Raw genomic sequence first — 71,086 nt, forward strand, 5'->3', positions numbered from 1 at the left:
GCCATTTCTGCCACGCGTGGGATGACAGCAGTAACAACAGCCACATCACAGCACCTACAAAGCCAAAGCATGGATGTGACTCTCCAGCCGCAGACATCTGAGCAGGAAAATAAATATCCTGGTCTCTTCACCCCTCATTCCCGTGGTGCCCGGTGCAGCGCAAGAGTGGGCATGATTCATTCTACAGTCTCTGGGCAACCCAAGGGAAAACCATCTGCTAATTTCAGTTCCTGATGTCAGAATGTATAATTACCCTGACAGAGCAAAACGTTATTTTGGGTTAAGGCATGATCAGACCTTCCTTCTCCCACTACCTGTTTCCGTATGGTGATAACCTAAGTTGAAGGGCTGGGGGAAGGTATATGTTTAGTTGTTTTGTGGTGGCTATACAGTGTAGGCAGGGAATTAATTGCTGTGTAATACATAAAATATTGCCAGTGCTTTCTCCAATTAATTTACATTCAAGATAAACACAGAGAAGATAATGATTTGGAGATTACAGTAACCTGCTTCCCTGCCGCTGCACACATGTGCAATACTCCTCCGCAGAAGATGAAGCATGTTTCAAATGAGCGTGCTGATGGCCACCATGGCTGTGGCTAGGAATCGCAGGAATACCTGGGATCTTTAAGGTGTGTTGTGTTAGAGTGGATAGCCTGCTGCTAAACTGACAGTGGATATCTAATTATAGAAGCTTTAGGAACTGGAATACTTTGGTTTATTGTCATTGCATTTGAAAAAGTATTGGCAAGAAGACCTCAGAGGTGGAGTTATATCATGTTGTTGCTATGTTTTCCCTTGGGTAGAGTGTCTAGAATGGAATGACTAATTTTGTTTGATCTAGTATATGTACATGTTAAGTAGCAGAAGGTGCTGCAGTTAAAGTGAAAAGATTAATCTAGCCTTTTCAAGCAAAATCAACTTCTCTTAGTGCTGTGTTGGCAAGCCTGGGTTCTGTAGGCTCCCAGGCACAAACATAGCAGCCCTGCTGCAGTTGTAGAGGTGGGAAAAGATCTCCAAGTGCCTCTAGGTCCCTGATTAAGAATCACCATTGTTAAATAAGCTTTCTCTGTTCTCCTTCTACAGAATGACTGGTGGTTTCTTTACTCCATGGGAAAACAGGAAGACAGAGAGAAGATTCAGCATGTAAGAAATAAATGATATATTATTCCCTTACCCCTTTTTTCTGCTGTTTTTGCCTGGTCTTCCCCAACTTTATTTTTTTAATGGTCCAGCTGGCAAAGTCCTTAATCTTCAGCCATGTGAATGACTGGAGAGCAGTCATTTGCAGGCTCTGAGCATTTTGGTCCTGCATATGTTCTTTCTTTTTCCTCCTGCTGCTCAGAAAGCTTTGCCCAGCTGTGCACCTCATTATGCCCTTGTGGCTAGGCTATTTTAAGAAAACTTCTTCTAAAGGAATAACAAAATCAGCAAGCTTTAACTATTGTAACTGTGGTATTGGGGAAGTAAAGGTTAAGTGCTAGCACAGGTATAGCTAAGCACTCCGCAGATAACTGGCTTGTGATTTCTTTAAAGACCACCATTTTCCTAGATCCAGGTGGGGCACTTAGGTTTTGTGTCAGCCATTTGCACACAGAGCTACAGCCATTCCACTAGGAAAGCCAATCAAGATCTGAAGAGGGAAGAGGGTTTTTAAGCATGATTTGAAGAAAGAAGTCTAAAATGTCCCAGGAGGAGGTAGGGAAATCATTCCGGCAAGCTGGGCTGGACAAGCTGTGACAGCTGAAAGTTTCTTTTGGTCTTACCTTGCTAATTCTGGTTATGACAGGGCTTTAATTTTTATTTCCTATTCAGCTTCCATGTTTAGTGTTTAGTATTTGTGGAAACCAGGGTGAGCAGAAAAGCTAGCAATCACACAAGTAATAAAGCACAAAATTAAGAAAATAGGAAGAGCTAAGTAGATGAAACGGACTACTTCAGTCACAGACTAAGCCCCCCACCCCAGCCCTCTGGCTCTGAAGATCTGAAGGTACCTGATACCTCCATGGTGGCACCTGGCATGCTGCTGAGCTGGGATCTGAGTATGAAGCTGCCCTGTTACCAGGCATTACATGTGACTGGCACAGGCTCTACCTTGGGCTGACCAAGCAACGCACAACCTTCTTCCTGCTTCTGCCAAAAGCAAGCCCTGGTCGGGTGAACAGTCAGGGTGAGGGGTGGGTGATGATGGTGTTTGCCTGCAGCACAGCTTACTGCCTTCCTGCCGCGCCTCCCTTCCGTCTTAGATGCTGCTGTGTGTTTCGTGAATACGTAGTTCTTTATTGATAAGTACAGAATGCAGCAGATGGGCCATTAGTTCATATAACCACTGGATGAAAAGTGAAAACTAGATCTGCTATGTTAATCAAGTGCTGCTTACCATGCGCACCGACACGGCTGCTCGTCTTGTTTCAAAACACAAAGGTACTTGCTGAGAATGAGGCCTCGTCCCCCAAATCTGCATTCCATTTTTAGATGGCCGCATTGCACATTGAGTGAGTGGCTTTTTACTGTCACAAATGAAATAGAGACAGTAGAGCACGTTGTGGGGTTCTGGATGCAATTACAAGGGGGAAGAAATTGCTTTTAATCTAAACAGTCGTTCTCATGTCGTAAGATAGAGGGAGTCCTCCTTTTTTCAGCACAAAGCAAAGGTAAGGAGAGAGTGACTTTTTTCAACCAGGAAGGGAAAGAGATGCGGCACAGGATCAGACTAGGCTGGCTTGCAAGGCCTCCAAAGGTCACCATGCTTTTAACATGGAGACCGCTGTTGGTGGCATTTGAAGACAAGCATAATAAAGTGTCTTCAGAAAAAGTGGTAACATGGGTCTGGATAATTATTTAAGATGGTCTTATAAAGTAGCAAAGAAAGTTGGTTGGCAGGTTAAAAAAACAATTACAAATTGATGGAATTATAAATGAACCTAGCATGGTAGGGACAAAGTTTTGCGATGCTTTTTATAGTGGAAAAACATGCTGCTCTGGTTTTCTTAGATATCTTTGGGATTGTCAATAAAACTGTAGTAAAGATTTTCTGACATAATTTAGTTAAGACTTTCTGAAAGCTTTGACATTGTGTCCTGGTCACGGTGTACCGTGAGCTGCAGCAGCCTTGCAGTGCAGAAGCACAGCCCTGGGGTGACAGGTTTCTCTCTCTTCTCTGGAGGAGTGGAGCCCCCCCCACCCCCCGGGCTGGCTCTCCATGCAAGAGCCTCTCCGCAGCCAGCTGCAGGCACAAGGAAAGCGGGCCCTTGCCAACATCATCTGACTGCAGGGCAACAAACCAGCTGCCAACACATTGCCTAATTTTGCCTGGAAAGTCAGCCTGCCACTGCGGGAGGCTGTGAGGCACAGAGATGGCACTAAGGGGTGAGTGGGTTGCAAGTGGCAGGATTGGGACTGGTAAGCGTGAGTGCATCACCAACCCCATCTTCCTGCCCATGTGTCCTGGATGAGGACCATGGGATGAACTGTTCAGCACTTAGAAACACTTTTTCTTGGGACAAGGTGGCCAGTATCCAAGTGACTCATATGCATCCTCCTCCTTATTTAAACTGGAGTCTTCTCCTTCAAGCTTTGCCCATTCCATGAAGCCTAACCGCCGTGTTTCTGGAGAGGGGAAAGCCATTTCCCTGCCCATATCTCTCTTCTATGTTGCCATCTCCACTCCTTCCCAAGTAACTACCTCATCTACCTTGGAATATTCCCCCTCATCTTAACTTTGCTTGGGAGAAAAATTTGTCAGCCCACTCAAAGCCAGGACTGAAGCATTTCGCAGTATGGATTTTCCTTGCAGTTTCTGAGGAACCACTGGCACTCGCTATTTTTGGCACCATCTCTTCCTTATGTTCACCTTCTGCTGCTGTCCCTCCTGCACCTGGCTCCCTTGGACTGAGCTTGGACACCTGCTGGACAATGTCAAGCAGGCATATCTGAGATGCACAGGATGGTTCGTTGAGAGAAAGAAAGAACTGGAAACTATCTCAGAGTAAATTGTCAGCTTTTCAACCTGGCCAAAACCATAACTCTATTGAAACTGATATTTTCTGAAGTGTTTTAATGATACGAGAATGGGAATAATGCTAAGGTGGAAAAATCTGACACCTTTTGGCTAGTCAGGGTTAGGGAATTTGAAAAATTTAAACTAAAGCACAGCTGTAAAAACAAACAGGACCAATTTATCCTGTGAGGCATATGGCTGCATTGCAATTGCTTGTTAATGTAATCACTAATTCAGTCCTCTGAGCCATAGATCAAAATAACAATATTAGTTTATTTTAATTGTAAAGGGCCAACGTCAAAACTGTGCAAGTGGAAAGAAGCCATTTTTCCTCTGTTGACTGTTTTTCTGGCATCTCTTTTATCACATGGAGCTGGCTGACTTGTACTTCTGCTAAAATAACCCTATAGACTATAGGAGGATAGCAGAACATCTGGGACATATGTTTGCCTGAAACTGAGTTCTTTCAGGTTTTTAACCCTCCTCCTCTCTCTTCTATCCCACCTCAGCATGTCCTAGGCAGCCAGAGCCAGAAACAGCAATCTAGAAAGAGCTGCCCAAAAGCACTTAGGCTTGAGCCCAGAGAAGACCAAACCTGAGACAGTGGGAGAGGTCTCTGCTAGGGAAGCTTGAAAGAAAGGAATGTAAAGAGTTTAAAATAAATAAATAAATAAGAGAGTTACGTTTAAATACATATCACGACAAGGGGAAACAAAAACAACAAAGCAAGCAGCCCAGCATACGTTCTGTAGGAGGTAAGTCCTTCACACTTGTGTTTGCCCTGTCAGAAAGCGACTCTAATTGGATCTGGATCTACCCAGTTCCAGGTGTCTTCTGCCTCGGGTCCCCTGAACTATTCATTTGTTTTGCTGGTGTGCCTCGGCTTGGCAAGGTGTCTTGATTGCCAAGTGAATGTGGATTCAGCTAGCTCTGACCAGCTCTGGCATTTGAAAAAATCCTTTTTCTTCCGCTTGAATTTCTCTGCCAGCTGCCTTCGAGTCAGGGTTTCCCAGCCAGCAGCTCTTGTTATTATCTGTTTTCACTTGCCTTGATGTTAACCAGATTGGACTGCTTTTATCTCTATTAACCCTACATCACCGTGGAGCCCCAGTGTTACACACCCTGCGTGACTTGGCCACCAGGTCAGAGCAGAAATACATAAATAGAGAATAAATTCACCTTATTGAGGAAACAGTGAGGTCTAAAAAGCTGGCCAAAAATAACACGAGTGCTGATGATCTCAGGGAAGAAAATAGCTAAAAGGCCAGATGAAGGTACTAAAAATCAAAGCTTAAAATAATTGACAGCTCATCAGACTAAATCTGAACTCTGCTAAAATTCTCCACCAGATGAAAACTCTTGTTATGAAAATAGTGCTGAACAGCTGAGAGCAGGACAAGCTGGCCTGATTTTCTCTGGTCTCAGAAGCTAAACTGCTGCTAAGAAGTGCTTTTGTTTGTAACCTTAGATACATTTTACAGTCATTTAGACCAGAGAGTCTGATTAAAAATGCATCTGCAAATACAGAGGGGAGATTCTCAGTCTTTAAAGAGCCATAAAGCTGTTTTGAACAAGCACCTAAGGATCATTTCCCATCTCCTCCAGTTCCTAGAAACCATGGGAATGAAGCAAACTGGGAAGAAGACAAGCCAGTATTTTTTTTTTAATTCCATTCTTGATGAAGTTCAATATAGTTTCAGAAGTAACAGGTTACTCAGTGCTAGTTAACCCAGATCTGGTCACTCGTCCGGTCAGCGTTCAACCAAGGCTTCAGGATATTGGTGCCCTTTCAGTTACAGGAGAAAAAAACAAGTTTCCCGCGGATTTTGGAGTGAGGACGGGGTTCAGTTCGGCCCCTGCCCCCGCCTGCGGGGCGGCGGCGGCGGGATGGCTCCGTGCGCTCCCCCCCGGCCGCCGCTGCAGCCGCCTGGAGCTGCCCGCTCCCCCCAGCGGCTCGGGCACACGCAACAGAACTGACTTTTCCTCCCAACACTTTATATCGTTAGAACGCATCATTGGAACGTGTCGCTGTTTTGTTTACCTCACGCACCACACTTCGTTCACCCGCACCAGGAGAAGCGGCCATCGATGGCTTTGCTAGCCTGAGCGCGCCGTGCAGCGTCGGCTGCGCCCTGCAGACACGGCCCGATGCCCCAGGCAACCCCCGCGCGGGGCTTCGCTCGGGCCGCGCAGGCCGCCGTGCCCCCCAGTACCGGGCCGAGCCCCTGTCCAGGCAGCGGCCAGCGGGGCGCGGCGGCCCGCAGGCACCTGAGCGCGGCGGCTGCGCGGGGGGCGAGCGGGCGGGGCCGGCCCGGCCCGGCCCTCACATGCGCGGCGCCGCGGGAGCCATTGGCCGCCGCCGGGCCGCGGGGCCGGCCCTCGCCGGCAGCCGGTGCTGTCCGTGCGCCGAGCCATGCGGGTGCGCGCCGCATACGGAGAGCGCGCTGCAGGGCGCTGCTAGGAGCCGAGCCCGCCCGGCCCGGCCCGGCCTCCCCCTCCCCTCCGAGCCCGCCGCCGCCCGCATGGCAGCGCCGCGGGAGTGACCGCCCCGGAGAAGGTCTGCGTCCCCGCGGCACGGCACGGCCCGGCCCGGCGTGGCGCGGCCGGGCGGCTTTCGGGGTCCCTCAGCCCGCGGGGCCGTCCCTGAGGTGAGCCGCGCGCGGGGCCGCGGGGAGGGGGCGGCATCGACACCGGCCCCGGCCCCCCCGCCTCTCCCCGCGCTCTCCCCGCGCCCTCCGTGGCCCTCGCCTACTGGTTTTTTTTTCCGCCTTCAAACCGGCCTGGGTCGGTTCGCGCCCTGGCTGCCGGCGCCGGTGTGCCCGGGGCGCCTCCGAGCCTGGGCGCCGCCGCCGGGACCCCCCGCCGCGCTTTCGCCTCGGGGCGCGCACCCCGCGGGCCGTGCCGCCGTGCCCCGTGCCGGGCCGGGCCGGGCTGGGAGCACGGCGTGCCGGTGGGAACGCGGCGGAGAAAAGCGAGCTCCGTCCCGGGGCCGGCGGTGCGAGCTCCGAGCGGGGGGCGCCAGCCGGGTGCCCTTTGTGTGGGGCCAACCGTTCCGGGGGCTGCAACGCGCGGGTTCGAGAGGCCTAAACCTGTCAATAGAACCCATCCCGGGGGCAACGCCAGCCCCTGCCGGAGGATCGCCCCTAGCATCCCGAGGCACGTATCCTCCCAGCTCCCCAGTACGTGGCCATATCGACTCCTGCTCCTTGAGGATCCCCGAGCCTGGCACGGCAGCTCCTCTGTCTTTCAACCTCCATTCCCCCCCGCCCCATCCCCGTTACAAGTGCCGCCACTGCTGTTAAACAAACACCAATTCAGGCACAGAAAGCTTGTGACTTGCCCAGCATCCTTCAGGGAAGCTGGTCTGCGGTCGGGGGGATGCAGGCTGTGGGTTTCCAGCACGCCAGCAGCCCGTGGCAGTTTCTTCTCTGGATGCTCCCAGTGTGTAAGAGCCATGAGGTAGGTTACTCAGACTTGAAAATGGAGGACGGTAGTGGTAACCACCCTGTTGTTTGGTGGAATAAGTCTCAGCAGTACTTCCTGTAATGGTGGTGCTGAAAGTGATGTTTTACTTGGTTTAGCTGCTGGTGCAGAGAGCAAAACATCTCCGGTACTAGCTTTGGGGTACCTGCTACTCATAAGCATTGTCAGTTACAGCTTTTTTTTCTAATAGCCTAGAGAAGTGTTTTGATTTTTTTTCAGCATTATGTCTGTCAGGCATGGTAGGGAAGAATCATCTTTTCTCCTCTAAAACTGAAGGTGGAGAATGGCTATGCCCTCTTGTTTGGAAGAGCGGGCTTTAGGATGTGAGAAATTTGCAGGAACAGCACTGAGATTTTGATCCCGCAGCTCTGAGCCATTAAAAAAGCACTCTCATCCCAGATGGGGTGGCTAAATTCCTTTCTCTGTGCCTTTTTTTAAATTTTTTTTCCCCCTTTCTTCCTCGTCAGTTTTCCTGGTGGCAGAGGAAACCCCTTTTCTTCAAACTTAGGGTAAGGATTGGTGGTATAGAAGGTTAGTGTTACGTTATTTGCTCTTGATTGCCATCTTAAATTAATTCACCAAGGCTTGCTCAGAGGTCAGGATCCTACTCATTCTTTGTGATTTACAAATCCCCTATAAACCTTTTATTGTTAGCTGAAACTGATTTATAAGGTCCTGACCTAGGAATATGCTACTCTGGCTATGTTTTTTTGTGCTGTACACCATTTTCTTCCGTGTTTCTGAGCAAGCATTGCCTTTATAATAAACTCATTTGGTGCTTTGCCTGTATCTTGCTCGACGTGGAAAACACTAGTCTGTTATGTCTGCTGTATCTGTTTTGCACATAATAAGCAGGGAATATTTAAATATAGATACTGTTATTTGCAGTCAAGATGACTTTGATAAAGATCCAAAGTTTACAAGGGCTATGTGAGGTAACACGGGGAAGGGAGCAGCATTAAGCAGTAATTTATTTTGTAAGATCCAGGTGTGCGCAATAGACATCTGCTCCAGTCCTGACACCTTTGAGGGGACAGTAGTCTGTCCAGTGTGTTCAGACCTGGAGGAGGCATTGTAAAGCAGCAGCACCAACAACGGGGAAAGTCTGCGTGCAGCCGTCACGGGAAGGTAATTATTAATAGGAACAAACCAGTACAATAATGATGCAAGAGAGTGAAAGCACTTAGGTGCTTGCTGTGGAAAGATTAACTAGTGTATGTTGTGCTAACACATAACTGCACATGTAAAATACAGTTCTTGTATTCTGGTTCTATAGCCCAGTATTCCTGTTGCCTCAGACAAGCCCCTTTCTCTTCTGTAGCCGTAGGTAGGTGGTGGTATGGAGATGTCACAACTGTATGTTGTGTGTGGACAGCTTTCTTGATTGCGTGTGCCTGGAGAGTGAGAAAAAAGCTAATGTTGTGGGTGATATGGCTGCAATAGGTCCTGCCAGTGACAGGAGGATTATAAAATAAAGGCTAGTGAAGAAAAGGTTATGTATGTCCCTGTGGTCAAAAGCACTTGTGACCATGTGTGTTGTGGCTTGGTGCAGTTTTATAAGAAGTAACTGTACTGAAATTTCCTGCCTTGAAGTTAGTTCTTCTAATTTCTCCAAGTCTTCCTGTTCCTTTTGTGTATTGAGGTCCCATTCAAAATCTGTTGAAGCCAGTCAGTGGGAGTAAGTGGATTTTGAACTGGGGGTCCTGTACCACTGGCTGAGTTTCTTTTCCTCCTTGTGTTCTCGATGTCACTGGCCACTGTGTCTGTTCCTCCTTTTGCTGCATACCAGTGGGTTGGCTTGGGACATCTGGCGGGCAGAGCACTGACTCAGCCCTCAGCCCAGGGTCTCCTTTGCTTTCTTCTCCACCTCTAAGAGCCAGAGGGGAGTTTTGATGCTGTGATCACTGAGGATGAATTAGTCGTGAGGCTTAAAGCATTTAATCGGTGTGGGGCAGCTTTACTGAGAAGTAGCTTGAGTCACAAATGGTGTCATGGGGGAATGCAGTGAACTAGCTTGTCAACTAGATGTAAACAAAAGGGAGTTCCAGAGTTAGTATTTTACCAAATAATGAACTCTGAAGGTTTTTCATTTCTTTTCAAAAAACCAATCCGTATCTTCCAGTTAATTCATAATTGTTGTAGATCCGTAAATATTTATAAAACACAACTAGGAGTATTTGTTATACCCAAATGTTAATATATAAAGTGGAACGAACCAAACGTGCTATTTCAGTTTCTGCTGTTTAAATGTCCCCATTTCTTGCTTAGCACTGAAACAAGACTACACAATTCTCCTTTTGTTTTTTTTTCTCTTTTCTTTCTGTTTTATTTATTCATTTATTGTCTCTTGTGGTGGGAAGATTATATCGTAGAAAAAAAAGCTATTGATGTATTAAGGAAAATGGCAATAATTTTCCCCAGAAACCTTACATTTAGATAAAGGCTTGTTTGTGCTTTTGCATAACTGACATTTTAAACATCTTTTTATAACAAGCAGTGAAAAGTCTGTGGACTTCACCATGCAAAGACTTGTGCACATGACTAATTTTCCACACATGTATAGGCTCATGAGGACAACGCATGCATGCATGAGGCTCTCTGGGGTCATGGTAAAAGTGCTTGAACTTGAAAGTTTATTCTTGGCTGTGATACTGAGGTTCTGTGGGCCTACGCTTGTAAGTATTTGCCAGACAAGGGCTGAAATACAGAGAAGGATGTTTGTCAAATGCAGTTTTCTAGCAGGTACCAGCGTTATATTTGTAAAACTGATTGTAATTAGTGTTTCAAAGCTACTCTGTACCTCTCGCCTTGAGAACACTTTGAGCTATGTGTTTTCAAAGTCTGACTTGCTTGTGTTGGGGATGGGTTTGGCTCAAGATCTTTTGGTCTAAGCAAATTGAGTGCAATTTTCTTTTAACCATATAACAAAGAATAGGTATTGATTGCTTGCCAAACAATTTTTCCCCTCAGAGATTCCAAAAAAAATTTAGGGAAGAACAAAGCCAGTATTTCTAGTGTTTGACTTCTTGAGAATCATCTTGAGTTTTGGCATGTTAAAAGGGAAAGTGCGTCACAAGTCAAGTTGGCATTTTCTAATACCATCAGTAATACTAATTTCCACATCATTAATTTTAACTGACACCGCTTCAGCCTTTCTCTTGCCACAAATTTCTTTTTAATTAAAAGAATTGAAGCTCTTTTCACTTATTTCTATATCCTGCTCAGCTTTATTCTTCCAGTTTTGCCAGAACTGGTTCCTGTCTCCCTTCAGGAAATGAGATAGGAAGAGAAGCTCAAAGAAATACCTTCCCTTTTCTTCTTCCTCTTCTGCGAGTATAAATCAGGATATGAAAACACAGTTGTTTGTGTAGTCTCAAAACTGTTGCTACCTGTAATTTTTCTTCTTTCCACTTGAGCTTTTTCCTCAGAAGTGATTTATTCTAAGACTGAAGTAGTTGTGATATTCCAGACTTCAGAAACAATCATGATGTAACATACAGCTACTCTTAGGGGAGGAGGAAAGTTATTTGTTGCTCATTTTTTTTTTTTTCTTTCAGAGACCCTTTTCTTGGTGAAGGTAACTCTGATGAAGCAGCAGTAAAACCAACCAGGTTGAAAGCATGTGGCAGCCAGCAGTGGGTGAGGGTAGCCATTACCTTATTCACAGTGGTCCTGCATTTTGTATTATGTATGCAAAAAATATATATATATATAAATAGAAAAAGAAATGGTCTGATTTTTGTGATCTGCCTTGCTCCTTGTTAGTGTTAAAAAAAGAATCTTCTCTGTATGTGGTCTTTTAATTAAAAGTTAGGCATCTCAGGTGTTCTGTCTTATGAAGCTCTCCTTTGAAGACTAGGAAAATGCCATCAATGGAAGATTTCTCAGACCCAAGGGGTAGGCATGACTGCTGCTGTTGCTACCTTTTCCTATCAAACATCTCTTCAAACTGTTTGCTGTGCATTTAAATGTGAAAAAATGGCACTATTCCAAAAACTGGAGTTTTAAAATCCCTTTCTATTCACTTGCTCAGGATTTTTCTGTCTTGAGTCACATCTCCTGATGCTTTCCCCTGTATATTGAGACCATAGGTGGGGCCACCTAAATACAGGTGTCTATTGCAGGATGTCTTATCTGCGGTACTTGCATGGAGCTGGTAAATGGAATCATAGAATCATATTGGTTGGAAAAGGCCTTTAAGATCATAAAGTCCAACCATAAATGGTGAGACCTACAACAAATGTCCTGAAGCATCTGCTGGAGACCAGCGATGCTCCAGATGGACCCCTTCCCTAGATCCATTATGTAAAGATATACACACAGAAAGGAAAAAATCAGACACAAAGGCTCTTTATAGCCCTTGCAGTGAAGCAGCGAGGCAGGCTGCTACCCGCCCCCATGCAACCTAATGGCTGCAGAGCCACAGCCAAGATACAGGGTGGTGGTTTCCCGCTACCCCCCCACTCCCTCCTTGGACTTCATTCTTTACAAGTCAGCACTGGGATAAGTTTCTCTAAAAAAGGTGTTCTTGATCGCCCTTGGGTTCTACAGAAGCCAAGGCTGCTGCACCTCTAGTGTTTTTAAGTGTGGCCAATGCCACAGATACCAACATGCCCGCTAAAAGCAGCGTTGGTTTTTTTTTGGGTGGACTTTGTTTGAAGCACTTTTCTTGCTGCAGTGATCTTCCAACTTGGGATTATAGTTTTAAGGAGAAAACAAGTGCATAGGATGTGTGTATGAATATGATGTCTGAATAGCTATCTGTTCTTCAGCCATTGTTAGGTGCTTTCAGCTGGTGTGAGAACTTGTATAAAGAACACCCACGCCTGGAATAACCCTAGTGCAGGCGTGCTGAAGCTGTGTGTGCTAGAGATGGAGGCAGTTCTGTAATTTTGCAGTACCTTAAGGTCAAAAGAAAAGCTGGTAAACGCAGGGAGATCTTTCATCTAGCTTGATACGTGCACACGCAAAGTTGATTTTGTTTTATTTTGTGAGCAAAAACTATAGTTTATCAGTCTTAAATGCAGTGATTAAAAAACCCCAAGCTTATCCAACACTAATTTGCTAATCATTGAAAATAACCTTTCGGTTGAAAAACTGCTTCTGCGAATATTAATATTTTAGACAGAAGTATTATGTAATAGACATTTTGTCGCCTTTGCAGTCCTGCACAGAGGAACACATTGTTAAGCTGATGTCATTTGGATTGTTCAATATAAATTTGTCCACTAAACCAATGCGAATGTCAGTGAATGATTAAAAAAAAAAAAGAGTCCATCTTGCATATTTGTACATAGTGGTTTGTGTACAGATTGTGGAAAGGGAGGATAGGAATTATTTTGGTCTGATAGTCTCTGTATTAAAATTTGAGTGAGAAGTGTGCAAGGTAGTGAACTAGCTTGCTTTGTTTTCAAGCACTGCTATGGTCACAAATGCTTTCCACATGCATTAGCAATTGCCTTCATCAAAGATGCATGGAGGAACCAGACTTCACGCTTAATCTGACTGGTGTTTAAAAATACAAACTGAGAAGTCTATATACAGGGTTCCTCTCAATGGCTGCCATCCAGAAACTTTAATGTACTTGCTTTCTGTCTAATTAAATTAAGAAATAAAGCCTAAACTACCTAGCTTAGAGGAGGAACTGACAAAAGAGGAATGAAACTTTTTATGCACTTGAGTTTTTTAAAGTAACATTTGCTGGTTTATAACCCATACTAAATTTCTTCACTGTTTTACCTCCTTAGCATTGTTAGCAGGCAGAAGGGGAAGACTGCTTGATAGTTTGGGTCCTCTCCTTTTCTGTCCTTCTGACAACAAATCTGTTGACTCTTGAAATGAGGAAGTGGAGGAATGCAGATACACAAATGCTCGTTGGTGCAGCAGGAATTGTGACCTTGGTCAGTGCTAGTGCCCCCATGGAACGTGGGTAGGAAAGTGTCTAACAGGAGAACGATGGGAGAAGAGTGGTTCTTGGAAAAAAAGGGTGGACCAAGAATGAGACAGAATTGTACTAATAATAAATCAGGAAAATAAAAAATGCAGTGGTTTGGACAAGACTCTTATTTCCAGTGGTTAAAATTTGTGGTTACGCTTTGTTTATTTTTAGTGTAATTTGATTTAGGATGTACCTAGATTGAAAGGTGAATTTAAGAGTGTCCTTGTTAGCATCAATCAGTCTAATCAAAACAGATTTTAAAGAAAGAAACTGCTGGGGCCAGAGTTACAGGAGAACAAAAGTAGTAAAGCAGGTAGGAAAGCCAGAAAATAAAAACGAGAGGCATGCGAAAATATAAAAGAAAATAGTAACGCTGTGGCAAAGAAAAAGAGTTAACAAAACCATTGAGATAAGTGTGAATGTGTATAAAATAAAATCTTAAAACTCGAAGTTGTATGTGCTCTGAATGTGGAAAGTGTATGAAACCTGTTAGTTTGATGGAGGGAGTCTCACCTCCAGAAACAAGACTTTCATGCTCACAGCGGAATGGCAAGGTTCTCCCAGTTTGCAATCAGCTTGAAAGCATGTTGCAGAGTAATACAGAGCCCTGCGTGGACATGCGTATTCATTACAGTAAATTTAATGAGCACCTATAAACTTACTTGTTGCGTTGGTGCAGGCCTGGTTTTGGTTGAATAGTTTTGCACCTGTCTGATTTCTGTTGTAAAATCGTGGTCTGTCCACGTGCACAGTGGCCCAGAGCACCCGGTCACAACCAGTGTGCAGCTGGTCAGTGTGAGGGGCACGCGATGCTCCTCCTCTGCTGTTCCTTTTGTGAATGAAGAGAGGATGGCAGCCCTCCATGCTCTGATTGCTTCTGATTTGTCACTTCATCTTCAGTGTCTGGTCATTTACCCGCTTGCTGCCTGAACTGGTAAGATCTTGGACCTGGCTTGCTGTTTGCTAAAGAGCGTAATACCAGAGCTACCACCAGCAGCCCCCTCTTGTTGCCTGCAGATCAGACAGTGGATTACCTGTAGCGCTGGGGGATTTTGCCTGCTTGCCCAGCAAGGTTTGATTCGTTAATGTCTTGGTTATATTCCTGCCTTCTGCAACAGAAGACAGAAAGCAGGGAGAAGATTGCATGCAGCCCCTGGCTCATGGAGAGGGCAAGAGGAGGTGGCCACGAAGAGAAAGAAAGAATCATAGGGGGCTCCTGAAATAAAAGGGGTGTTGAGTGACATGTGGAAAGCTGCGGCGAGGCCCCAGTATGGACAATGAACTCTGCAGGGAGCAGCAGTGGGATCCTGTAGGCGCCCATAGTGTAGGAGCAATGCCTAAGGTGCTTTCCAAAGGGAGTGTGGTTTCAAGACCAGCTGGAGCAAATCTGAGCTTGCACTACTGTTGAAAGTGGAGGTCCTGCCCACCTGCCTCTACCTTGGTCAGGCAGGATGCTTCCCCCAGGCACACACCAGGGGAGAGAGTTGGAGTGTTTAGCAGCAGGGTGGCTATAAAGCAGCTTAAGCAGGTTGCAAAACCTCACTCAGAGATAGCAACAAAATCTGGTATTTATCTGGTTAGGTTACATGCTGCTTTGGACAATACTTTTACAGTAGGTTTCTGTGCTGGTTTTGGTGTTGTGTTTTTCTTTTGATGGCATGACTTTTTTGCTGTGTGGTGGTTTGTTGTTTTTCTTATGCAGCAGCAAGGGAGGAAGATGGCACTTCAAAGTGATTGTCAAATGTCTGCTCTTGGCTGGGTACTTGGAGATACGTTTAGAACCCAAATTACTCAGTTGTGCTGAAATTAAACCTCTAATGACTGGAACTGCTTCACTTATTTTATTAGCTGAAGGTTTTTCCCCCAGGTTCTCTACTTCCCCAAAATACTGTCATTTCCCTCCTCTTTCTTTACAGAATTCATAATAATTTGCTCTATAAGTGCATCATCTGATTTTTTCACTCTGTTAGGAACATTTGTTTCTGTTAAATGCAACCTCTGTTAAGTGCAACAGAAGTGGTGTTTTCCTTAGTGGAAAAGATGTTTGATCAAGTGACTGTACAAATGAAGGCTGCCACATGTAGGTCTACAGTATATAGGACGTGGCATTTGGAGGTTGCACGTGTTATGCCTGAAGTGCCAAGTGCCTGGCTGTGATTCAGGTAAAATTGGCACTGGGTGATGCCAATACCCTGGTGTAAGTCTTTCCCTATGCTGAAAGGACCTGGAAGAAAAAAGAGAGGATTAAAGGGAATGAGTGCCAGAGGGGAACTAGGTTATAAAAGAAGTGGTACATGTGCTCCTGTCTAACCTTCATACCCACTGTTCCACATACTGACTCTGTAACAATGGGTGCATATTCTTGTATCAGAGCAGATGTTTCTGTAAGTAAGACATTTCTTTGTTTTAATAAATTGATGTTGTCACTTCAAAATGGGAGAGGGAGTTGAAGGAGGAAGCATAAAGTGAGAATTCTTCAAATGAGATTTGGAATAACATCCAGGAGGATTTCTGTGGCAAGAACTGTGGGGAAGATTCCTTCACTGGTCTTGGCTCTGCCCAAGCATGTACTTATGCGCTGATATGATTTATATGAGAATTTCTGCCTTAGGTAGTTGTTAGGTTTGTTGTTTTTTTTTTTTGTTTTGGTTTTCTTTTTTAACCAAAGTCTCATGAGTGTGCTTTGTCATTTGTTTCCTTCCACCTCTCCTCCAGGTATGATCCAACTCATGCTCAGTCTGTTCTGGTAAGGGGAGGGTGGTGGTGATGGATGTCAGCAGTCTTTCAGATTGCGATACAACTCGTTGAAGACAAGCTGTCCTGTTCTTCCATGCCTTCCCAAGTGTGGTGGTGGTGCTTTTCCTTAAGCACTGATGCATTTTCAAAAAATGCAGCCCTCCTACTTTGGAGATGGGTGCTGCCTTTGCCTTCTGTTTTCAAAAACTGTTCGTTGCCTTTGGCGTGGCTGCTGAGAAGGGGTTGGGGGGCATGGCAAGCTTTGCTTAGGCCGTTCTTATGTGGGTCTCTGACCTTGTGAAAAAAGGTTACAGAAACAGTCAAGGTGAATGGCCCTGTGGCTATGAGAGCACATTCAGTCAGAGCTCAAAGTATGATCCAAAGGTCTGTTCTGAAACCTGCTTGCAATAGACCTTTGTAAAGTATCTAGTCAGAGATATTTTTTTTTCCCTCTGCGTGTTTAAAAACCAACAGTCTCTGAAAACTCCAGTTCTGGTGATGTATGCTGCAAAAAGGGATTTAGTTCTCCCAAGACCACTTGACCACCCTGACCCCTTTGAAGGAGGAAATTATTTAAGATGCATATTTTATCTGTGTATTTGGCAGTGTCTTCCCCATCTCCTTTATCCTGGATCTTTACTGCTAAGAAGAAACCTGGAACAGCAGGTTCCTGCTGACCTTTAAAATGCTCTCAGTGGAAAGCATGACACAGGGCTTGTTCCTGTGGGTTTCTGAGTGCCAGTGGGTGCCAACCCTGAAAAGGCTTTGGAAAATAAGTTAAGAGGGAAGTATGTGCTGGTGGTGGGGTGCTGGTGCTTGCTTGATTTTTTTTTTATTATTATTTTTTTTTCTGCAGTGGTTTGGGAGCAGCTCAGGTGAGTGAGTGCACCGTGCTTGGTGCTGTGCACAGACCCTTTGGCAGAGCAGCTCACTGCTGCAGCCACTGCTGGTGTGGAGGCAAGGGGCTGGGGGCCGATGGCTGAAGCAGGGGATGCAGCTCGTTGTCCCTACCTTTGAGCCCTGGCTGTGGAGTGTCCCCCACACTGAAGGGCAGCCCCGGTTCCTGGTGAGGTGCTGCTGCCAGCCGGGCTGGGGCTTGCCAGCCTTGTAGCGAGTGCCCTGCTGTGCTGGCGTTTGCAGCCTGGCAGCAGTGTGCGGTGGCTGGCGGTGCTAGGAAGGGCTTGGGCACACAGCAGCGGTGCTTGGGGCGCAGCCAGGGCAGGAGAGGCATGAAAAGGGCAGCAAGGCAATGGTGGCCAGCCTGCTGCGCACGGAGAGTCATGCAGAGTTGTGCCTGTTGCTAGGGGACTTGTTTCAGTTAGGAAACAGCATCAGTCTACGTAGCAACTTTCTTGGTGTTTGTTGATTGGAGGCAATTACTGTAAAATGCTTGATTTATAACGAGGCATACTTAATAAGCAGCAAACTAAAATAAATACTCATGAACTACCTGCTGGAGTCTGGCTGTTCATTTTGCTGAGCTGTTGCTTTCCATCTGCAGGCTCTGCTCTGCCCTGGAGCCTCTGCGTCACTTAAGTTGAAGGTAGCGGTGCTGGGATCTTGGCTGGTGGAACTGTTGAGCTAAAGGAGGAGGGAGGAGAGTCCTGGTTCTTCTCCGTTTTGTTCATGCCAGCAATAGAGGTGTTTTTTTCCGGGCAGCTCATTGATTCAGAGTGGGCTGCTTGCCTGGCATACTGCTGTAATGCAGCAGTTCGAGTGTGATCAAAGCGGTTGCATGGAGCATACACGGTGTGCAGCTACCACATCATTGGGGTCTTGTCTGGCTTTTGTGGTGGTGTAGAGAAGTGGCAGTGTAGAAATAGCAGTGCTATTGGTTAAGTTTGGATGAGCCGATGTATTTAAGAATATATGTGGGAAATAGCAAATGGCTAGTTTGAGGGATCTCCACCCTTCAAGAATAGGACAACTCAGAGTATTTCTGAAATTACAAATCTAAGGGTACACTCGGTGCCTTCCCCAGAGATAAGGTGTTGGTGGCAAAAGAATGACTAATGCTCTGCTTCCGTGTTGCAGACTGCCGTTTCTCTTGACGCCCCACTAGCATCAACACTATTTTTGGCCACTTTGATTCACAGAAGTTTGTTTTTATGCAGGAAGAGTCCGTGGTGCTTGTCAAAATGAGAAAGTGACTGTCAGCGCCTGGCTTGGTATTCCTGTCACTGGAGCCTCCTGGAACCAGCGCTCAGCCCAGGTGAAGCCAGAGGAGGAAGGAGGAAAAGCACAGCCTGATCAGGTACTGAGCCAGGAATGGGAAAAGCTGTCTGATGCTGAGTTGAAGTTGTGGATGATCCTTAGTTATAAAAATAGAGTTCCGTTCCTTAAAAAATTTTGTTAAACATGCGTGATACGGTGGTGGCCCAGTAATGACAACCATGTAACCTGTGGACCTGGCATGGGTGTGTGTTATATCACAGAGTGGCTGGGGTTGGAAAGGACCTCTGGAGATAATATAGTCCACCCCCCCGCTAAAGCTGGTTCACCTGGAGCAGGTTGCACAAGCTTGAGTTCTGTAACAGATCTGAGGTAAACATAAACAAATACAACTTTAAGTTTTCAGAGGTATATTGATTTACACATCTAATGTGCAGCACAGCTCAGTATGTGTTTGCCAATACCTGTAGCCAGGCTCCATGTGAGTTGGAAAGAATGGACCAGGAATACTCTTAACACATTTGAAGGCTGAAGAGCAGTTTGGTGTCTGGAGGTTAAACTCTTCCGTCAGCCTCATTCTTTGTTCTAACAGGCAGATATAAGCACCCGCTTTCGAGGAGCCCAATGTTCTGTGGCAACCATAGAGCACAGAAAGGTAGCAGTCTGATGGGTTTTAAGACATAACCAACTATCAGCTTGCTAGTTGTGGTTTTATTTCCTTGGATTCCCATAACTGTTCCCGGAAACTGGTATTTGTTCTTGCGTTCAAGTCTTTCAGGTTGTCATACTTAAGAAGACTTACTTAGGTTCATATTTTTGTATGAAGACAGCCAGAGTAGTTCAAGGCTTTGGTTTATTGTATTCAATTTATTTTTTTCTTACCTAACTGTACTTCGCAGTTTTTGTGGAGCTTCTGCTCTGAGGACCATGTTTTGAAACAACTTTGCTTTTTTTTTTATGCACCTTCAGAGATTCCTTAAGAACAGGGCTGCTACATATGTATGCTCATATAATGCTGGGATGGTAGTGGCCCGCAATTCACTTCTAGAGGGAAGAGTTTTTTGAAGAGGCATGATGTTTTTCACCTTGAGTGATGCTTTTTCTCCAGAAATAGCAGAATCTGTCCCTTAGACTGTCTGAATTAATTTGTCACATTTTTATGTTATTTATTCACCCAGGTGGGAACAGTGGGGGTTTGTTTAGATGAACTGTTAAGAAAATTATTCTTAATGTTCTAGGGGTAATTTCCAGCTCTGTCTGATTTTATCTTCTCTTGTGTGGTGGAAAAATGGAAGTATTTTTCTAGCATGCATTGGGAATCCTTCACTTCTTTGTCTTGGGAAATAAGGATCAGCATTTATTTGATTCAACAACCAGCTTCCTGCTTCCCAAGGAAGAGATAGTGGCTCATTTGCCTGCAAACATCCCTCCTGTGGAGAGTCTTTGTTGGGGAGTTAGAGGAAAGCTAACAGCTACTAGTGAGATAGCTGCATAGCAGGATGAAGGGGGATTATTGAAGCATTACTAGGAAATTCATGGCTGTGTGCAAGACCTTACGTACTCCCCAGACAAGCTGACCTAAATTCTGCAGCCAGGCCTTACTGGTTTCTGCATTGATGTGATGTGGCAGGCTAGATAACCTGCAGCAGATCTGATTTAAAAAAAGAAAAACAAAGGAAAAAAAGGAAAAGAAGAGGTCAGAGAAGATTTATATTTGAGTAGAAACACGGACAGGGCAGTCTGTATTAACTGTACTGAATCTATCTTAAATTTTTTTGTTGTTTTCTAAGCCACACTTCTCTATTCTTGAGTACTTTCCATGTAGTCAGGATGAGTCTGCATTATAAGGATGCTCATTAGGAAGAGTGGAGAGGTTGTTTACTCCTAGATGGGGAAATACCTGGATGGTTTTGTTCATTAAGAGGCTTTTACAGATGGTTTGGGGTTGAGATAGGTTTTAGCAAATGGTGATACGTATCTTATCAATAGTGAAGCAGTTAACCCAACTGACACTTAGTCACCTCTTGAGGGGAAATAGGATTAGCATCTACTTGACATAAATGGAACGGCTTGCGCTTATGCTTTCAGGCAGTCTGTTTCTCAAGATTGTGCATGACACACAAAACATGACACAAAAATCCAAACAGAAAATGAAATGCAACGTCTATCAAAATAAATTGGTCGGTCTGACCTGTGTGCAGGATTTTACTGCTGTTACTTCTTGTAGCAGGATTGTGACTTTGCAGTTTAGTTTCTGCTGGCACAGACCTGGTGTGATGGCAGTTACTGCTTCCTCCCTTTTTCTGTAGACGTAAGCTAGACTGATGCAACCTCTCCTTTGCCTTCACCCCTCCTGCGTGCATGCTGTCGTTACCCGGTCTCGCCACTTCCTCCTGAGGTGCCCCTACAGCTACGAGAGGAATTTTTCTGCTGGTGCTGCTTAAACTGGGTCCTATGAAAGGAGCGGTTTGTGCAGGCAGAAGAATTTTGCAGCCACTGGAAGGGCTTCTGCAGTAAGGTTTTTGCTGGCATGAGAGTAATCTTGGCTGATACAGCTAAATCAGCAAAATGTTGAAGTGTGGCTAGGGGCTTTTCTGTGCAAGTGTTCTGGTCTGGTTACTGTGATGGAGTGCATATGTGTGTGTATATATATAAAATATATTTGTGTCTGGAAACCTCTTTCGTGGGAGCATAAGCTTTCAGGTCTTTTGAATTTTCTTTGAGGGATTTCTGCAGCTGCAGAATCCTGTAGCACCAGGGGAAATAGCGATATCCTCAAACATAGCTGGTTTGTTTTGGATCACATTTCACTGATGTGCTTTAGATTTGTTTTAAGAACAACTTGTCTATATAAGCTGTTTGTTTACTCTATGCACATAATAAGCAGCAATGCCGACCTTCTTCTAGAAGTAATGAAGGGACCCAAGGAAGGTGGATTTGCTTGATTATTTTCTTTTAATTTCTTGTGCCCTGCTTTATCGGCATTTCAGCATGTAGTTCCTCTGTGTGGTGTAAGGCAGCGTTCATTCTCCAGAGGTAGGTGAGTCTGACAGATTCACTTGCTATGCATCAGCTCCCTCTGTGAGTTAATTACAAAAATGTATCAATACCAGACTTAATGTTGGGAGGTAACCTGTCGGCTTGTTCTGATCTGTTAATGGAGTGAGTGCCACGTGTAGCTTGTGCCAACGGTCCTTTGTATTTTATGTGTTTGAGCTGTGTGAGCTTGTGGCAGAGGTGGAGGATGAGGCCAGGAGTAGCTCACTTAAGAAAATAAAATCGTCTTTTAACAAAATCAATTTTTGACCAATGGCTACCAAAGGGCAGACAAAAGATGGATGTCCTGAAGTGCTGTGTGTTTCCAAGCATCCTTCAGCCTCTGGGGGACGGGGTGCCCTTCCCAGACGTGTTGCAAACGGCAGGCTTTCCTGGACGTTCGCCTACAGATTGACTTCTAACCCAACACCGAGGTACACCCCCCGCAGGTCTGGGTGCGCACGTAGTGAGTTATGTCGGTGTTGGTGCGGCCGTGGTTGGCACAGTGTTGGCAGCAAGGGCTGGCAGGGAGGGCAGCACTGCCCTGCGCTGGTCCAGCTCCCCAGCCCACCTGACAGACCTGCCGTGTGCCATAGGGAGCAGTGGGACCCTGCAGGGACTGGGACCAGTGGGGGAAGCACCACAGGCCAGCCCTGTTGCTGCCCCGCTGGGACTGGGTACAGCGAGGGGATTGGAGAGCAAGGGCTGTTTCCCCTGTGGGTGTGTTTCTGTGCCAGAAACAGCAGTTAGAAGTTTATTAATTGGCAAATTAACTTTATTTAAATTCCCCACGAAACTGATAAACTGTTTTTTGCTTGCAACAATGTTATTGCCAAAGCTGCCTCAAGGAAAAAGTAAATTTTTCCTTAGGTTTTAGGTAAATACATAAATAATATATACATATATAAAGTAGGTAGATACAGATGTCATTTTGATGACTTCTTTGCAATGAAAAGGATGTCTGCGTACCTCACCCCAACATTACAGCTTCCACGTCAGGTTGTCTTTTCTTCCTGTCCTCCCAGCAGAATTTTCACTGTTAATGTTAGACGCAGAAACTGGAAAACAGCCCTACTTCAGTGGTTTTTCCACTGTTTTTGCTCCCGCCCTTCTTTGCCTAGTGGGAGGCTTGCCCGTTACCGATAGCAGAGGGCAGTGCCCCTGGGCAGACGTCTGCGAGCAGAGCTGTGGGCAGCCAGCGTCTCCTGCCAGCTTGAGCCTGGCCACGGGCACCGATACCGGCTGCCGCGGGTGGGAGGGGGGAGCTGGCATTCCTCAGTGATCGGCAGGGAATTTACCATAGCAGAGAAAAATCTAAGCAGGGTCAAAATGCAGCAGTGCTCTCTTGGAACCTTTAGCGGAGTAATGTCATGTTGTGGATTTTCATATGTATTTCATTCTGTTTCCTACTGGATGTGTACCAGATTCAGTAGGCTGCAGTAATGTTAGCTGTGTGTTTTGACACAGCGTGATGCTGTTTTGAAATGTTTACCTGCTTTCAGTTCTCGTGTTTTGGATAGATGGGAAGAGATTCTCAACATGTGGTTGCTCCCCCAAGCTTCATCCCTTATCTTTGGGAGGTGATGCTCTCTCAAATAAGGGAGCACCATCACAGTGTGCTTGTTCTCTTAGAGGCTGGCTGTGAATACTGGAGCACCAAATCAGCATAGTGAGGTTCAGCATCGAAGGGTAAGGTATGCCCATCCTTGTCTGCACCTGATTTCATTTCACAGGGAGGTGAAACACTTCCAACAACGGAGAAACCACAGAAGGGCTTGGGTTGGGATGGGGGAAAGTTGGCCTTTCCAAAACCTGGGGGTTCTTACGTAGATGGGCCTAACATGTTGTCTAGTAACGTTGATATTGAAAAGGACACGCCATAAGAAGTCTGTGACATTGTTGCCTGGCACCTCAGACAGTGAAGATGGGAGGAGAAAGGAAGATTTGTGAGGGGAAAAATGAGCAAACAGCTCTTTACCTAATTATTTTAGTGCTGTTGTGGTTTAGCTTTAGTGCTGTTACTCTGTCCACAGCTTTTTATGGGCCTCTTTTAGAAAAATTTTAAATTTAAATAAATAATACATTTCTCTAGTTTTATTTATTCTTTCAAGTGCTATTGCTTGCTTGCAATTATAACATTCTACTGCCTCCGGTGACTGGATATATGAAATCCTGGCCTTTGTTGGGGAGCAATAAACTCCCAAACTTTGCACTCATCTGACTTGGCATTTCATGAAATAGCTCTTGCTCACTTTATTATTGGAAACTGTGGAAAAGTTTTCTATGCATAATTGGAATTGATTTGATCAATAAGGCATTAGCCTCTTTCCTATTCCTTCAACTCTTACGTTCTGCATGAGTTGGGCAAAAAAAATGTGTTTTTTCTGCTCATAAACTGAAGCTGCTGCCTTTTGAAGTAAAATGTTTTTTTCCAGGCAGTCTGCAAAACAAGTTCAAGTAATTACGTAAGGAACTTAGTGATAACATTACCGACGTTTGAAACATTGGGGGTGGGGTGGGGTGGGGAATCGGTGAAAATAAATTCTGTACAAAAGGAAAACCCCAGACAGCCCCTGTCCCCCCTCCCATGTGTTGTTTTGAAGTCCTGCAGTAGTTAAGAATGCTGCACAGGGTTTTGTTTTAAATCTCCTCTGCAGAGGAACTATGGTGGTTTTGGGCTTTTGAGGCAAAGCTCAACCATCCCACCCCACCCAAAAACGCAACAACTGCACCAGAGCTGCGGTCTGGGGTCTGGCCGTAGCTTGCAACTGGATCTGGCGGTCCCGCACACCTTGCCTTTTTGTCACGTCCTGCCACCTGGTGACTTGCTGCCTCCCATGACGCCGGGCTGGGATCTTGGTAATGCTGCTGGAGGCTGGGGGCAGTGGACATTCCTGTGGCTTGGGGGAAATGAGGAGGGCTGTGGAAATAGTGGTGTTGAATGGGATTTTCTTTAGATGCAAGAAGCAATGGGCTGTGATAGAGCTAGAACGTCCCATGTCAACTTACCACCTTTTGTTTGATGAGTAATGGCTGTTTTTTCCCCAAGTCTGTGTACTTCCTAGTTCTGGACAACACCTGACTGGTGGTAACTTGCAGTCGAGATCCACAGCAATGCCAGTATTTCCTTTCCAGGTGAGGGAACAGGATGGGAAGCAGCAGGGAAGCTCTGCAGGCTGTGGATGAGTGTTTGGGAAGGCAGAGGTGGGTGGTGGTGGAGCAGGGAGGTATCAAAATACACAGCATGGAGCAAAAAAGCATGGGTAACGTTATGGGAGTGTATCGGTTCATTTCTCCTTTGGATTGTGCCGTCCTGGTATGTGTATTTAGACTGGGACAATCTGGGATAACAGGCTTGGTAAAATAATCAGGTTGCCAAGAACTCCATCACCTTGTTAAGCATAATTTCAGATTTTTGATGTGTTTGTCCATCTTCAATGCAGCTAATTTAAGATACGTGTTTAAGATAAGGGGGTTTTAGCACTTTGTCTGTAGCTTCTCTCCTTACAGCTCACGTAAATTCTTCTGTTTGTTTTGGTTTTGCACCCCTGCTCTGTCTTAATTGGGGTTCAGTCTGAGGGCAACAACTGAGAAACTCCTTCTTTCACTAGAAGGGTATGTCTAGGTTGTAGGGGATGGGAAAATGAGAATTGGAGCTCTCATCTATAAACATTTATCAAAGCTTATTTCAACAGCCATTTTTGTCTTTGTTATAGTAGCTGGAGCTATGCCAACCAAAAAAGCCCCAAACCTGCTTTGCTTTGACATTTAGCTAGATCCTTATATATAATATCCTAATGAGGGGTAGAGTTACTTTCTGTTTTCTTTGTGTGTTGGATAGCACTTACATACATCATCGGTAGAACTTGGGTGGTTTTTTTGCAGTGTCATTGAGTTTCTTTTGCTTGCGTGGGTTACTCACATAGCTGTGTTAGTGGGAAGACAGATGCTTGAAATAGAAAAATATGATGAGGCAAGGGCTGTCAAGTATTATGCATATATTCTGTACCTTACATACTGAAGCCCTGACCTACTTGAGGCCTCTAGGTGCTTCTGCAGTGTTTAGCAATGATAAACTGCAACGTCTGGCAGAGGGATTCAGTGTGCAAGAATGACACCTAAAGAAACAACCTTTAATCCTATCCCTGAAATGAGCCAGTTTCAAGGTTTCTTATTTTGGGAGGGGTTGGATGGGGTGCTTTCATTCATGTGTATGCTGGTATGATGTTCAGTGGCCAGCACCTTGTGTTAATAATTGTTGGAAAAGTAATATTGTTAGAGCTGACTTATTTGACCTATTTTTCCTTGCATGTGTGCTGCAGTAATTCTTTGTGTGTGCATATATATCTATATATAAAAATATTCCCCCCCCCCCCCCCCCCCGAGATATTCAACATACCAGGAAAAGCCCCAGTCACCAATAATATCTGAAAACAGCAAAGTAAGTCAGAAGACCAGAAAGCCCCCAGATTGTCCCTTAAGAGCAACAAAATGAGCTATATTGTGGTCAAGGAGAGAGCTGTTTGCAGCCAAGGGCACTTGCTAAGGGGGAGATGGGATATGAAAACCCAAAAGCTATCTTTTTTTTTCTGAATGAGGACAAATGTAGTTGTGTTCTCCAAATAAATACTCGAAGTAGCTATGTTACTTAGTGTTCCTTATAATATTAAATGGCTGTGTTTCACAGCTTGTCACAAAAGGCCTTGGGGCTTATTTTTGGCTTTCTGGATAGTCTGATCACAGATGATAGAACTAGGCAGGCTAAAGGGTCATGGCATTTTAGAAAGATTTTCTTAAAAATAACTTGCTGACCTTTTAGAGTTGGAGGTATCCCCAAGATAAGCTGTTTCTGATTGATCTGAGGCCAGAGATATGTTTCTTGCTTATTAAATACACCAAGCATGGATAGATTTGTATAGTCTTGAAAGGCTGTGTGGATCAGCAGTGGTTGAAAATGTTTTCTGAAGTTTGAATGGGTTAAACAGTGTTCCTGGTGTTTCCTCACACCTTTCTTGTAATGTCATCTACCATGTTAAAGGTATATGTAGGGGATGGACATGTTTTCGTTCTGTATGTCCGTAGGGTGCATAAGGAATGCGCACCTTGTTTTCAGAGCAGCCACAGACTAGTCCTCAGGAGCTGAGTCACTGCTATTTTGTAAGCCGGGTTTGCCTTCCTTTCACGCTGTTCTGCATTTTTCTGTTCCCTAGTCCATGATAATGTAGATTTTTTTAAGTAAGTGTGCTGGTGTCAGGAAGCCTGCTTCCTAGAGTAGTTAGTGTCTTATCCCCATGTGCGTGGTGTGTACTTGGCCTGATTTGATACTAGCAAATGTAATTTTTGAGTGTTCCGTTTCTTTCTAGTTGGGTCTTCATCAAATTATGAGACAAAGGCACTTTCCTTGCAGCTGTCTTAACATGATCGTTAATAAACAATTATTATTAAATGTGGGGAATATTGTATTTAGTCTGTTGTTATTATACTGTCTTACTTGTATGGTCTTGTTTTCAATTTTCCCTACACAATGTTTGAGACTTCCCTGAGCCTCAGATTAATTGACATGTTCTACTTGCATTTTAACCAAGCTTCACTATAGGGATGCCGTGGTAGGGTGGGACTGGGAGAAATGGGCTGCTGGAAGGAATCAGAGGGAGAGTCATGGCTCTATAACTTGACAAGTTACAATGTGTAGTATGTATAATGCCTTGAATTATGACGCTGGATTCCACTATTTACTTTGAAAATCACTTAAACTTACTCTTATACCTTAGTAATACTTTATTTATGGGAGGTAAGGTATTTTCCTATGATTGATATAACTTTTTATTACTTCATTTTAGTTGGATCATTTTTTTTTTCCATTGGGAGCTTATAGGAGGAGGTAAGGTGCCAGAAATTTTCAGCAGTGTCATCTTTTTTATTTTTTAACAAAAAGCTTTTCTGAAAATAACTGCGTATCAATGTGTCTATCAAACTCTTCCAAGAGGCCTGCTACCTGTAATTTTTTTACAGCTTTGCTAGGTTAAAGTTTGAAGGTCTGATTGTTTTAATTGATGCTTTTGCAAAACTTCCGTAGCTGGAAAACAGACAAGTCACGTGCGTTTCATGTTACTTCTGCATGGTTAAAATCAAGGGCAGCAGTGTGGGCTACCACTAGAAGTATTCCCAGGAAAACCATATGGGAGAGACTAGGGGAGAGAGAACCCAGCAGAGGCTTTTTTTCCTGTTTCTACTGTAGCTCCAAGGCTGAACATAATAAAAGGGAAAAATGGAAACCATCCTCATGGAAAAAGGGTGGTGTGGTATCACTATTCCTGATAGTGGCCAGGAGTGCTGTGGAGAGGGGAGAAACAATAGGAAGCTTTTGGTTTCCTGGGTGGAGTTTCACATGTGACATTGACAATTGGGAGCCTGATACGAAGGCAAAGGCGTCGGGGCTGGTAGAAGCAGCACCTTCCCTGGGAACTGCTGGACTTCAGTCTGGGTGTTCCTACAGGAAACTCCACCCTCTCCTTCTATCTCTGTCTGGTACGTTTTCTAAGCTTTGATGTCCTCGTCTCATTAACTGCTGGCAAAAAGTTGCATGTGTGGGAGATATGCAAATGTGTTGTAATGTTCTGATACAATTTTAGCGCAGGAAAAGAGCAAGCTCTGTACATGCATATCACCAACTGAGCTCCGGTCTTGCAGCTTAGTTTATTTAATAGAGCTGTTACCTCTGAAAAGGGGTTTACATGGATGTGAGGTATAGGAGCAAGTTCTTAATTTTGTAAGCTTAAAAAGCAACTCCTATCAAGCCATGCTTCCATAAAACTAAATTCCTTTATAGGCGGTAGAAACTGTCTGTATGAGTGTAAGGAATTGGATTGTTTAATGGCATGTTTATTGAGGATTTCTGATGATGTGAATTCTCTCATTGCTTGCAGTGCATACCGTCATTGGAAGAATACTGGCTTTGCTATGAATAACTGAGGTGGACTTCATCTTCTCTTGTTTCTCTCAATGTAAAAATTACAAATACTGTTTTGCTTTATGGGTCGGGGGTTTTTTTGTGATTTTTCTTTTCAGGTTCAATGAGAACATGATCTTTTTGTGGGAGACAGGAATGAACGTACTAAAATCCTTTCTCATATGTAGGGTTAAGTATTGCACTCAGGAGGGTAATGTTCCAGTGGAATTGTAGTCTTTTCATAACAATTTAGACTTTGGTAAAGAAAGTGGATGAGTCATTGCAGGGGTTTGATAGCTGGAAAGATTGATTAATAATTAATTTAAAGCCAAGAATCCCCTTTCCTCTGTGTCCCAGCTTTCAGCCATTCAAAAGATCATCAGATTCCCATATGTAGTTTAGCATTTGAGTACTATGGACATGTTTGTTTTGATGTCTTTCCCTGAACTGCAAATGTTGGGTTTTCTTTTCTTACTTACACGTTATTTATAGAGAGATAAATGTCATACTTGGTTTGAGTGTTTTGATGAGGTTACAGCACTTGGAAAGAGCCAAATGTTCCCATTATTTTGGTGTGAGTGTTAGGGTTAATTATACTTGCTTCATAACAGTTTTGAGTTCCACTGGTATACTAGGTGCCTCATGGGCAAAGGTATTTTTTCAGTGTTTGTATGCTCTTGCGTACAGGTTCGTTTGCTTTACCTCAATAGGTTTTTGTCAGTCAAGGCATTACATTTCTACAGATTTGTGTTTGAGCTGGGTGTCTTAACGGGAAGCCCTAGATCCATGGTGCCTTTTTGCCTTTATGCTGGGATAATAGTAAAAGTGGAGAATGCTCCAGAATGAATGCAATGTGACCCTGAAGGGATGACTCTAAATTGGCCTTTTGAATTCAGTTAAATTAGCATAAATAATCTCTGTTTGAGGAGTTTTCCAAGTGCAGTAGGCCAAAGTCAAGGGGTCAATCAAAACCCATTCGTGAAGGGCATGGAAACTTCAGCAAGTTTTTGAAATCCTGGAAGATGTAAATTGATACCCTCTGAGTGCTCCTGTCTGGGGCAGATCTTTGATACAAGGTACATCTTTTGGCTCTGATCCTAGAAAAGGCAATAAATTGGGTTTTGTCATTTTATTAATTAAAACCACGCTATGTGCAGTCCTGAGCATTTTTGGTACTGAATCTTGAGTGTTTCGTGCATGGTGCATGTACATTGAGGTCTTTGTTGCTGGCAGCGTGCAAAAAGCCACTCTCCAACCTTTTGTTAATTTTTGTTCATTTTTAAGCATGAAAGGTGAATGAAAATGTGTAGTAATTTTACCTGGAGCTGTTGCTGTCATTCATAATTTAAAGCTGAAATGCTTCACATTTTCAGTTCATTGGGCTCCTTGATCAGTAAATCCTGAGCTGTGGCTCAGCGATAGTCTTCTGATCAGGCTCCTCTGAAAGGGCAGTGGCTGTCAGACACTTGGCACTGAGATGTAGCTGCAACCTTCTGTTGTTGGTGTTTGTGACATTGTATTTTGTCAGATATGTGGGGTGCAGCAGCTGAACCTTGTACTTTTCAAGGCCGGAGTCTGTGAAGAGTTGTCTGTGTTTTCCAGCTTGCAGATAGCGATACACTTTGGCCTACTTTAACCGTGAACTTTAATTTGCCTTAGTCAGAATTTAAGATTCAGTTGCACTGCTGGATAAATTCTTTGTAACATTTATCCTGCGGCGCAGAGGTACCTTGAGTAGTGTTTTTTGAGTGGAAAAAGAGTGTGCAGGACTGCTTTGTGAGGATAACATTGGAGTTAGACTCCAGTTAGTTTTGTAAAAAGAGGTGGTTTGACCTGTGTAATAAAACAGCCATTTGCCTTGGTACAAAATACGGAAGGGGAAGGCTGTTTGGTTTTTTTCTTTCTCTCTCTTAATTTGTGTTAAAAGGATTGAAAGTGAGAAATGTGGGGATGATGAAGAAACTGTAGCTACACGGAAGGATATGTGATTTTATTTATAAAACTAGACCTCCTTGAATGCTTGTTTTACGTCAGTAAAACCTCCTTGGGTAAATGTTGTGCAGGATTGAGTGAGTGTTCACCTGCTGGGTCATAGAGAGTAAGATGGGAAAGCAGTTTGCTCTGGAGTGGTGCTGTGAAGAAGTGGATAATTTCATGGCTTCAAGTAGATAAAACTTGCTTGGTGGCAGTATGGGCAAGTTGAATTTGACAAGAAGTGGGAAGGGAGAAGGATATGTGTGACTAGGGCAATACTTCACATCGTGGAAGGAAGAAGCAGGATCTGGAATTCATAGTCTGACATTTCTGGATGTGTGAAGTAAGCCAAAGGAAGCTAGTGGGTGTTGGGACATGACTTATTTGCTCCAGTTTGTAGAGTAGGTGTGGACAGAAGGACAGTGAGAAATCATTGGGCTCTTTTAACCTAAGAGGCAAAAATTTGTGCATCAGGCACTGGTCAGAAGGGTATGTGGCAAGGTACTCTGACCTGCCCTACGTCCTAGGGTTTGAGCCTGGCGGTGCAGCTGTGTGCAGTTCACTGCTCCAGAGCCGCTTCGCTCTGGATTCCTGCCATTGGAGATGTCTTAACACGGAGAAAGCCCTAAACAGAAGTACTTGCAGTTACATTTGCTTTTCCTGTGGGATCACTGCAGCACCCCTGGACGGATGAGATAGGGGTCAGAGATGACCTGTGTTTCCTCCTCAGAGACTTGCCTGCAGAGATGTGTGGGCAGAGTGGTGGTGCTGTAAGGGGGTTCCAGGGCAGGGCGGGTGGGTCTGGCTGTTGAAACTTGCCCCCAGGAGCAGGGCTCACCAGGGCAGCTTGCCTCCTATGCTTGGTCCAGAGCCTGTAAAGCAAGAGTTAACGTACACAAAATACGTGGCTAGGCAATGCATCTGCATTAAACATTGTTAACTTTTGTAACAGTGTATCTCCTGCTAATTACCTCACTTCTGAAGAGTTGAGATGTGAGAGAGATTTTTTATTTTTTTTTTCCTAAGCTGAACTTGAAATAGTCCCTGTAGGGTTTTCAGGCTTGGCCACAAGAACATTACTTGTCATGTGGTGTCACATCAGCTGAGAAATCCTCAGACAGTAAGCCTGCATGGATTTTCTGATACTTGCCTTTGTCCTAGCCTTGCTAGCAATTCTTCTATCATTCAGGCTGGCTTCTCTTGTATGTTTGGGTTATGGGGGGGGTGGTAACAAAGCCTGTGAAACATGACTATTTAATGAAAAATAATACTCTGCAATATTCTTTCAGCTTTCCTAATGGGATCATTTTTTCACATGTACATTTGCATTAATAGCAGTTGGCTTCTAGTTAAGAAATACAGTGCCCTGTGAAAATAATGGGTTATTAGGATTGTATGGATTCCTGTGGTGCTCTTAGTGCTGTAGCTTTCACTAGCTAGCTGTGACTTTGCTTGTGTGCACAGCAGAGTTGTTTACATGTTGGGAATATGCTAGAGGCAAGGAGAAAGGAACAGCTTTAATGTGATGCAGCTTAGATGCTCAGTGGGGGAGGCCTTGGAATTGTTCATAACAGGATCAAATGTCGATCAATGTTTCAGGAAGAATAAAGTTACTGTTTATAAGAAAACTGAAAAATAGTATATTACATGCTTTCCAGCCATCTTAAAGCCGTCTCTTTTTGATCCTGCCTAGGAAAATGTCCCTCTCCTGTGGTTCGTTTGAGCCCTGTAGGGTATCAGTGGTGCCTGGTAGAAGTGTCTATCCAGACCACTCCTGTTTGGCTCTAGCTGCTTCTCTGGGCAGCCTTCGGTAAGGAAACAAGCTGCCAGCAGCTTTCTGCTCTTCCATGAAATGCCTGGCGTTCGTGATGTTGAAGGTGCTGCTGGAACGTTGTGGCTACTATTAGATTTGTTTTAAAGGCAGATCTGGTATTTACTGACTCCACAGAGTAAGAAGGGAGTTATTCTGCGTCAAGTCATGAACGTGAGAAAATGGCTTCTCCCTTATTGCAAGGTATAAAAGCTGGAAGGAGAGGACAAAGACGGAGGAAACGGCTAGAGGACTGGAAGAAGAAAACAGCTGAAAACCTCCTCCTCTCCTCCAGAGCTATTTTTTGTCAGTGACAGAGAACTGTGGGATGAGCAAAGCTGATCTGTATCTGCAGCAGGCAGTGGCTCTGATCTGAAAGTGTATCCCCAGGAAAAAACAATGAGAGCCTAGCTGCGGGGGAGGGAGCATCTGAAGTCGAGGCACCTCTGCTGGATCTGAACCTGCAGGCTGCTTTGCGGTGTATTCAGGTGATGCTTGAAATCGTAGAACAAGGGATTGTCACTTTTTGTGTTAGGTTGTGCCCCGTGTGTTTGCTGTCGGGGTGGCAGGCTGGGGTTTGGGAAAGAACAGCTGGGGGATACAGCTTGCAGAGAAGGGGTAGGGATGGGGGGGGGGGGAGGGAGGGAATGGAGCGGAGTCTTGGAAAACTGTGTCATAAGAGGCTTTTCAAACTAAGGCTAGGTGCTTGTTGGAAATGCTTTTCTAAAACAAACCTGGCAAATACCTAGTCATGAATTTATTTACAAGAATTCCAGCTTCTCTGATTGTGTGGTTTCTTGCATTCTTCTTAGAATGGTTTGGTGTTGAACCAGCATCCTGATGTGTTGTGTTGTCTGGGCCTGTCTCCCAAGGGAGATATTTTGGACAGTTACTCCCAAGTAAATCCTGTGTGTGGTTCTGGAGTTAAGGGCTTGTCTTCACATGCCATTGAGAAATAAATAATACTTGAGTCAGCTGAAGGTGTGAATTTAAAGTTAATTGCTTCAACTGCCCTACGTCTCTGAGACTTAATAATTGAAAGTCACTCAGATTCTGGAAAAGAGCATCTGAAGAGAGTCTCAAACAGTTTAATCAATCAATTTTTTAATTTGTATGGTTTTTATCTCGAAGTAATCCAAAGTGCCTTCTGCAGACAAAGCCTCAAAGTAGATTATGTTATATAGGAAGGCTGTTCTTAAGGATTTGGGAGGGTTTACGTGGTTGCAGATGTATTACTAGTCAGAATAGCACTTGTATTTTAAAGGCATTCTGTACTTTCATCTGCATTTAATAATCAAGCAACTTCTTCAGACTCTGCTAACCTTAACCAGAAATTATGAGAGGAATGTGAATTGACTTCAGTCTCTGCAATAGACCTTTGAAACACTGTTACAGCATCTCAAATTTGTCATTAACTGTGTCATGACTGAGATTTTCAGGAGAAACTTGTAGTTCATGTATTTAATCTTTCATAGGGAATGGAATGCACTTCTTAGGTGGGTAAAGCTGCTGATGTCTTGTGAGGTTTTTTTAAGCTGATGGGGAAGAGGAGGAAGTAAGTTAGAGGAGTGAGTCCTCCTAGTAAATCTTGGACTTCCAAGCCAAACCGAGATTCTTCCCATCCCATACAAAGCTTTTTAAAATATGTGTATGAAGTAGAGCACTGGCAAAATCTGAGTAGTAGAAAAAGGCTGAATGTTTCAGTATCTGAGGCTTTTTGCAACCTGGATAGCTGTGTTTACCTCAAGTGTGAGAGGAGAGGATAGAGGAATCCAGCACAGGGAGCGTATGCTTCAGACTGAACTGTCTGCAGACTGGTCGTTTTGAATATCTGCTGCCTAATTTAGGGGGAATTTGTTGCAGAAGGTATGGGTAGGGCTCTCTGGTTTGCTTTTTAATGTACTGCTACAGACTCTTCCCCCCTCCTTCATTTTCCCTCCCATTTTGCTGTTTTAATAAGAGGAATGACTGAGCCACTGTATGTGTTTTTCCTTGGTCATTTTTGGTTGTACCAATACCCTGCAAGAACCCAACCCAGGTTATTTCCTTTTCAGCTATTGAATTTAGATTCTTGTTAAACATCATACAGAATTTTTACTCTAACTAAATGCATGCAAGTATATGCTTCAGGAACTGTGTAGGACTCCTGATAATGTAGAAAAGTCCATCATGTGTGTTGAACTGCAGAATTACATCTGCATACTGCTACTGCCACCTTCTAGGATACCTAACAGATCCCTGTGTATGAACAGTTAGCATATTTATTTAAAGTTGTGAAACTGGAAGGTTCTGAATGTTTTTCCTGCTATCGTGGCAATTACAAAACCAAATGTTGTGGGTTTTTGCTGAATACGTTTAAGTTTTATTGCCCTGTGAAACGCTTGGTCCTAGAGGCTATGGACTGATTCCATACTTAAGTTTAATCAACTGCATGTGCAAATCCAGGTACAGCATAGATGCTTTTACCTTAGGTAGACAAGGAATGTTGTCACTGCACTCAGAGTGTGTGTGCTTTGCGCTGCCTTTCTTCTCTGCTGAGGCTGCAGAGGAGCACTGCAGTTTCTGTGGTAGTGACATACTGGGATAGGACTGAAGTCAGTTCGTTTTTGCCTTGTTCATCAAACGAGCAGCAGATGGCTGGTCATATGCAGAAGCTATTAACCTGGGTGAGAGTCAGGCTGATGAGGAGGAGCCTGAATATGTTTGTTATCCAGTCTGATTGACTCACCAGGTTGGTGGCTTGGTAAATGCCTTACCTTTACAGTCTAGGAATACGAGGAATTAATATAGATATTTTTAAAAAAATATTATTTGGAGATGTCCAAAATAGCTAATCAGCAAACTTACAGGTTTGTTTGCCTTTATTCACTCAGCTCTGTTGCTTCTAAGGTGCTTAATGTCCTGTTGGCATCATGGGAAGGTGTTAAGTGCCTTGGAAATTCAGCCCCTTGCAAGTCAGCTCATGTTTCAGCTCTTCAGCCCAGATAGCTACTGTGGACTTCTGTATCACACAACTGGCCGTTGGTGTTTGCCATGGGACCATGAGTGTGACCCAGTTGCAAACAGGATGTGCAAATAGAGAGCAGCCCCAAAGAAATTATATTTAATGCTTCAGAAGAGTGTATTTGTCATCATGGGGAACTTGACGTTATGTAGGAAGAAAAATATGAGTGGAAAGCAGAGATCTCTAGAAGAAGATACTAAATAGCTGAAAAGCTATAATTTTGGTTTAAAAAAATAAGTGAACCGCTACACTAACAGCTCTCTGACTTCAGGACACATTTAGAAATTTCAAAGTGAAATACAGTAATTAAGGGGATAATGACTACAAGAGAATTAGCGCACATTAGGAACTAGGAAGTAAGTTAGAGAATTAACTTTGCATATTTTCTACAGCTGAATTATGTTAGGAAACAAATAATTCCAGTTACTAGATGGAGATAATAAATTAACTCATGCAAGAAAAGTAGAAATATTTGTTAATACTGTTCTGTATTGGGGAAGGTGCAGAATGTGATACCATCAATACCATTCCAACACAGAATTACATCCATCTTAATGAATAAAGATTTATTACCTTCTAGGGACAGACGTATGTAAATCAGCAGTGCTACGACTACGTTGTTCAAAAGAGCTTGCTGAAAAGTCTGCAGGCCTGCGGACAGTTTTTAATAAATGTTGGTATTGAGGGTCTTAACTGTGCCAAAGTAAAAAACAGAACGGTGGGTGACTGACTTAACCATATTCCAGCTAGATTGACATTAATCCTCATAAAAATATTGGAAAAGTTAATGGAATACTCAATTGATAAAACATCAGGCAGACTAATAGTAGTCTGCATCACTTCAAGGGAAATGTCTGATCATATGTGGTGACATGCTAGAAACTTAAGATTTACTTGAGAGAGAGACCTGTATGAGATGTAGTAAAGCCATGTCTTCAAAAAGCATCTGATACAGGGGCAGGGAGACAGTCCAACCCTTGTGGTCCCCTACTACTTCCTAACTCCTTCCATGTGCTACCTATAGTTCCCTTTCTTGGCAGCAGCAAAGGCAGTCAGTTAGGACTTCGACATACCCCTTTGGGACTCCTGTCCTGACACGTTTAGGGCTATGTGGTATTGCAAAAGTAAACGAATTAAGAACTGACTAACTGATGTTTAAAAGTTAGTCATGGGTGGTGAATCATTATCAAATGGGAATGCTTCTAGAAATCTGTTTTAATGATTGAGGTGAGGCCAGATTCCATTGAACCTTTTCATCAAGTACTTGGAGACAAGGACAGGATCTGTACGGATACAGTTTGCAGGCTGGATCATGCTAGGCAATGTGGTAAACGGGGACAAGGCAGCTTGTAGGGAGTAATCTGGGGATCCTGGTGAGTTGTATCAATCAAAAATGCATTTTAGTGTAGCCTGATGCAAGATCATGGGGCATGCAGATGTACTTCAAAGTAGTGACAGAATAGGAGCTTGGGGGGGAAGACTACTTGAGGGTACAGTGAGCAAACAACTGGACATTACTGTCTTCTTGCAGGGCAGCAAAGCTGTGGAAGTTTGAGTGTACAAATAGGGCTGGTGGGCAAAAGGAGGTGAATTGTGTGTGGTTCTGGGGTACTGAGCAGCATGTTGAAAACGCGAGTTCAGAGAACAGTCAGAGGAGATATTTGGAGGCTGGGTGGTGTTCAGGTACCACAAGGAGAGCCCGAAAAGCTCATTCTGTTGCTGGACATGTTGCTTCTTGGTAGATAAATGGGGTGACTTGATAATTGGTGGGAAGCATCTTCTGATGGAGAGCGTACTGCAGGCTAAAAGACAGCAAAACCAGGTGTAACACAGAACTCATGACTGGGAGCTGAAGTCAGGCAATGGGAAATTAGACATGCGTTTGTAACGGTGAGAGAGCACAAGCACTGGAACAAATACATGACAAAGGAAAGTAGTGGATTCCACCCAAAATGTTCCCAGGGCTGAAAGCATTTCTGGAAGTGTTATGTTAGGCAAGCAAAGATTTGGCTTAATTACATGTAGTCCACTGGGCTAAAAACAAGAATAATTGAGTCTGGTGGTCTGTGGTGTCCCTCTGGCTGCAGTACTTCATACATGGGACTATACAAACCTGCAAAATGAAATGTTCCTCATATGCTGAATAATTGAGCACCAGCTGGTGCCTCTGATGGGAAGTACATATATATATATATAGTGTGTATATGTATATATATACATACATGTGAGTCATATACATGGATGGTGCTTCTTGGCCTGAGATATGTAGTTCCTCTGTTAATATATTTCAAGAGCAACAGAAGAAGTTGGAGTCCGCACATGATTGCTGAGAGCTTCCTAACCATGCATACAGTTCCTCACAGACAACTTGGGTGCATTTCCACTCAGCTTATACTAGGAAGTAATTCCTCACTGCAGGGTGGATTAGCTTGGGAATAGCGCTGTCTGACTCTGCTCTCCTCTCTCTGAAACTGATCTTTCTTGCGTGTAACCAGTTTTGGAATCTTGGTGCTGCTCTTCTCTTGCAAAGTAATAGCTCAGATCTTACTGTTCCTCGTCTTGGAAGGTGTAGCTGAGGAAGTGACAAGAAAAAGCAGAGTAGAATGGAGTAAGTGCAAGTGGGAGGCTCACAAGCAATGAGTTTATAAGCAACATTTTTGAGAGGGTTTTGGTGGTGGTATTTTTTTCCTTTTTATAATGGACACCTAACCTCTGGAACTTGCTGCTGCATGACACCATTGTGGGTAAGAATATGATTGTAGGAAGGATTAGGCACCCAGGAATGAATTTTAGTTTCGTGTAAATCTATAAACCCTCTTGTTCTAGGGTTTTAAAACATTTTGTAATGATGGGGTCTAACGTAGTGGGCAGATTATTCTATAATTGTTTACTAGGAAACTTCTTTTGCTGTAACATCTGTTTCTAGCTACTTTCAACAACAGGAACTGGTGATTCAGAGGTCTGTTTCTAAATTTAATATAAGAAGGAGCATAGTGCTGGCTGAAGGAACACAGAGGGTGTGTGTACGAAGGGGTGGTGGTGATAAAGAGAGAAAACACCCTGCATGCTAAAATGTGTTATTGAGCCTCTGATTGCAGGGCCTACATGCTGATCTACAAACAGAATGCGTGTGGATCAAAGTAACAAACTGCTTTTGAGCATTCAGCTTTTCAGTGATCATGCTTGCACAGTGTCCCTCCATTGTATTTAAAGTAAGTGATCTGCAGAGAAAATGCACGGTCTTTATTTGAGGATTGAGCTCTTCAGAAGCTGAGAGAGGAATGGAATGGAGCAAGGAGATCTAAGATGTGGAGAGAAAAAAAGCCATAATTGTGGGTTTTTTTGTCAAGCAAAAGTCTCCAATTTCCTTTATTAACTACCTCCTGACACTTGTTTTGGAGAAAGCTTTTTTCTATTCTTAAATTGAGAGTTAAAAATGTTTGTCTTGCTTTTTTTTTTTCTTCCTTTTTCCCCTCCCAGTGTTATGGAGAGGTGCACACAGGCACACTCATAACTCTGTGTGTGACAATTGCATCTAGTAGATACTAATGGACATAAATTGTTGACGGGGACATATGGGTACAGGCATAATGACTGTGAAGGCTGTTTTACTACTTCCCTTTCATGGTCTCCAAGCACTGGGATAGCTGCTCAGCGTTGTTGGTAGTGTCTACCTTGGTGTGCTCCTGAGATGTCACCTGAAGAGCAGAGGGCTCTTCTGTGTTTGTCACTGTATCCGCACAGAAACACATGTACATGCTCAGAGAAAACCAGTCAGCTCCTGGATGTGTCTTGTGACCCACAGCTTTGCACTATCCAAAAGTCTTGGGTAGTCTTGGTGGAAAGTGCAGCAGGGAGGGAAGTCTTGAAACAAGAACACGAGAAAAATGGTATTGCAGTAAAAGTTTTATAACTTGAGAAAATGTAAAAGATGCATTTTAGCATCTCTGTCCTTGTAGGTGGGAATGGTTATTTTGTGGTCATGCCATTCGTGGTCCAAAGATGGGACCAGTGAGTGGACTTCAAGTTAAATGCAAGGATAAAAGTAACAGCTCAGTCCTGCCTTCCTGGGCTGTCTAACTTGATATAGCACTAATCTGGCAAAGCATCAAGTAGGGATACTGGACCTTTGAACAGAGAAAAATACAATGTTAAAGTCATAGATGCTATGAATTAGCTCTTAGAGAGCTGCATCAAGAAGCACAATTTATAAGTGTGATATTTTGTGGTTCTTGTATGAATGCTATGTATTTCCCTGCATGCAGTCATTCCAACACAAGTTAAATTCTTTGTTGTAGAAAAAGCTAAATATTTTGGTATGCTGAATCTGAAACACAGATGATATACTGTGGCAAAAGACTCTCATGGGATTTTTTTACGAGAAGGATTTTATTTGTTAAATGAGTTTTCAGTAGTTCTTCAGTACATGCTATTGTGTTGCTTGTGTGATGTCTTACAGTGTCACTGGTCTGATCTGGACTGTGATGACTGAATAAATTGCATCATTTGCTAACTGTGGAAAGACTGCTTGATCTGTAAGACACATTTGTGTATATGTGTGTTTTGTAATATAATTGTAAATCATAAATTAAACACGTTTGGTTAATGCCAAATACGAGCTGTATTCATAGTTCTTGGTGTTCTTTTCTGCCCACAGGAGTTTCAAGAGTCACAGGGGATCATAGAGGAAACTGAAGCTGCTTTTGTACTTTGTTTGCGGGGGGGAAAGTAATGAAATAAGTTATGTAGTCTAAGACATCTTGAAAATGTAGACTTTAAGTGGTCTTTGGGCTTCTACCAAGGAACATGCTGCTGGCATGGACACATGCTTTTGCTCATTGCTAATAAACTTTCATTCTGAGTCTGTATTACAGTGAGGAGGTGGAAGGATCTTTATTCAGATCTCTGTTCAAATTGCAGCTATTCACAAACAGCAACTCAGAAGCAAAAAATCACTTTATGTAACTGGATAATTTCAAGTGTGCCATCATCACACAAGTTTGGGGTTTTTTGTTAACTAAAAGCAGTAGATTCCATAATAAATGAGTCACAATAGCATTATTGCTCTTATTTGTGGAACTTAAGATCTTTTAGCCTGTTGGCCTTTACTTCTATGAGTGTTTTAATTTTTGACGGGGGCTTTGTTTTTGTTTCAAAGCTACTTCATGATTACTCATTTTGTTTTTCTTGTATATATACAGCCAGTTGTATCTTCTGCCTTTGAGGTGGAAGTAAAGCTTTATTACTACTTGCTTTTCTTAATTTGACAAAGCAAGTATCCGTGAGGTATGTCTATACAGAGCAGTAAGAAGCATTATCCCCAGATAAACTCTATGTGGAAACCTCAGCTACGCTCCCTGAGGAAGAGTTCCAGAGAGAAATAGTTTGTGAACTGTACATCCACATGGAAATAGCAAAATTGCCTGCTTAGGTCCTTCAATGATATCTTTGTTAAATCACTTTTTAGAATAAAGTCACGTATTAAGGAATAATTCCAACACACTGATAATACTTGCAAACTTTTTTAGGATATTTTTACTTTGTGACTTTTCCTGTGGTCTAAGCGTTGCTAATGTAGCAGACTAAAGGTGTTTTATTCCCATTTCTAGCCCACAGCACGGACTTAAAGGTTCTTCCTTTTATAACTGGTCAAGCTTGAAACTTTGCCTTCCTCAAACACTCTGTCATGTTATACAGCGTGAAGTCCTGTGCAATTCATCTGAATTCTAGGGCTGTAATCTTTTTGAGGCAGGATTACACAATGCATAATGCAGTAAGGCTTTGATAGAGAGTGGGAAATTGAGCCTTTTAAGCCATGCAAATATCAAGTGCTAGAAGAGTCTAGCTCTTGTTCCAGGAATCACTTTTTTTTTGTTAGTTTGAATACAAAGGAACTCCGAAAGACCCGGGAGCTGAGCACTGCAGAAGGAGCATACAGCATATGATGCGAGTATTGTGAAAGGTAGTGGCAACTGATGCATGGCGTGATGAGGCAGAGAGAGGATGCCCCTAATGAGTCAGGAGCAGGACTGCTATAATGGTCTGTCTTATAAAGCATGTTTTAACCTGGCAGTAGCTTTGCCAGTCGTACAGAGCGAGCAGCACAAGCCATTAGCCCCATTTTGGGACAAGGCTGCAACTTTCAATCAAGCCTAAAGACCACTGTCTGATTGCCAGCCAGCTGTTGTGCTGGCTGTTCCCTTTCTTGGCTTCAAACCCGAAATAACAGTCATCTCATGCCTGCTTACGTGTGGTGAGCAGCGATCCAACTTTGATGTATCTGCAAAGGCCTTGTGATCTGGGGCCACTTCACTATGAACATGGATGTGGCTGTGCTCACGTGCAAGAACTTGGAGCTTGCAGCAGTAGCACGTCACCTGCCTGCTCAAAGTCACCGTTTTGAGTCTGTTACGATGTCAATGGGTGCTGTGCGTGGGTGTCCCAAGCTCTGCGATGAGGGTAGAGAACAGACCTTCGTCTTTGGTTTCCTAAAGCAAGTCTGTTCTTGGGAAACTGAAACCAGTGAAGGCTTAAAGGAATAATTTAATTAGTTGTTGTTAATCCAAAGTTGCTCGGTGGTTTTATATCTTAAGAGAAGGGGGTTTATTGTTAGTCTTTAAGGAACTTGAAACTGAGATTAGAATTGCCGTTTAGCCTAAAAGGGAACAAAAACTATCATGGAGTTCTGGGCCTTGATGACATTTTTCTTAATTTTAAAAAAGATACTTGAGGCATAATTTGGCAGGCAGAGTTCTTGGTCAAAGACAGGCTGTTACAAAACTTTATAATAAATGAAATGGATGGTTTTGTTCATGTTTTGGTCTGGACATGACAAATCCTAAACTCTTAACTGACGGTTTATGGGAATGTAGTCATATGTATATTATTGTTGTACACCCACATGCACAGGCAGTAGTCCAAGTGTGCAGATGAGATAACAGGAACATATAAATAAAGCAGTTGGCTAGTTGTCCTAATGTTCTTGACTAGATCCTTGTTAAAATAGTGCCAGTCAAACTTATGAATAAATCTGGTATATGGGAGATTACTTGCATTCAGCTATGATGGGATGCAGGTCACTGTGTGGGCAATTTGTGGCCATTTTGTGGTTATGTTTTGTGTTGAATCAACAATTTGAAATGCAAACCAAGAGCTCAAGTAATCCCTGCTGTCCCCTGATAGTTGCAGGTTGCCTCCAGGCTACCCTGTTCCAAGAAGGGGTGTTTGTCAGGCCCATAGGGCCATACCACCTGATTGCTCAGGAGTATGAGGAGGTCTGCATGGCTGAGGGAGAGGAACACTGTAGTTGTCCTATCTCCCACCACCACTGCACTGGGGCTGGTGTTTTCTGGTGTTGTTACAAGATATAAGCAACATTCGCTTCCTTGTTCCTGCTTCGTGTATGCGAGTAGGTGATGCCCTGTCCATCACACGTGCCTATAGAAATACAGCTGGAGATGATGTTAAAGAGCAATTTGCCTTAGGACAAGTCCTGATTCTCCACCTTGTTCTGTACAGGACACCAAGGCAGCAGGGAGGGCTGGGTTGCACCTCTTTCTGAAAGCCTTGCGTTATGCTCAGTGGAAGGCACATGAGTGCCAGGACTCTGAAATCACAAGCTCAGACTTCCCATTTCCCCTGGTTTTGAAATCTTGGCATGCCGGTGGAAGGGCTATAAGATTAGTTAGAAGGAAAGGACCCTTCTTCTGGGTCAGTATGATGCTAGTGGTGGGTTCTGAACTCGCTTTGTTGGTTACCTGCACTTGCACAGAACCTCGTGGGGACCTGATTGGGGTCTGCCTGAGGGTGTGAAAATTACTTGGTTTGGCTGTGTATGGAAGCAGTGGCAAACAACAAAACCTGACTGTTTTGTTTTCCTCCAGTTAGAGGGCAACTCTCCTTTTATTTCTGTAGCAGCTGGGGAGTGGTTGTTGTGCTGCGTTTAGTGATGAGTAACTTGCCAAAACAAGTTCAAATCACAAGCATCTGGGGTAAGGGAAGCTGCCTGCAGAATAAGAAAAGTTGCCTCTGGACAAATTTCCCCATTTGGCCATCCAAGCAGATAGCACATAGGCTGTAAAAGTCAGACAGACAGTGACATGGTACATGACTGCATGTCTGTGAGGGTGGCTGCCAAAAACATTATTGCAAATGCGTGGGGAAGGCTGTAGTAATTGTGGCAAGGTGATAAGTGCCGGAGCAGGAGTGGCATCTGTCCGTAGATGAGACTGAATAAAATGTCTCCTTTCTATATTTTTATTTTGTTTATTTGAGTTGAAGTGAAGTATGTACCCAGAAAGCTTCCTTGTCTGTTCTAAACCAGATTTGGCTGGAAAGGAAAGCTTTGTTTTCTGTTTTACTGGAAAGGTGGATTTCAAGACCTGTTTGTTATGTTTAGTGCCTTATTTTTGGGATAAGAGTCATCCTTGAACCAGGTGGAAGGCATATGGCTAAGTATATAGGAATGCAGTAACTGGATTTATCTGGACATAATGTTAAGCCTTTTGAAAGGTAGCAGTGTAAGTTTGAGTATACTTTTAATCGTGCTGCTATCCCATTTTTTTTCTTTTTCTGGGAGCCTGATGGGTTTTGGTTTTTTGCTTTGAATTTTACAGCCACAAACATGCTTGTCATTGCCTAACAAATAATCACTTCTAGATTGTAAGCCTTCAAGGGCAAGGGTTGTTTGCCCGCTCACTGCTGGAGAGCTCTCAGTGCAGAGGTTACAATTCCAGCTGGGTCAAATCATAATATAAATTTAGCAATAGTAAATATTTAAATTGGAGGATGTATGGATGAGTTGGTGCTGGTGAATGGCAGCAAGCAACACAGTTAACTGAGCCTTACTGAACCTTTTTGCAGAGCTGGAAGCTTGCTTGTTAGAGCAGGAATGCTGCAGTCCCAGGGAAGACAGCAAGTCTTTTGGAACATTCTTTCTTAAGGCAACTTTGAATGGGGTTTTTAGAAATTAAAGCATAAAAAGGAAGGAGGTGATCTGAACTCATCAGCAACATTTCAGAACAACAGCTTCCAGAATGTGTTGTAACTTAATGCCTTTTTTGTTCTTAAGTACACACACTGAACCAAACAATTACGGGACTAGATGGGCTAAGTAAATAGCTTACCTCTTACAGAAAGCAGCTTAAGTTTAGAAGAGGAAAAAGAAATAAACCTAAATAAAGCCCTTTGAGGATAAATGCTTCAGCTGCAGGCATTTTTCCTGGCATGAACCCACTGGAGATTCAGCTATTGGAAGCTTGGCAGGAATGCGGTAGCATTAATAAGTCATCCTTCATCTGTTGATCAGAGTTTTACATGAGAAGTCATCGTTATTACCCATCTGGCAGGATGTCCGAAGCATAGAAGATCTCTCTGCTTGATAGCAGGGGTTTAATCTTTGCAGGTAGAGCCGGGAGCAGGTTATCTGTGGTGCGGTGTCTGCCCAGAGTGGGGGGAGACGGGATGGTGGGAGGGGTGTCGGAGGCTGCTTAGCAGTTGTCTTGAGCAGTTTGTGACATGGCTTTACAGCTATTCCTGAGCTTGAGTGAGGAAGTCTCCCCTTCTCCCTGGGGAGAAAAGAAGCTGTGTGACATTTAAGTAGGAAGTACTTTGACTATTTGTCCCATAAAGAGTCAGAGACTCTTACTTGAAAACTGAGGGTGCAGTCTATTTATTGAGCTGTAAACTTGCTTTTCTCTCTCTCTTTTTTTTTTTTTTTTTTTTTTTAAATCAAGGCAGCTCTATGTTGGCATAATGGGTAAAAAGGAAGGTGGAATTAAAGTGTGCTTTTTTCATGTCCTGATTTTCAGTTGCACTTGATGCATCTTCCTACTGCTCTTGCCATGGAAAAGATCTTGGCAGAAATAGAGGTAGTCTGATGTGCAAGTAGGAGGCTGGTTACATGTGGCCTCTTGTGTCCCTGGGTGTTTTTTGCTTTTGTTTTGCACGCATGCATGTAATTTGCTTTTGTTGTTTTAATTTTTTACTTTAAGTGTGACCTTTCCTAGGTCATTTTTAACTAATGAATGTAATGGAAGCGTCACTGCAGGTACTTGAAAATACAGTAGCTCATAGGTGTGCAAATCTTATATATGAAACTTAGGTTTAACAAGTCTGTGTGTGTGTGCTGTTCTGTGTGAAGAGATGAACCAGCTCAGGTAGGCAGCAATGGAGCCTGTTCTTTAGTTAAAGGAACTTTCTGTCTGCTCTTGGCTCAGTATCTCCATGAGGATGTTGCAAATGTTCCAGTGCAAGGTTGTTGGCATGCCCATTAAAAATAAAAAGAAGGAAAGTATTCATTGAAAATAACTTCAGTTACTCAGTAAACCTGCTTCCATTCTGTTGAGAATACAGTTTAGAAATTAAGTAAAGCTAGACTTTAGTACCATGAGTTAGGGTGGAGAGGTAATTTTGCCCTTAAGAGGGGCTGTAAAAACCTACAGCAACATGAACTTCAGGGATGTGTTTTTCTTTGGTAGATGCTCCTTCCTGTTCTTTATGTATGTTTAGGGTGTGTAGCTAAAAGTACTAATATGTCCTGTAATAAGATTTGTATCTTTACATTCTCTGGCTTAAAATCATCAAGCCAGCAACTCTATGCCAAGTTCAATTTCTTGCCATTTTTGAAGTTGCCCCAGTTCCAAGTGAATCCAGAACAAGATGAGTCAGACCAGCAGTGTGTGTGGCTGTGGATCAGAAAGGAGTATTTCTCAGAGGAATTGCATGCATTGCTGAGTGCCACCTCTACCTGAGATCAAGCTACTTTGTATAACAAACTTTGTAGCCATGTGAATTTATTTATGTAAAAGCAAATTTAAGTAACATCTTAGGGTCAACCATTTTTAACCATTCTGTGTTCAGATTTCTAAACTGAAAAGGAAATATAATTTTGTTACATTTTTTTCCTTTTTCTCTTTCAATTCTTTTATTACCTTTTTTAAAAGATTGTATCACTGGGTTGTTTTTTTTTTTTAGTGATGAAAAGCAGCCTCTAGAGACTAGAGTTACCAGATGTGCTTTTATTTTGGTGCAGCTTGCTTTTGCATCTTGATAAATTCCCAAAGTGCTTTGGTCAGTAGAAGCACCAGATGTTTACTGTTTATTCCTGTACTTCTGATAGTGGTCATGAAAACACTGCAGAAACATCACTGGCTAAAAGATAGGGCAACAGCAAATTTTGAAACTGTAAAGGAATTCAGTGTGTAACACTTGAGCACAAGCAGCTGATAGAGTTTATTGGATGGTGTAACTTTTAATCGCACTGTACATGCATGTCAGCGAAGGTTGAATCAACTACAGTAACTTTCAGTTGTGTCTGTGCTTGAGTAAAAGTGCTTACTGTTAAACTGGGGGTCTTGCACATACAAATTAGGCTGTCTTTTCAGTATTACTGGTTTGGGTATGTTTTGGGAATTTGGTGGAATGAGATACAAAGTGTCCACTCACTGTTTTTCGCTCTAGTCTGGCTAGGTAAAACAAAATGTTTTCAGAAATCTGATCACTCAGCCTTAGCATTGCTACTGCTACCGCTGGTACTGTCAATAAAAGAAGGGTGAATCCGTATTGCATTAATACTGGCGGTTGTAACAGCAATGTAACGTACAACACTGTAACAGCAATGCATGTGCCAGGGTACGCCGAGGCATGTTCTTTGCCTTCTTCTGCAAGGTCCCTCTTACTCTGCTGTAGGATTTCTGTTCAGTTGTGCAATGCAAGATTTGTGTTCTTCCCAAAAGAAATTGCCTGTCAAATGCCCGTGTGTTTGCAGACTGTTAATTACAGATATGAAAAGCGTAAATTCAGTATTTGCCTCTGCTGGGGTCTAGCCTCATTAGTCACCCCTCTTGGTTTCTTGCATATTGCCTTGCTAGGTGGTTTGGTTTATAACTGTAAAATCACGTGGCTAACTGACTTGAACTGTAACACATATGGTTATAATACTGAGCTCTGTACCCGCTACAGAAGGATGCTCAAGGACCACTCTCCTCTCCACCCTTGTTTCCTTCTCCCATCTCTCACGCCCTGTATGGTCTGCCATGCTACTAACTTGTGCTAAGTGAGGATGGGGCAGTGTTGCAGAACATTCAGCTTAGGATCTCTGAACTTTTCAAGGTCAAAAAAACTGACAAGCTGTATTCTGAAAGATACTAGGCACCTACCCTGTGCTCTGTGGTCTGGGGATAAATGTGAATAAAACCCGAAGCTTGTATTTCTTGTCAAAGCAGCCCTCTTGTAAGAGCATTCTCAGGTGTACTGCAGTCCTGGTGTGAAGTTGCTCACTTTGTGCTCTGTGGACACAGAACTCACGTGTAGCAAACACAGAGTTAATTGTGTTAATAATCTTTGGTTGCTTTGGGGAGCTAGTCAGAAGTACAACGCTGGGCTCCTGTTTTGGAGAAGTCATCCTTAAACAGACCTCTCCCGTCATTTACGGCAAGGCAAGAATGAGGTATGATTTGAGAGTTTATTGTTATGGAAATTATAGCCACTAACACTGCTTTTTAAATATCACATTGATTACAAAACCATCTGTGTAGGAGTGGTGTATAGCACTAGACCTTCAAAGAGCTGGTAAACAAGGAAGATTCAGTGTAAACACTTAAATAGCAGCATCTAAAAGTAGGTTAGAGTGTTATACAACCTGAAAAAGCCCAACTTAGAAGGGCAGAATTTTTGGAGGTTTAAAAAAAGAAAAAAGTTTTATATAGATTTAATTGTTTTAAATGGGTACTGATTTGACATTGGTTACAAAGCAAGAATCTTATTTTTGTCTCCAGTTTACTGAAGCCTAATATTTCTGTGTGCAGTCTGAGAGAAATCAGATTTTGATAATTCTTCATTTACTGAGTTACTGTCAGGTTGATGTTCATAAAGATGATGATTCCTTGGTGGGGGATTTATTTACAGTCTATATCGGAGATTATATATTCCCTTTAAGGGAAAGTTCAAAATTAGCTGTGCAATTTGGGCAGTGGGATGGGGGAATTGGGGAGATGGGTTAGTTGTGGGGATTTTGGTGAGGGTTTTTTTGTTTGTCTGTTTCTCAAATAATGTGTCTGTGAGTGGTCCTAATTAATCCTCCTTAATCATGTTAAGTATGTTATTAAATAACAGCATCACCATTTTCCACATATATTTATATGGTGAGACTTAGTTATAATTAAAAGCTTTTGTGGAACTCCTGTTCCTTAGTTGGGATGTTTTTCTCTATAGGAAATCTCCTTCAGCTTTGTTTTCTTTGTTTTCTCCTTATGTAGTTATCATCCATTACACCCACAGAGCATCTTGTGGTATGCTGTCTCTGAAATACTACCTTCAGGGTGACAGACAATTAATTTTAAGAAAGTCTTATCATACGGATAAATGTCCCATCTCATAGAAGTTTGCTTAGCCTGGAATATCAGAGAGGCCAAACAAAATAACGATTTGTTCAGTCAGGGGGTAGCCAAACAAAAATAAACCAACCCAGATCTTATGGATTGATCTAAAACTGGTAGATTTGGTTGATGTCAGATGTTTAGGGAAGAAATAGTGAGTGTGAATTCTTGTCATTCTAGTTTGGTGGAAGAAAATAAGGGAGATCTTTTTCTGTGCAGGTTCTTATCTTAAATCTCTTTCTGATCTTCTTGAGACAAAAGCACTGATCAGAAAGTGTCTAATGCTGTAAGCTGCAGCGTAGTCCTTGTGTGCTGGTGTTAATGTTCTGCAATTCCTTCTGTCGCTGAAGAAGCAGCAAAGCGTTTCATACAGTAGAGAAACACTATAGAAATACAGTGTTGTATTTGATCATTAAATGATTCCTGGGCTTTTCAGACAATAGGGGCACTCAACACACAAATCCATGCTTAGCTGAATTTGGGGATTTGATTTGCAGGATGCTTGAGAAGAGAAGCTGTAATCGCAGCTGTACCTAAAACTGGTTTTGTAACTTGAGTTGGGTCAGGTAGAGCAAAGCACACTAATCCCCCGTGGAATAAAGCAGCAGAGTTAATTCCTCTTTTTCAAATGGGCTGCAGCTTCTCTACAGCTATCCAGAGGCAGTGCCTCAGCCAGCTGTTCCTAGCCAGGACCTGCAAACCGGGCTAGGAATAGCTGTAATATTCCCAGCTACAGTAGCGGGGACAATTTCCCTCCATTACTAGATTCCAACCTTCTTCAGTTTGTTGTAGATTTCTCTTAATATCAGAAACTGAATAACCAGTGCAGGTGATGAATGTGTCTGTGTGCTCGGCATGCATAAATTCATTCACAGGCTCTTTTCTGAATGTCTTTATGCATTATTTTACAAGGGCTTTGGGGCTTCTTACACTTGGTTCTGTGGGGAAGGATTAAAAAAAGGCTGGTGCCATCTTTTTGGTCTTTGCAGACTGTGGAACAATTGATATTCGCAGCATCCTTGGCTAAAAGGAATCTCATAATCCATTCTTATCACATTAAGTTCTAATTGCTTTAATAGGATACTGCAGAAGTAGAAAAACAAAGGAAGTAGAAATGGCTGGTGGAAAGAGAGAGTAAAATATACAGCGGAAATAAATTTAAACCTATGGTCATTTGATCAAAAGCAAGCTAGCAAAGCCTTTTAGTTATGGGAAAACTTTTCTTCTCCCTAATTTCCTGTGGGAAGGGAGAAAACGATTTTGTTCATGGTAGCACTTTTTCTTTTCAACTAGAAATATTTTGTTGGTTTTTGTTCTGTTTTTTTTTTTTTTTTTTTAAAAAAAAAGAAATTCTTGACCAGTTGCGGTGACAAGGCTAATTCAAGAATCTTTTTGTTTCCTGTAACAAAATGGGCTTGTTTGGAGTCTTGGGAACCTGAAAGTAAAATGAAAGGTTCATGTGCTACAGTTCTGGTTTTATTTGTTTGTTCTAACTTTGGATTTGCTTTAAGTTTAAATATGCTTTTAAAACAGGAGGGCCAGTGAATTACAGGGGCAGACAGATGAAGTTTTTATTAGTAAGTACAGGAAGAAGTAGGATGTAAATGAACATTAGTGACATACCAATCTGCTGCTTCCTTTTCCTCTAACTTCTGTATTTAAGCTAGAACAGTTTCTTATGAAATAACCCAAATACGTCCACTTTGTATTTCAGCATTTTTAGTCTGAAATATGTCAGAAAAATTCACCAGGTTGATCACATTCTGAGTTCTTTCTGTTACAACTTTTCTTTAAAACTAATGAAAGGATCATAATTGGGGAAGAAATATGATTTATGAAATTAGTTGTTATCCTTGCTGATTTAACATAGGCCTGTAACTTAGAGCAACTATATTGTCGTTGTCAATTTTTTATTTTTGTATTCCGCTTTCACTGTAACTTATGGAACTGCAAAATAAATAAACTGGTTTCAGTTCTAGAGCTCCATATCACATAAGCAATGAAAAGAAAGGTAGTACTATGCTGCTTTCAGAAGTTTTTCCACCTAAAATCTTAGAAGGTAGCAAGAAACAGTTGTGCTTGGAACAGTTGTGTTTCTTTAGTTTAAAGATTCTACCCCCACCCCCCAGGAGAGATAATGCACCCAGTAGGTAGCTGGAGATAATGGATGGAGCTGGGAGAGGTTAATGTTATCCTAGAGCATCATCCAGGTTACAGAACTGGAGTCAAAGGGTTTGGGAGGAAAAAAGATTATTTGCTGGAATTAAAAATCTTCCTTATATTGTGTAGCTGTGCAGCTAAAGATTGTGTGGCAATAGGCTTGAATTATAACCTGTGCTTATTAAAACTAAACTAAAATATGCTATTTTAAAAAGGAGACTGTGTCCTGGAATTCCATATTTGGAATTAAAAATTATTTCCCTTCAAGAACCAGTTTTTTAGTTTGGGTCTAGATCTTGGTGTACCAAAATCCCATGTTCTGCTGAGCCTCAAGGTCCACTTGGTGTCTTGTGAGCCTTGAAGAGGGCTAGGGAAAAAAGATGCGTGTTTTCACCATGAGAAATTAAGATGATTTGGCTTTCCAGATGCATAGTACTTTATTCTTCAGTTTGAGCTCCCTGCTTACAGATTTTTTTTGCATTGGAGTTGTGCATAGAGCATGTACTGGTCTTGAGGGGAGACCACCTATGGCAGCGAGTCACAGACTGCCATTTACATTTTTTTCTTTCTTTCTGTTTTTTCTCTTTTTTTTTTCCTTTTTCTTACTACCATGTCATCACTGCAGCTTACCAAGAAACCCCAACCCCAGTCTGGCACCCTTAAAGGGAGGTTAAAATTAGTGATGAAAATACTATCTACCTGCTCTAAGGAATATTCTGGACAGTAGGCTTTAAAAGTAGGTTTTAAAAGCCTTAAATAGTTTCAATTTAACTGTGGAATAAAGAAAACCCAAAAACATTACAATACTGTAGAGACTGGATTTCTAAGCATCTGCAAAAATAAAATAGAAGTTAACTTCTGTGGTTATTAGTTTAGTGAAATCAAATGCCAATACATGTAATTATGGATTTAAGAGAGGAAATAACAGATTTATTTGCAGCCTATCAGTCAGAATGTGCCTTATACTGTGTGTAGTTTTATAGTTTTTCATTTTGTTGATTAAGACTCGGAGCATTTAAATATTTCAGACGTGTGAGGACAGAAACCTGTATTCAGCTCCTGGAATTGATTTTTACTAGCTAGAAAAAAGACTGCTTCTCATTTTTATGAGACACAGTGTTAGACAGTAACGCCACAGAGGATTTTTTTGTGTTTTATAACGGCTGATCTCTGCCAAAACAGCAGCTTTTCTGTGAGTATCAGTAACTTGAAAGAAAAGGCATGTTCAGAGCATTGAATGTGGTACTTCTCAGTGTAAAGCTCCTGTTACACCATGCTGCCTACAGCCTCACAAAGAGGATTATATGGGCTCTGTTGTGTCTCCTAACCTTTTTTGAAATCATTTTGTGTGTGTGCAAGACAGAGGTCTGGTAGGGGTGATTTTTAGCTTTAGCATTTTTTTTTACTGTTCTTTCTAAATCTAGATGGAACCACTTTGTGTTCTCTCATTTCTTTTCCATTATTTCAGTTGCTTAGAGCAGCCACATCTGCAGCGCTGGAGTTTCAGTGCTTTATCCACGTGTTCTCATGGCAGAAGCAAAAAAAAACACCTTCATTCTGTGAAAGGAATTCTGCAGGTTGTGCCCCAAACCGCAATGAAGTAACTTCCCACATAATTAGGTAGCGCAAAGTTGAGGGAAAGGCTACCCCCAGAGGAACAAGCAGTAGCAGCTACCTATGTTCGTTACAGCAGTCATCTCATTCCTCTTTCCCATCCCGCTTGCCACCTTCTCTCTGCACGTTGCATGGCTCTGTGTGCAGAGGCATGGCTGTAGTAAGCGTGTATGACTTGTCCTTGCTAAGCATTTGGCTCTGTGCTCTCCTGTTGAGCTATCGCATTAGTAGCCTAGTGGGTGAGAAGTTCTTGTGGCTGCCAAGGTGGGCGAGACCACAGTGAAAACAGCCTGGAGATCCATAAGAGCATCTCTTCCAAACAGCTTCTGAGAAGGAAAAAAAAAAAATCCATGCAGGAAAAAAACACCTACCCACAACCTGCTGTTGTGCTGTTGTTCTGTCCTGGGCAGGTGGCGGTTGTGCCTTTGGACTGAGGAAGGGTCCTGTTGTATCTGTCTTTTCACATTAGTACAAATGACTAAAGCTATTCTTTTGGACAGGTGGTTATTTAAATGTCAAAGGTAGCAGTTCCAGGGCAAGGAGTAGTGCTGTGACTCAGTCTAGGCAAGCATCGGGAGACATTAAAGAAAGTGGGAGTTCGTAGCTAACTTGAAGAAAAGCGCTGTGAGGCTTTGATATCTGCGGGGTGTTACTGGTCTGCGTCCTTCAGCACTTGCTGTAGCAACTACAGCCCCGTGAAGGTGCGTGGGGCAGGGCTCAGGAGCCATGCTGCTGCGAGGAGGCTCTGCTGGGGCTGGGAGAACTGTTAAGAGCCTGACAACCTGTGTTACTGACGAGGGAGGAGTTTTTGACATTCATTTGCTCCCTGGAAAATAAAGAGAGAACTGGAAGTTCCTTCTGCCTATTCCCTGAGGAACTGAGCCTTAACTTTTACATTTTGGCAACTGTGCCAACAGCACCAACTGAGATGAGGGGAGTTTATCTAACTGCAGAGTGAGATAAACACCTGTCCTCTGGCTGTCTTCACCAAATGCAAGGCTAGGTATGCAATACTGGGAAGAGCTCCTGGGAGGAGAGCATGGGAAGCCAGGGGCTGGATCCCTCCCTGTGGTGGAGACGCTTTTATCGTGAGCTCTGTGCCGGGCTCTGCAACGGCAATGACCTCTGGCCTTTCCTGCGGGCCAAGATCATGGGAGCTGCGTGCTGCTGCGGGGAAGGAGAGGGGCTAGTGCTTGCCTTTGACCACACAGGCAGTAGCTGACGTTTGAGTTCTGCATATAGAAATGTCTGTTATCCTCTTCAGAGAAATGTAGGCTAGAAATAATCAAACATGTTGTATATTCGTTGCCTGTGACACTGTCCTTTAGGGTCTGTAAGGTGCAGGTCTGTAGGAGCTGGTATGCTACAAGTTAAAAATAATAAACCTGATGCATCTTTATACTGCCTACTTTGATCTCCTTGTGCTCTGCTAAGCTGTTCTTCTCCCAACCAAAGGGAGCCAGACTCTGTGTGTTAATGTACATCCTGTCTCCTTCCACACTCCATGTGTGCACACAAGCTGCATATTTTACTTTAGAAATGGCAAATTTGGGTCACAAGTTCAGCAGTTAAAATGATGATCTTACCACATCCTGCTTGCACAGGAAGCTTATTTTTTAAAAAGCTGATAAGTTGAGTCCTCTAGATTTTGTCAAAACAAAAAGCAAAGCAAGCTATTTAAAGCTGCAAAGAGGTTTGGATTCTTACTCCATCAGTTTGCCACTTTGTCTCACAGTGTAGATGTTTAAATTAAAGTGAAAGCCTTGCAGCCTGCTCCTGTGCTGCCTGGACTAACCAGCTTCCTATAATCACCAGGCTGTGATGATAATTGAAAAATATTTTTCTCTCATTATGTCAAAAAAGTTGTTGGTGTCTTCCGTTGGTTAGTTGGGTTGGATTTTTCTGAGGAAGGATTATTTCTTCATTAATTGGGGGAAAAAAATTATACGCTACCATTTGGTCCAATGAATAGGTGAAAACTGTTTCTCCCTGTAAAACATCCAAACACATTAAAAAAATTGTGCTGGATATTCACATAGCAACTGCAAGACTTTCACTTGTGCAGTGATGCATCAGGGAAAGGAGCTAATCAATCTGGATGCTTGGTAGCAAGGAGTGGGAGACATTGACCGTTACTGTATTAGATGAAAAGGAATGAGAGGCCTTGCTTATAGTGTAACAGGGGGCCTAAAATGTGCTGTGCAAGTCATGAGCAAGGTGGAAAGCATTGAACAAATGCTATTTTATTTAAATGCAAGGTACTACAAAATAATGTTACTCCTGGGTTTCATGTGTTCAGACTCAAGCTGTCATTTTTACAGAATCAAATTTTGTGCAGTGTAATCAATTGCTGCTATTTATGTTAATAATACATATCAGCTACAGCACTTTACCTTTCAGATGCTGCAGCTGCACAAAGCAGGCCTTGGTGCTTGTACCGTGAGGTGGCAAAGGTACATAAATAACCATCTGGCCTGAAGTGAGGAGAATTCTGTTCTGATGCTAAAGTACTGCATCATTTCAGTACATATCCTTTGAAAAAAGAGCATTGAGTGGAATGATGGACAATGTGTGACAGGCAACAAAACATAATGAGAACTGGAAACTTCTGAGGATCTGTAAGTTATGGTGTGATTGTTATTAAATGGTAAAATAACCTGCTCACCAGTCGTCAACACTGATTTTGTCTTTGTTCTCTTGTAGGAATGTTTACCCTTGCAGAAGTTGCATCACTCAATGACATCCAGCCAACTTACCGTATCTTGAAACCATGGTGGGATGTATTTATGGATTATCTAGCTGTTGTTATGTTAATGGTTGCCATTTTTGCTGGAACCATGCAGCTGACCAAAGACCAGGTGGTCTGCTTGCCAGTTTTGCAGTCTACTGTAAATTCAAAAGCACAAACCAGCACATCAGGGAAGGCTGACTTTACCACTGTTGAAACATCTACTGGTCCAGGAGAAGCAGCGTCAGTGAGAACGGTTTCCTTTGGAAGTGCCCCTACTGTAACACCTGACATACCTCTGAGCAGAGCTACCTCTTCTCAGTATCAACCCACTGAATCAGGCCAGGAGCTGAAGAAGGAGCAGAAAGATTCTTCAGGTCGTAAAACAAATTTGGATTTTCAGCAATACGTATTTATTAACCAGATGTGCTACCATTTGGCTCTTCCTTGGTATTCCAAGTATTTTCCCTATCTTGTTCTCATCCATACCATCATTTTAATAGTCAGTAGCAATTTTTGGTTCAAGTATCCCAAGACTTGCTCAAAAATTGAGCATTTTGTGTCTATATTAGGGAAGTGCTTTGAGTCCCCTTGGACTACGAAAGCATTGTCTGAAACGGCATGTGAGGACTCTGAGGAGAACAAACAGAGGTTAACTGGTGCCCAGTCCCTGCCCAAGTATGTTTCCACTAGCAGTGATGAAGGAAGCCCAAGTGCCAGCACTCCCATGATAACAAAGTCTGGCTTCAAATTTTCAGCTGACAAGCCGATGATCGAGGTTCCCAGCGTCACTATTTTAGATAAGAAAGACGGAGAACAAGCCAAAGCGCTGTTCGAGAAAGTCCGTAAGTTCCGGGCTCACGTGGAGGACAGTGATCTAATTTACAAGCTTTATGTTGGCCAGACCGTCATCAAGACCGTCAAGTTCATATTTATTCTCTGCTATACTGCAAACTTTGTCAACACCATTAGTTTTGAACACATCTGCAACCCGAAAGTGGAACATCTGATCGGCTACACGCAGTTTGAATGTACACACAACATGGCTTACATGTTGAAGAAGCTGCTTATCAGCTACATTTCCCTCATTTGTGTCTATGGTTTTATCTGCCTGTATACGCTTTTCTGGCTGTTCCGAATACCTTTAAAAGAATATTCCTTTGAAAAGGTCAGAGAAGAGAGTAGTTTCAGTGATATCCCTGATGTCAAAAATGATTTTGCGTTTCTCTTGCATATGGTAGATCAGTACGACCAGCTGTACTCTAAGCGATTTGGTGTCTTTTTGTCAGAGGTAAGTGAGAACAAACTACGGGAAATTAGTTTAAACCATGAATGGACTTTTGAAAAGCTGCGTCAACATGTTTCCCGCAATGCCCAGGACAAGCAAGAGTTGCATCTCTTCATGTTGTCGGGGGTCCCCGATGCAGTGTTTGATCTGACTGATCTGGATGTGTTGAAACTGGAGCTGATTCCTGAAGCGAAAATCCCAGCAAAAATTTCCCAGATGACAAATCTTCAGGAGCTTCATCTGTGCCACTGCCCTGCAAAGGTCGAGCAGACTGCCTTCAGCTTCCTCCGGGACCACTTGAGATGCCTTCATGTGAAATTCACAGATGTTGCAGAAATTCCTGCGTGGGTGTATTTGCTCAAAAACCTCCGTGAATTGTACTTGATAGGCAACTTGAACTCTGAAAACAATAAAATGATAGGGCTTGAATCTCTCAGAGAGTTGAGACACCTTAAAATTCTCCACGTGAAGAGCAATTTGACCAAAATTCCCCCTAACATCACAGATGTGGCACCACATCTGACAAAACTAGTCATTCATAATGATGGCACTAAGCTTGTGGTACTCAATAGCCTTAAGAAAATGACTAATGTTGCGGAATTGGAACTGCAGAACTGTGAACTGGAGAGAATTCCCCACGCCATCTTCAGCCTCTCTAACTTACAGGAACTGGATTTAAAGTCAAATAGCATACGCACAATTGAAGAAATCATCAGTTTCCAGCACTTAAAAAGATTGACTTGTTTAAAGCTGTGGCACAATAAAATAGTCAACATTCCTCCCTCCATTACCTACATAAAGAATTTGGAGTCTCTTTATCTTTCCAATAACAAACTCGAATCCTTACCAGCCGCAGTGTTCAGTTTACAGAAACTTAGGTGTTTAGATGTAAGCTATAACTCAATCGCATTGATTCCAGTGGAAATAGGTTTGCTTCAAAATCTGCAGCATTTTCACATCACAGGAAACAAAGTCGACGTTTTGCCAAAACAGTTGTTTAAATGTGTTAAATTGAGGACTTTGAGTCTGGGACAAAACTGTATTACCTCAATCCCAGATAAAGTTAGTCAACTGTTGCAGCTGACTCACCTGGAACTGAAGGGAAACTGCTTGGACCGTCTGCCAGCCACGCTGGGGCAGTGTCAGCTTCTCAGGAAAAGCGGGCTCGTGGTGGAAGATCACCTCTTTGACGCTTTGCCCTCGGAAGTTAAAGAGGTGTTGAATCAAGACACAAGCATTCCCTTTGCTAACGGGATTTAGGCTGAGGTGAAATGCACCGGTAGCTGATTTCCAAACGGCAAACGCTAAAAAATATGGCAGTTGTGAGACCATGCATTTTAGAAAGGAGAATTCCTTGGAAGGCAGGACTACTAGCAGGATTAGAAGAGATGTAACAGAGTGTTCAATGTTTGCAGTGTTTTAAAATATTATTTCCAAAATTTTTGAGATGATAAAGAACCTTAATAATCTCAATTCTTTTTTTCTTAAATTGTTTGTAACTTGGATGCTGCCGCTTTTGAATGTTTACAAATTTGCTTGCCTGCTTAAAGTAAATGATTAAATTGATGACCTTTTCTTACTATGCAAGTTATTCCTTAAGGTCTGGATTTACTTTAGTGCATTATGGGGGGTGAAAAACTAGGATAAATGTATACGGTATGGTTCTAACAGCACTTGAAACACATGTTGATGTGCGTGGTTAGTGTTAGCCATCCTTGGCAAATGAAACCAGTTTGGCACCAGAACCACCATTTTCGTGCATTAAGGTATGTGGTTTGCATCGGGCCAGGCGTGTTTGCCTTCATTCTTCATCCTCAAGGCCTCATGTTATTGGGTGAGATCTCTTCTGTGGTCCAGTGTGCTGCTCCTTCATGCTGGCAAAGACTGGTCGTGTTCCTGCAGCTGGTCTCCCCCGCAGCTTCCATAAGGCTCCTCTGTCCCACGCAGCAGTGGGTGGTAAAAGGGAGAATACTGCCACTTGGCTTTCAAGTTGGGGATAGTTTTGATATTTGAACTGTTTCGCAAGGTGACTTCAAAGGCCATTAAACACCAAGTGACTTTACTGCTCGTATTTTGCTCCTCTTCTGAGTTTTCAGCTGGAAAAATCAAGGCTTTTTATGAGTTGGTGATTGTTTTGTTTCTCAGCCCTTGCTTAGAAACTGAGGTGTCTGTTCTGTTTATTAGATTAAAGACAGAGACATAAGAGTTAACAATTTACCCAAATGTGATTTAGCTTTATCACTTGCTGTGGTGTGTCTTCCACACCTGGACTTTAACCACAGGACCACCCTTCGCCCCAGCCCCAGCCCAAGTAATTTGGTGTTTTTGAACACTGTTAGAAAACCCTGTGTGCCACATAAGTCGTCAAATAAAGAAGAAAGCAGACAGCAGTGAGCGTGGGATTCTTTTGAGGGGTGTTTTTTTGGTGTTTTTGTTTTGTTTTTTTAACTGAGTTTGCATTGCTAGAACCATTAAAGACATATAATCCGTTAAATCTGCATAATCATCAGTTGTAAATCTTGGCCATTTACATTCCATGTGTGCAGAAAAGAAGTACTATGCTGGGAGATGATTACATGGTTACTCATGGATTAAACACAATTCCCTATTGTAGTGCGGTCAGGACTGAACTAGTCTGTAGTTCGAGGGACTGTTCTTCTCACACAGAAATCCTCATGCACAGCAATTTCTACTGTAACTTCACCAGAGCTGCCCTGACTTCCACCACTATTAATGAGGGGATAGTTTAGGCCTAGGGGCATTGAGCAGTCAGGAACATTTCAAATACTGCTCTTACAAATCTTGCACATTTTATTGTTAATCATTTACTGTTGGTCATGCTGGGAGGACTGTTCTCCGCTGCGGGTAGCGGTCTCTGAGTACGTACCTGCACGATATGCCTATGTATGTCAGAAGACCAGTTTATGAATAGTTATTTTCCCACTTCTTTTTTGGGGATAGTCTGTTTTTCCACTTGCCAGCAGGCAGTAAACTTGCGATGTTGACAGTTCTGCAACACCAAGTCACAGGTTTGGCGGAATACTTGCAGTTACTGATCTGTCCTCCGCTGGGAAATTTAATGCTAATCCTCTGATTTTTTTTTTTTGAAGTAGAAGTTAAGGCTGCAGTAGGTGATTTTTTTTAAGAAACTCATGTGTTTATTTTTGCACATAGATCACTTTAAAATTGCTGGACTATTGACTCTTTAGAAAAACTGTGGAATATACTATTGGTGTATGCTTTGTATTTGCTGTTGAGTGTCATTTCAGCTTCCAAGATACTGTGCGTAGGAGGGACGAAGAGTCGGAGGATGACGAAGTAATTAAAATATTTAGAAAAATAGTGCTATTTTTCATCTTTTTTTTTTCTTATTTTAATAGAGGAGCCGCACAGAATGCGGCTGTGGATTGATCCAGCTTTTAAAAGTTGGTTTGTTTGGGGTTTTTTTGGTGTTGCCAATGCTCCTACTGTCCCTACTGATGTTCAAAAAAATAAACCCATGTCCACTTCATATGAGTATGGTGTACATAATTTAGACCACTGTTTCGACTAGTTATTAGCCAATTGTACTACTTTAGACAACTTCCTCCAAAATAAGTATATGTTAAAGTTAATTTCAGGCTTGTGATGCTTGCTCAGCATAAACTCCATTCCATTCTTGGGTTTTAGGAGACCTTTCTCGGAGTGGAGAGGAACTGCCCACCATCCCCATGTCGCCTCACCCCAGTCCTTCCTCTCTTTGTGACTGTAATGTTCCTATTTCCTGCGTGTCAACTGACACAGTCTTGCTTTAAAGTCTTGGAAGTTCATCTCTTTTCCATGTAAGGCATGTGAAATATATTTTGCATTTCTATTTGATTTAATAAATATGTTTATATCTTCCTCAAATCTATTTTTTTAATGGGGGAAAAATGTTTGCATAGTAAAATCTCTGATTTCAAGTATCTTATGCTGAACTTGTTCTGTGGTGCCTTTAACCTAAGAAGGAAGAGGTATGAGTTGCTGCTCCTAATAATCCTGTGGGTATGGTTTCTGACTGGAATATAATACTTCAGGATAGGTTTTTTTTTTTCTTTCTTTCATACACATAATCTAAATGACCTACCACTGTTTTATTTTGTTAATGGTGTTTTGCAGAATATATGCATGGCTCTGAAAGAAAAATTACTGTGTTGATTCAAATGAGAGGAAGTAGGAAATTGCCCATTCTGTTTGCCCCTGCCGCTCTAATGCATTTCTGTGAAGATCCTTTAGTTTTCCAGTAAATTGTCCTTTTTGGAAGATGCTCCTGTGATGCAGGCAGAGCTCTGGCTGTCCTGAGCAGGCATCGGGCCTTTTGGTGTAAGGAAGGATGCTGACACTCATAAAAGGCTCTCTGCTGCTAAATAAACGGTTTTGCTGTCCTGAGCTGCCCTCTGTGGTAGCAAAAGGGGAAGCCCAGACACTGTAAGTCATGTCTAATTATGGGGGTTCCACTTTGTGGACTCCTCTATTTTTAATAAAAATCTTACAGAAATAGCTGTTCTGTATATTGTGTTTCCATGGATGCATACAGAAATTAGTGGTGTACTGTTATGTGAAGGCAGTGGGCTAGACTGTGATTCCTTAAAGTCAAGTTAAACAAATGAGGTGCTCCTACAGCTGCTGTTGATAGTCATTCTGATTCCTTGCAGGAGAAGATTTTGGCTTTCAGACTTACTGGTTCTCAAGACAGGGAGCCATGCAGGGAACCTGACAGTCCTGAGTGTAATACTTCTCCAGCTTGTTGTGAACATGAAATAAGGCTTCTATCGGGTCTGTGGGATGTAAACCCACGAGGGTGCTTAAAGATGGGAACAAAAGCCTTGAATTTGCTGAGGCATCCCAGCATTGATGGCAGAGCCATAGGGCACAGGTGGCAGTGGGCTGAGGATAGCTTTCTGGGCTGCTGTTGCCCACTCTGATGCGATTACTGCCTGTGCAACAACTGACCTTGAAGATAGCATGGAGTACAGCACCGCTCTTCAGTCCAAAGCAAGGAGGGAGGCTAAACCCATGCCTTGAGACCTGCTTTTGGTTTTGGTGCAGCCTTCTCTTCACCTGGGGAAAAGGTTATTAAAAAGATTTACATTTCCTGTATATATAAACTGGAGATTCTTTAGTGGAGGTAAAATGCATGAATAATTGTGAAAAACACAGGTCTGGTAGAAATGAGGTCATATAGAAAGAATCAAGAGGCACAGACAGTCTTGTCATTAGCTGCATGGCAGAGCCCTGTCAACACGTTTATAATGTGTGATCCCAGAACAATTTGATTTACACAACAAACTATCATAGGAATGGCTAGAAGTTATCTCAAGATGTGTTTACACGTGCCACCCTGCCTCGTGCAGAAATAAGGCTCTCTAATGCATTCCTGGCAGGTATTTGGCAAGATGTAGGAACAGGTTCGACACCGATGGAGATTCCAGCCTCTCTAGGCAAGTTGTTTCATTAATCATCTTTCCCATTGAAGAAACACAGCTAGTACCTTAGCCAGACAGCAACTGCTGATGTTCCATTTAGGCCAAACCAAATTATTAGAAATGTATTAATCTATTTGCTTGTAGACGTACAGACTGAGAGACTTCCTCGTGGATGTATTGTGTCCCAAGCAGCTTGGGAGGACTGAAGTTTGGGGTTCCTTCGAGAAGAACTCTGAGGGACAGCTAGCATCAGTTTGGTTTCAGATACAGTGCAGAAAGTTGCGTTCGCCAGTGATGGCAAGGCATTTATGGCTGGCCTGCCTCGTCTTGGGCTGCTGGTTGGCATCCTTGCCCTTAGAAAACCCAGCAAAGCCTGGGTGGTCTGTTTGTTTGGAAAGACATTTTGTGAAGGCATTTAAGTAAAAGGTTTCTCAGGCAAGTTTGTTGTGGGCACATGTAAGGTGATCCTTAAGATTACCATAATTGACAGATCTGAGACAAATTGTGTAGTGTTTCTAACCTTGGCATTAACCCCTTGCCTCCCACTGTGAATTGATAAAATTGCTGCACAAACTACTGATTAGTTTACAGTGTTCCCCAAATGACTGGCAATTTTAGCACAACAGAAGAGCTCCCAGTTCAGGCTGTCCACTTGTGCTTGTACAGTGTGTTCAGCACTTAAACCAAAGGCATCAAACATTGACATTGCAAAACCCTGTGGGCTTATGCCGTGACCAGTTTCCCGGGACAGCAAATCATTCCCCATGCTGCCAAAAGGAGGGAAAGCTGTGTTACTGAGTACAGTTGTTTCTGTAGCAAAGATGAAGCTTTAGAACTAAGCTCAGAAACAGATTTTCCAAGCTGATTACAAACATGTACCCATTCCACGATAAAAGTCATGAGAGATGTCATTTCTGGCAGATGCTGAAAATAGTTGCTGTAACTCAGCCAGGCATGGGTGAAGAAGTGGCAGTTCTTCAATGCTGCACATCAACACAATACAACTCAAGTGAGAATCTTTAAAACCACATGCACTGGATTTTGGCCAGGCTGCATCTCTCTCCCTTCCCTGAAAAGAACAGCCCCTAAGCCCTTTTGCAATTATTACCACCAGGACCTTTGTTCTGTCTTGCCTCAACAGCACATTGCCCCTTGATGCTGGAGGTAACGTAGGGTTATTGGTTTAATAATGACTGTTTGGGAAGAATGCCATCATCTAAATTAACACCACAGTCGCTTGCAGGAAGTCTTTCAGCACAGAGCAGGTCTGTTCCCATAAAATGAACATGTTGTGCCCATAAACAACAAAATCTTGATTTGGGACTGGGTTGCATAGACCATTAGGAATAAATACACGAACACATTGCTGTTCTGCTAACCGGTTCTGGGTTGTTTTGCTGCTTCAGGTGGTTTGTAAAAGTAGATTTTAAGACCTTTCCCCTAGCACTGTCCTGCAATGTCTCTGGAGCCAATGTTTGCTGGTTTGCCCCAGAGGGTATTGCTGGAGCTGCCCTGGCAGAGCTGGGGTGGGAGAGGGCATGGGTGCCACCACTGGAGGCTCCCCTCTGCTGGGGCAGCGGGATTTCTCTCGCCCCTCCTGGGTGATGATGCCGCATGAGATTGTGTCCTTAGCTACAAAATAGAAGGAATGCTGTTGAATGCAACCTATTGCCAAGTGTCGTGTCTGAAAGATGGGGGTCGTGATAACGGCAGGAAATTCAGAATAAGGAGGGGAAAAAAAAAGGGGGCGGGGTGTATAAATAGCCCTGAGAGGAGGTAGGGTGCCTACCCCCATCTTGTAATTTCAGCAGTTTTTGAAAGACTGTAAAATCTGGAGCACAAGTTACAGAGGCTCGTCCCTAGAGCCAAGCTGAAACCCTCAGAGCACCCTATGGCTCCCTGCCTTTTCTTTCTTTCTTTACCCCTTTCTTTCTTTACTTCTGTCCCCCCCTGTCAGACAGGACCTTAGGACACCTGTGTGGCTGCTGCTTGTGTGCTGTCCTTCCCCTTCTGCTGCCGTTCAAGTGTCTGTGATAAGCTTGTCCCTGCAGAACTGTTAATGCTTGTCCTGGCACGGCTGTAGCAGGCTGCTCCCCTGCCCTGGCTGCCAGCTGGGCAGGGGTCTGCAGGGGGGTCTGCAGGGAGACCCCTGGCACTATCAGGGGCCAGAGTCTAATCTTGGAGCTGCAGCTTCTCCTCCCGAAGGGGTGCTCCCTCCTCCAGCTGGCCGGTGACTCCCGAGTGGGGCAGAGCGCTGCTGAAGCTCCCTCCCAGCCGCCAGCCTCCCGCTGCAGGGCTGCTGCACGGAAGCGCTACGGAGTGGGTGATGCTGGGCCTGGTGGGGTCCCGTCCTCCTCCAGGTCTCACGCAGCCTGGAGGAACCTCACTTTTCCTGCACTCCTCTGAGGAAAGGGTTTCCCTAACGCCCTTAAGTTGCCATTTCTATAGGCATCCCCATGGCTTCTGTCGTTTTGTGTGTCCTAACAGCCTCCCCTATCTTTGTTGGAAACGTGGTTGCGTGTTTCTTACCCTGTTTGTAAAGGATGCAGAGAGCACCTGACATCCCCCTCTGCAGTGAGTCACCCCTTGGAGGTTTTTTCTCTGCCCCAGGTTAAACCCCTTGCTTCAGCCTTTCTTCAGGGGTTGTTTGCATGTGTGTTTTGTAACTCCCGCTGCTCTCTCCTGAGTCCTCTCAGTTTATTGGGTTTGGTAAAATTAGCGGTGTCTGTAACGGGACGCGGGCTGAGGCCTCCCCCAGCGTAGGGCCGCTGACCCTGGGGACACGCAGCCAGAACAGGACCCCCCAGGAGCAGCAGTGTCATGCTGCCTGTCCGGGTTGTCCAACCCTCCAGCCTGCCCCTCCTGAGCAGGCAGCGCTCCGCGGGAAGGGAATTCAGAGGCAGTTTTACAAGGTGACTTTGGTCTTATGGCTGAGCAGGGAAGAGCGTCAGGGTGTCACGCAGCCTCAGGGTGACCCTGCCCAGGGGCAGGTGACTGCTGCTGTCCTTTGCTGTTTGGCTTCTCCAGGCCCGGGGGATGTATCTGAAGGTGGTGGCTGGTCTCAAGCCCTCTGGGCTCTTCCTTATCGTGAGTTTTGTCGTGGGCTTCCCACACTGTGGCTGCAGTGCAGCTGCGAGGGTGTCCGATGGATGTGAAAAGCTGGGCAAGTGGAGACTCTGGGTATATGCCCTGGTCTGTAGCGCTGTAATGCACAACAGAGCTGGAAACCAGACAGGTGCCTCTCAGGACCTCGAGTTTTAACCTATTAAAACTGGGACACGGGCTTAACAAAAGGCAAAGGCCAGCTGGGTTGTAAACTGATTGCTGTCAGTATCGATGTTTATGCGTATTTGAGACCTAAGAAAATGCTAGCATGATCTGACCCCAGAGAATGAGATTTGTTTCTAGCTGCCTTTATACTAAAATCTTAGTATCATGTATAATTTGCTTAACTAGTAAATTAGCTTTTAAATTGAGCATGTGGAGCCTGTGTGAGGTGGCGCTGTCCCTGTGAGCAGCACTAGTGTGGATGAACAAATCACACACGGTACTTGGGAAAGCTCCTCAGTCCTTCACAGCTATTCATGGCTGAGCACATGTCCCTCTCACCGCAAATTTCAGCCTTTGCACAGAGCATGGGTGATTTCCCCAGGTGCTGGTGGCCTGAAACCACAGTGACCCGGTGCCCTCTCTGCCGGACAAGGGTCAGCTCCAGGAGTCCACGCAGGCATCATCTAAGGAGCCTTGGCATGTCCTCTCTCAGGGACTGTTCTTTTTTCAGTTTAGGACTAGCAAAGCTGGCAGGCTGCAATTTTAAACTAGAACTGTACAGAAGAGGCCTTAATTAAATAATTTCTCTGAAGTAATTAAAAGACTGCAAAATGATCATGTAGACAGCACCATGGTTTGAAACCTGCCTTTCTCCCTGCCGCCAGGCAGTCAAGCTGAGCTTGGTCACCTCTTCCCCAGCAGAGCAGGTACGCTCCCAGCCAGGGTGTCTCTGCAGGAGCTACCCCACAGAAGAATTACACCCACAGTGACAGGTAAGTGCATTTTCAGAGGAAGGCATTCCAGGTTACCATCCCATGTAGACAAGGTCCTAGTGCCTGTGGGGCTTTGTTCATCTTTGTGCTTGCATTGATCAGCCTTGGCAACATGTTTAACTCTGAATGTATTTGTTTAATTAAATGCTTTTAACATTCGTTACAGGGCTGCTAATTGCTGACTCCTCCAGAAGAGCTCCACAGCAGACGGGATGTGAACCACCGGTGAATAGCCTGGGTGGGAGTCAGAGGGTCCCAAAATAAGTGTCATAGCTTTACAATCTGCTGCTCTTTCCTCACTAGACTGAGAAAGGGCTGGCTTGGAGGAGGCGTCAGGGATCCAGCATCTCTGCAGTTTTGTTAGGCTGCAGTCAGTGCTCCTGAAAGCCTGAAGGGCTGCTGCTATTATTAGCAAAACGTTGGCAGTGTGATCAGCTCTGTGCAAGACTTAAGTTCAAAGAAGCTTAAGGGATGAACAGGCAGATGCAGACTGGACTTAGGCACTACATATTATGGCAGTCCTATGGGATGTGGAAATAGGTGTGTAGCCGCTGCTTCTCCACGTGTTGTCCTGCTGGCCATGGCACTTCCAGTGCTTAACAGCTAACGCGCCTTGGTGTGAGCTACTGTCCTTGCGTGTATTGAGAGCAGAGCGGAGCAGGTGTGGCAGGGAGGGATTCCCCGTGCTGCGATGTGCTGCGGAGCTGGGCAGGTTTGCAGGACTTGGGGTACAAATGCCCTGAGCCCCAAGGCTCCGCAGCCCCGCTGCTTGCAGGGCTGGCTCTGTTCCTATCAACAGCTGTGAACTGCACATCTTGGGAAAGAAAAACAAACCTAAACACTTGGTTTAGTAGAAAAGTATTTTGGTGTGGTGCTGTTTTGGAGGTTTGCAGCTGTGAAACTTCTCGCTACGGAATATTGGAGGAATATTGGAATTTTGTAGTCTCAAAAGGATGCAGAGGAAGTTCATGGGAGTACCCTGGGGAGATTTAGGGAATACGTGGATTAGGGAATACCACCTCTGCCATGGCGTGGCCCTGGCTTTTGCCCTGATTTTTCTGTGTTATCTGCAGCACCTCCTCTGGCTGCTGTCAGAACCGGAGGCTCTCTGATGAAATGCCCCGGTGGAGAGCAAATGGCCGCTGTGCACTGTGCAAGCCTCCTTCCTCCCCTCGGGATGCACCACAACTACAGCATCTGCTCCAACCCCAGAGCACAGCAGCGTGGCTGCCAGCCACGGGCATGGCTTCGATTCCTCCATCATGACAGCTTTATTACAGGCTGCTTGGGATAACTTTCTGTGATAGAAAATACCTAATTTCTCTGCCTGGCTTTTGTCCATCCTCCACAGCACATCCCCCTTCTGCTTTTTCCAGACTGGCCTGCAGTGTTGTCTGGGCACAGAAGCACCATCTGCTTGAAGGGAAGAGGCATTACTACTCCATGCAAGCTACAGCCTTTGATAAATACTTCTTGGGTTGTGTCACACAAGCAGGCCCAGAGCGCGCTGTGTGCCCCAGCTGCTCGCCGTGCCCTGCTCTGGGGGCTCCTTGCTGGCAGTGGCCCCTCTCCTTCCTGCCCTGGGCAAGGTGCCCTGTGCTTGCTAGCTCCTGTGTGGTCTGAGCTCGTACAGCCCTCAGAGGCTGGCTGCAGCGTGGGCTGCCATACAGGAGACAAAGAAGGAGCTTCAGACATTGCTGGCAGAGGGTACTTGAGTCCCACAGCTGCCTGAACAGGGCGACGAGGGACTGTCAGGCACCCACCCCGTCCTCCCTGGTTTGTGCCAAAGACGAGCACATGCCCCTGGCCTGACACCCGGGGAGGAAGCAACGAGCAGGTGGTGCTTGGGTTTTGCTCATGTTGGGGCTCCATCACCTCGCCAACATGCTGAGGGTTGCTGGGGGTGTGCTGACAGAGCAAGCCAGGCATTTTGGAGCTGGCTTTTAAATGCAAAGATGTTTCCAGCCTGAGCAGAGCAGGGTGGCTCTTGTTCTGTCCTGGAGCAGTCACCACATTTGGAGACGCAGCTCTTGTTGCTCTCTGTGAGTTCTCACACAAAGGCAGTGGCTAAATGGCTGTCAAAGGCTGGGCTGGTGGAAATCTCCGGTTTCTAACGTTGCAGACTTGGAAGTCAGGCACAGCTTGTGAGATTAATGTGATGATTACAAGGAGTTTGGAACTGGTCCTAACACATCACAAAAAGCAAAGAAATCCTGCAGTTCAATGTGCTGTTGTGTCTCTCCACCGCTCAGCACCCAAAGCTCTGTCATGCAAAGGGTAGGGTTAAATGAGCTTCAGTGAAACCATCCTCCAAAAAACCCAGGATGCTTCTCAGAGCTTGATCACTAGCTGGGGTGGAGGTGAACTGTTTCTGCCTGACCCCTTTTAATGGACTTTTTTCTGTTCCCAAAATGTTTATTCTTAATTCCTTTGGCTTCACATCCAAAACAATTCAAAGCTTGTTTTTTTCCAGATGCCTCTTTTGAAAACTGCACACTTGAGCCATTGTGCACGGCAGCTCCGATTTCAACCTGCTAAAAGTTTGACAACAATCTCTGCAGTCTTTATTTTCTCTTCCCTGTGGCTTGGATTTTGCTTGGGTTTTGAGTTTGGTATTTTTTCTGGCAGAAATTTCTTTGTTACAGTCAGGCTGACAGTGGCCTACAACATCATTCTTGGATTAAAAGACATATGGCATTTGTAGGGGTCTTTTATATGTTTCTGAATCCCAGTTATTTCCCTGTAAGAAACTACAGGCTGTCCTGGAGCTGCTGAAATGAATCACTTGGGTGAACGCTTTTTCTTCTCTTTTGCTGCCAATTTGAAACAGTGAAAAATCTGGCTAAATCCTTCCTCCCTAATAAAATCTGGTGCAAAACTTCCACTCGTTTGCAGGAATTGTTCTACCACAGCACCCTATCAGTATTTGGAGACCACTTTCTTCCTGAAAGGATTTTACTGTACATTCATGCTAACATCATCAGAAAAAAGCCCCCCCTAAATTCAGGGCTGAGCTGTTCTGGAGATGCTGCCATCCTTCATTAACTAATTTGCTGGTTTATTAAAACCAAAGACCTGTGGGGTACATTTCTGTGCCAGACCTTCTCAATGGGCTAGTTGTGCAAGTCAGGGCTCAGTGCTGTAAGGGTTGCACAATCCAGCCCTTCAGCTTCTGTAAGAATACCCTTTTACAAACTTTAAGATCAGGAGAAGGACCTGCGATATTTTTACTTTGGTGCAGTTCTCTAGCAATGAAGAACTGTGTGTGTGGGGTGTTTGTTTACTGGGCAAACACAGCTTCAAAATCCTGCAAGTGAAACCGCCTTTGTTGATTTTCACTGTCCAAGGCATGCCAAGAGCAAATGCAAATACAGTATAGAATGTGGATCTTCAAATGCTATTGGGGGGTAAATGTTTACAAGGACATGAGTAACAGGCAAAAAAACATGCTTGTGGCTGAAAAAATTCCAAGCTTTATGTTTTCCCTGTCTTTGCCGATCTGGTTCAGCCAGGGGAACAGCAGCAAGCGCCTGGTGGCCAGCCCTGCCCTGGTGCCTGGATCCAGAACTAGGCAGGGAGCAGCTGTAAGACTGAGAAGGCAGGTCACTCCTCCTATCTGCTTTGTGCGTTTCGCTGAAGGCTCAAGAGGCGAGCCAGCTGGTGATATTCATTCTGGTGGCATTGAGAAGCAGACACTAGCCTGCTGGGAAAAGGTCCAAGACCATCAATTAATTTTCGTTTCCTATGCATCAGTTAGATGGTGAGAGTATCGATTTAATCCAAGAGCTAGAATCAACAAATCCATACCCACGGCTGCTGAAATATAGCTTTGCTTTTCTTGTTACTTAGAGCATCTGGGAAGTGGCTTTAAATGGACAGCTTCCTCTTTGAGGAGGGACATGGTGATGGTCCATGGAGAAACAATTGCTCTGGCACAGCCCTCGCTAGGCTGGATGGATCCTGGCCAGGTGGGACATTACCTTTGCTGTTGTGGTCAGTTTACAAATTTCTTTAATTTGCTGAAGGAATCGGGCCTGACAGGGCTATAGGACTTCACAAACAACTTTAATTTTCTTTTTCTCTATTCTTACTCGGATCCTCAGGTGAACGTAATGTGAGACCACATGAAGTTCCGACTCAAAACTCCCCATCCTACAGCTGACATCCTAGGTGACCCTATCCCACATTTAACAGGCTCGTTTCTGTGTTTTAAATGAATACATGGGGATCCCTGACCTTTTCACTTGAGGTAAACGTGTATGCCAAAGGAGGGTATAATCACAGCACATGGTGATGTTCCAGTGCTGCCTTTAATTTGGCTGGTCTGACTAGCAGTGGCACAGATGTCAACAAGGAGTGTTGAGACTCTCTACTTTAAGTGTCTGTAAAAATACGCTTCCTAATGTTGTTGGCACGGCCCTGCCTGTGCACACAGGAACCCCACCTTCACTTGCTAGTAGGTGGCTCTGATTCCCCGTGCTTCTGGTGCCAAGGAATTTTGCAATTTTTTGGTGTAACTTGGATGGAAGGTGGTATTTCAGTGTTTTTTCTGTGTTTGCTGCTTTTGCTCTCCTTCCCTTGGTATGTATCTTGGAAAGTTTATACATCTTAATGAAATTATGCAAAGGGGACGCATTGCCCAAAGGAAAGGAGAAAGTGGAAAAATTATATAAGCTTCCAAAAATAATATGGAAACAGGGTGGGTTTTTTTCTGAAGTACTGAAAGCCTGGTTTAGATGAGCAAATTAAAATTGTGGTCATATACTGAAAAGACAGTATGAGTGTCTGCTAGGAACGCCCACCTGACTGGGACCCCCACCAGCACAAGTGTTACCACAGAGTTTTGCTGCTGTAGCCAGGGGTTTTCCAGGGGACAGGCACTGGGATGGCCCCTTGCAAATGCCATCTGATGAATCATGCTTTTCTGAGGTGCTTATGGAGCAATCTTTGGCTCTGCATCCTAATTCCACTGAACAGGCACCATGCAGGAAAAATTCCTTATACATAGCACGAGGAGGAGGCTAGAGCCAGTCTAGCTCACATCAGTTCCAGGGGCAGCTGTCTAACATGCGGTCTCTGAGCCACATGGAGCTGGAGCTACCCTTTGCACGGGGGCAAGAGCTGGGCAACCAGAGTGCTTGGGGCCAGTGTCAGGCTTTACCCATGGTGTATCCATTTCCAAATCCCAGTATTTTGCACGCAGGAATGTGGCAGGAGCCAAGGCAGACCCATTGCTTCGTGGAGCTAATCCTGGAGCTCTGGAGCTGTCCTGGGGTATCTGGGCCTAACATTATGCTAGATGTGTATGTTTGCATTTGATTTTTGCTTCTC

The 71,086-nt window shown here is 43.7% G+C and overlaps 1 protein-coding gene and 1 long non-coding RNA gene across 4 annotated transcripts; one reads left to right on the forward strand and one right to left on the reverse strand.

Annotated features, from left to right (window-relative positions):
• The first annotated feature begins 5,725 nt into the window (after positions 1 to 5,725).
• Positions 5,726 to 57,834, forward strand: LRRC8D (leucine rich repeat containing 8 VRAC subunit D). Of its 3 annotated transcripts, XM_080406677.1 has the most exons (3): positions 5,726 to 6,648; positions 18,272 to 18,411; positions 54,956 to 57,834. In XM_080406677.1, exon 3 carries the CDS (start codon positions 54,958 to 54,960, stop codon positions 57,526 to 57,528), a length of 2,571 nt encoding a protein of 856 aa, XP_080262803.1. In that variant the 5' UTR covers positions 5,726 to 6,648; positions 18,272 to 18,411; positions 54,956 to 54,957; the 3' UTR covers positions 57,529 to 57,834. The 3 variants fall into 3 exon arrangements, with proteins under 3 accessions (XP_080262803.1, XP_080262802.1, XP_080262801.1); XM_080406676.1 differs by lacking the exons at positions 5,726 to 6,648; positions 18,272 to 18,411 and adding an exon at positions 23,953 to 24,224; XM_080406675.1 differs by lacking the exons at positions 5,726 to 6,648; positions 18,272 to 18,411 and adding an exon at positions 27,678 to 27,893.
• On the reverse strand, positions 21,135 to 23,812 carry LOC308071367. Its single transcript, XR_013931116.1, has 2 exons — positions 22,335 to 23,812; positions 21,135 to 21,408 (listed from the first exon to the last, which is right to left on the reverse strand). It is a non-coding gene; the product is annotated as an uncharacterized lncRNA (long non-coding RNA).
• Positions 57,835 to 71,086: the final 13,252 nt, after the last annotated feature.

This window comes from Falco punctatus (genome assembly GCF_963210335.1).
Source record: "Falco punctatus genome assembly, chromosome: 11".
In the NCBI taxonomy this organism is placed as follows: domain Eukaryota; kingdom Metazoa; phylum Chordata; class Aves; order Falconiformes; family Falconidae; genus Falco; species Falco punctatus.

What these genes read in the sequence shown, in the direction of transcription:
- LRRC8D (XM_080406676.1), top strand. Translation starts at nt 24,203, where the DNA reads ATGACGCCGGGCTGGGATCTTG. An exon ending in GACGCCGGGCTGGGATCTTG is followed by an intron (nt 24,225 to 54,955) that starts GTAATGCTGCTG and finishes GTTCTCTTGTAG; the next exon opens with GAATGTTTACCCTTGCAGAA.